At 38.3% G+C, this 72,089-nt stretch overlaps 1 protein-coding gene across 3 annotated transcripts; it reads right to left on the bottom strand.

The window, feature by feature from the left end:
• Nucleotides 1-48,544: 48,544 nt before the first annotated feature.
• Nucleotides 48,545-63,025, bottom strand: LOC117403077 (vascular endothelial growth factor A-like). 3 transcript variants are annotated; one of them, XM_034004976.3, is made up of 8 exons: nt 62,375-63,025; nt 60,499-60,541; nt 57,718-57,914; nt 57,277-57,353; nt 57,120-57,152; nt 55,489-55,560; nt 52,174-52,305; nt 48,545-50,090 (listed from the first exon to the last, which is right to left on the bottom strand). In XM_034004976.3, the coding sequence occupies exons 1-8, from the start codon at nt 62,438-62,440 to the stop codon at nt 50,072-50,074; spliced, it is 639 nt and encodes a 212-aa protein (XP_033860867.1). In that variant the 5' UTR covers nt 62,441-63,025; the 3' UTR covers nt 48,545-50,071. The 3 variants fall into 3 exon arrangements, with proteins under 3 accessions (XP_033860867.1, XP_033860868.1, XP_033860869.1); XM_034004977.3 differs by lacking the exon at nt 55,489-55,560; XM_034004978.3 differs by lacking the exons at nt 52,174-52,305; nt 55,489-55,560.
• Nucleotides 63,026-72,089: the final 9,064 nt, after the last annotated feature.

Raw genomic sequence — 72,089 nt, 5'->3', positions numbered from 1 at the left:
ACAGGTATTGACTTTTTTTTTTAAAAGTGAAATGGTGCTGTTGGCTGATTTACGTTTGCTGCACCATGTGACCAAGCTGTTGTTGCAGTGACGTGTGGGTAGTGATGTCACGGACCAGGAACTAAACAAAGGCAATGAATGGCAGTGGAGAAACTGAGCGCTATGGCGCTCAGCGTATTTATTAAATAATAAATTTATTAAATAATAAATATTTAAACAAAACGAAACACTACAAACAAAAGGGCACGTTGGCCAAACAAATAAACAATAATGAAAAAAGGTAAAATTATATGTATAGCAATTATTTATATTTTAATACCGCTCTCCTTGCTCGCTCTCCCGTACTCTCCTCTGTACATTCTCCTTCTTGCGCAGACAGCTGGAGGCTTTTATATTCTGGCCGAGGGGTTAACTAGCTGTTAATTATCTTATTACCCCTCGTCTGCACGAGTTTAGTAAGGATGCTTGACTGTCAGCTAGTTAAATAATCGGTAGCTGGTCAGTCACGCATCCTCACGAGGTTTTGAAAATGCAAAAACAATAACAAATAAGCGACGCTTCGCCGTAAAATGAACATAAATCATAATATAAATAAATAATAAACAAAGGGGCGGGACACTCCGCCACACATGCCCCCCGTTGTGCACAGCACACATGGCCTTTTCGGCCACCTCCTCCTTTAGTCCCCAAAGTCCCGGTTTACAGTCCCTGCCCAGGAACAGGGGCAGCAATGGGCCAAAGGTGGCAGCCATGGTGGGAGGTCCTCCTCCCACCCAAACAGCTGTAGTGTCCCGGTGGACCGCGCACAGGCCGGCTCCTATGGCCAAGGAAATTTTGGGGGTGGTCTCCAGACCTCCCCCCACTTCTTCATTTCCGGCAGCTCCCCTCCGTGGGGCTCCGGCCACCCGTTCTCCTGCAGCGAAATTGCTGCGGGGGGAGCTGGTCTCCTGACCTCCCCCCCTTCTTCGTGACCGGCAGCTCCCCTTCATGGGGCTCCAGCCACAGTATTTCCTGCTGCATGGCAGGACTGGTAGCGACCCCAGGTGAAGCAGAGCTCCCAGCGACCCCAGACGAAGCAGGACCCTTGGGAGGCGACGGCAGCAGCAGCGGACCCTCGGGAGGTGACGGCAGCAGCAGCAGCAGACCCTCGGGAGGCGACAGCAGCAGCAGCGGACCCTCGGGAGGCGATGGCAGGAGCAGCGGACCCTCCGGAGGCGAACTCGGGAGGGGAGCCCCTGGCCATGGAGGCAACAGGTAATGCAGAGCAACAGGCAGCCCCAAGCGATGCGGAGCAGCAGGCAACCCCAGGCGATGTGGAGCAGCAGGCAACCCCAGGCGATGTGGAGCAGCAGGCAACCCCAGGCGATCCGGAACAGTAGGCAACCCCAGGCGATGTGAGGCAGGCATCCCCGGGCGATGCGAGGCAGGCATCCTTGGGTGGTGCAAGGCAGGCATCCTTGTGCGGTGTGAGGCAGGCATCCTTGGGCGGTGCGAGGCAGGCATCCTTGGGCGGTGCGAGGCAGGCATCCTTGGTTGGTGCGAGGCAGGCATCCTTGGGCGGAGCGAGGCAGGCATCCTTGGGCAGAGTGAAGCAGGCATCCTTGGGCGGAGCGAGGCAGGGCAGGAGCAGTCCTTCCCATGGCGAAGGAGGCGGAACTAGCAGGTATTCACTGTCTGCTGGTGGAGGTGGGAGTGGTAAGCTGTCTTCCCACGTTGAAGGAGGCGGAACCAGCTGGTATTCACCCTCTGCTGGTGGAGGTGGCTGAGGCAGAGGCAGCTCCTGCTGCTCTGCTTCTAGCGGTGGTGGAGACAGAGCCAGCTCCTGCCGCTCTGCTCCTGGTGGTGGTGGAGACAGAGGCAGTTCCTGCTGCTCTGCTCCTGGTGCTGGAGACAGTGGTGAGAGCTCCTCTCCCTCTGGTGTTGGAGATGTCAGTGGTGGGACCTCTCCCTCTGGCGCCGGAGACGGCAGCAATGGCTCCTCTCCCTCTGGCGCCGGAGACGGCAGCAATGACTCCTCTCCCTCTGGCGCCGGAGACGGCAGCAATGACTCCTCTTCCTCTGGCACTGGAAACAATAGCGCGGGCTCCTCTCCCTCTGGCGTTGGAGATAGAAGCGATGGCTCCTCTCCTTCTGGCGCTGGAGATGGCAGCGATGGCTCCTCTCCTTCTGGCGCTGGAAACAGTGGCAAGGGCTCCTCTCCCTCTGGCGCTGGACACAGCAGCGGGGCCCCTCCCATATCTGCAGCCAGGTAGTTGAGCACCATGGCTGCGATGTTGGGGAGGGATGCTGGGTGGTGTTTCTGTTCCCAGGCCTCCCAGCGCTCTCCATCTCTCGCCCACAGGAGGGAGGGAGGGCCTCCACGATATCCCTCTCAGGCTCCGCCAGCCAGTCCCAGATCCCCTCTGAGGAGAGTGGACCAGTCTGCCTTGGAGGATGCGGAGGCAGATCCTGCTCCTTTCCCTCAGATGGTGGTGGTGGAGGTGAAACCAGGAGGTATTTTTCCCCTGCTAGTGGAGCCTTGGGCTGTGGATGCTCAGCCTCCTCATCCTCCCGCCCTGGGCAATCCTCTTCCCCTTGCCATGGTGGGTTTTGGACACGGGGAAGGTACCTGACCTCACCACAAAGGAAGCACCAACCTTCCCCGTCTAGACAGGCGAGGCAGACGTCCAGCGTAACAGAGAAGCAGTGGGACTTGCAACTGGCCCTGCGCGGTTGCTGCTGGACTTGCTGCTGCTTCCTTTGGCCGTTTCTTCCCGTTTTTTTCCCCCCAAACACAAAAAACACTATTTGAAAAAAATGAACAAAAAAAAACACACTTTTCTTTCCTGGTCTGGCTCCTGGAGGCAGGACACCATATGTGACCGAGCTGTTGTTGCAGCTCGGTTGCCTTTGTTTACTTCCTGGTAGTGATGTCACGGACCAGGAAGTAAACAAAGGCAATGAATGGCAGTGGTGAAACTGAGCACTACGGCGCTCAAACAAAAGGTTTAAACAAAAAGAAACACTACAAACAAAAGGGCACATTGGCCAAGCAAATAAACAATAATGAAACAAGTATACTAATATGTATAGCAATTGTTTATATTTTTAATACCGCTCTCCTTGCTTGCTCTCCCGTACTCTCCTATGTACACTCTCCTTTTTGCGCAGACAGCTGGAGGCTTTTATATTCTGGCCGAGGGGTTAACTAGCTGTTAATTATCTTATTACCCCTTGGCCACAGTCTGCACGAGTTTAGTAAGGATGCGTGACTGTCAGCTAGCTAAATAATCAGTAGCTGATCAGTCACGCATCCTCACAAGGTTTTAAAAATGCAAAAACAATAACAAATAAGTGGCACTTCGCCATAATATAAACATAAATCATAATATAAATAAATAATAAACAAAGGGGCGGGACACTCCGCCACACACCAATACCCTGAAAACACATAAACTATCCTTGCTGTATAGAGAGTCTGGCAGTTCTCGCGCTTCGCTGATAACTTGGCGCGGGAAACTACAGTTCCTCTCAATCTGTATTTTTGTTCAAATTTTCTGTGATTTTATTTAATAGCTATGTTTAAAATATATACAGTGGCTCTCAGAAGTATTCACCCCCCTTGGACTTTTCCACATTTTATTGTGTTACAACATGGAATCAAAATGGATTTAATTAGGAATTTTTGCCACTGATCAACACAAAAAAGTCCATAATGTCAAAGTTAAAAATAAAATCTACAAATTGTTCTACAATTTGTTCTAACAAATTAATTACAAATATAAAACATAAAATAATTGATTGCATAAGTATTCACCCCCTTTGCTATGACACACCTAAATAAGCTCTGGTGCAACCAATTGTCTTTAGAAGTCACATAATTAGTTGAATGGAGTCCACCTGTGTGTAATTAAGGTGTTTCACATGATTTCAGGTTAAATACACCTGTCTCTGGGAGGTCCCACAGTTGGTTAGTACATTTCCTAATAAAAACTACATCATGAAGACGAAGGAAGATTCAAAGCAAATCCGGAATAAGGTTCTTCAAAAGCACCAATCAGGGGTAGGATATAAGAACATTTCCAAGGCATTGAATATCCCCCGGAGCACAGTAAAGTCCATTATTAAAAAGAAATGGAGAGAGTATGGCACAACTATGAATCTGTCTAGAACAGGCCGTCCTCAAAAACTGAGTATCCGGGCAAGAAGGGCACTAGTCAGGGAGGCCACCAAGAGGCCTATGACAACTCTAAAGGAGTTACAGTCTTCCACAGCTGAGCTGGGAGACACTGTGCATACGGCAACAATAGCCTGGGTGCTTCACAAAACTGGCCTTTATGGGAGAGTGGCAAAAAGAAAGCCATTGTTGAAAAAAACTCACATCAAATCTCGGCTAGAGTTTGCCAGAAGGCAAGTGGGAGACTCTGAGACCAAGTGGGAGAAGATTCTACGGTCTGATGAGACCAAAATAGAGCTTTTTGGCCTCAACGCTAAGCGTTATGTTTGGATGCAGAATGGATGCAGCAAAGTACAGAGAAATCCTGGAGGAAAACCCGCTGAAGTCTGCAAGAGACCTGGGACTTGGGAGAAGATTCATCTTCCAGCAGGACAATGACCCCAAACATACAGCCAAAGCCACACTGGAGTGGCTTAAAAACAAAAAGGTCAATGTCCTGGAGTGGCCTAGTCAAAGCCCGGACCTCAATCCAACTGAGAATATGTGGAAAGAGTTGAAAATTGCTTCTCACCAAAGGTCCCCATCCAACTTGACGGAGCTTGAGCAATTTTGCAAAGAAGAATGGGCACAAATTGCAGTGTCCAGATGTGAAAAGCTGGTAGAGACTTATCCAAATAGACTCATGGCTGTAATTGTTGCCAAAGGTGCCTCTACTGCTTACGATTGTAAGTCGCCCTGGATAAGGGCGTCTGCTAAGAATTAAATAATAATAATAATAATACCAAATATTGACTCAAGATGGTGAATACTTATGCAATCAATTATTTTCTGTTTTGTATTTGTAATTAATTTAGAACAATTTGTAGACTTTATTTTTCAGTTTGACATTATGGACTTTTTTGTGTTGATCAGTGGCAAAAACTCCATTTTGATTCCATATTGTAACACAATAAAATGTGGAAAAGTCCAAGGGGTGTGAATACTTTTGAGAGCCATTGTATACTGATGCAGAAAAGAAATGCAACATGCAGGTCTAATGGATTTAATCTAATATTTTAAACATAGATATCAAACAAAATCACAGCAAATGTGAACAAAAATACAAATCAAAGAATCATGATAAGTTTTCAGTATGAAACGTGACACACTGTCAAAATGAAAACATTACAAAGTTAGTATTGGGTATGACCTCCCTGAGCATTAACACAATCCTGGCAGTGTTGACACATAGACCTGATCAGCCCCTGCATAGACTGCTGTGGGATGTTCTGCCACTCTTCCTTTATCACTGAGCAGTAAGGTTGTCCTCAATCTGCACCAAAGGTGTTCTTGTGTTAAAGGAGATTCTTCCCCACATCATCACACTTCCACCGCCCCACCGGTTGGTTTGAACAATGAAACAGTCAGCATAACGCTCACCATGACGTCTCCACAGTCAGGTCTGTCAAGGGCAAAATGGCATTCATCAGTGAATAAAACACTCCACCACTCTCTCTGCTGCCACCTCAGATGTTCTCTGGCCCACAGAAGACGGCGATTTCGTCTCTCAGCAGTCATCATGTTCTCCCTGAATGGCCTCCAAGCATGCAAATCATTTTCATGCAGACGGAGAGCTACAGTCATTCTGCTGATGCACAGGTTTTTTCCTCTTGGAATTTTTCGTGCTGTAGCCACTGCAGTCTGAAAACGATTACGCAGATTAATCAGTTGGATGTGACGGTCCGGTGTGGTGACCTTCTGCCTTCCAGAACATGGCCTGTCCCTCACAGAGCCGGTTTTCTGGTTTCTCTGGACTAGTCTGCTGATTGTTGAAGCATAACATCTCATTCTCCGGGCAACTTCTCCCACAAACAGGCCGCCTTCAATCATGCCGATAGCAACGAGACGATCTTCATTACTCAAGCGGGGCATGGTCGTATCTTTTGCTGTTTTTGTGTTAATTAAAATCATGCCTTTTTGAATGGCTATTTATACATATTCTTAATCAACTAATTTTGGCAATTTTAACTCAACTCAAATACCAAACACTGAGCACCTAGCGTTTTGACTTGAGCCTAGTATTTTATTATCCCAAGGAACAATACTACTCAAACAATCAATAAACCTATCTGCTCACTATTTAAAATGTAATTAACATTATGTATGTGACCAATTAGCCATTGATGTACAACTTAGACTGTTGTGCTTTCATTGTGCATCAGTAAATATATATATATATATATATATATATATATATATATATATATATATATATATATATATTGTGAGCGAGCTTGCCACTCACTCAGGTTCGTGCCCCTTTAAGAACTGAGACCCAGCATACAGAAATGGATTTTCAAAGCGCGGTTGCGCTATTTTTATTAAACAGAAACAAAATAAACACAAAACAAAAACCTAACTCCGTTTTTGGAGCGCTTACTATACACACTGGAACCTGACTCACTCGCAGGACGGCTAAGCCGTTTACCTGCCCCAAACCTTCACAGGTTTAAACTGTACCTCTTTCCCCTGACTGCTCAGAAGCAGAGCACCTCTCCTGCTTCCTTCTACTCAGCAGCCCGGAGCATTCTGGCTTCACTCCTTAAATACCCTGCACCTGGTCCTAATTTAATAACAACCACCAGGTGCAGGGGATAATTAAACAATAAAACAATTACCCAATTTAAATTAACAATAAACAAATACAATTAAACTAAAACCAGTGTGCATTTTCACCTGTTTTCTGCGCAGGGAGGTTTTAACCCCCTCCCTGCTGTCTCACAATATATATATATATATATATATATTTTATATATATATATATATATATATATATATATATATATATATATATATATATATATATATATACAGTGCCTTGCATAAGTATTCACCCCCCTTGGACTTTTCCACATTTTGTAGTGTTGCAACCTGGAATTAAAATGGATTTAATTGGGATTTTTACCATTTGATGTACACAACATACTTAACACTCTGAAGGTCAAAATATTTTTTATTGTGACACAAAAGTTAATTAAACAAAAAAAAGACATTTGTTGGTTGCATAAGTATTCACCCCCCTGAATCAATACTTGGTAGAAGCACCTTTGGCAGCAATTACAGCTGTGAGGCTTTTTGGGTAAGTCTTTACCAGCTTTGCACATCTGGATCCTGCAATTTTTGTCCATTCTTCTTGGCAAAATTGCTCAAGCTTTGTCAAGTTGGATTGGGACTGTTGGTGAACAGCAATTTTCAAGTCTTGCCATAGATTCTCAATTGGATTGAGGTCTGGGCTTTGACTGGGCCATTCTAAGACATTCAGGTTCTTGTTTTTAAACCACTCCAGTGTAGCTTTGGCTGTGTGTTTAGGGTCATTGTCCTGCTGGAAGGTGAACCTCCGCCCCAGTCCCAGGTCTCTTGCAGACTGAAACAGGTTTTCCTCTAGAATTTCCCTGTATTTGGCTCCATCCATCCCTGCCGATGAAAAGCATCCCCATAACATGATGCTGCCACCACCATGTTTCACCGTGGGGATGGTGTTCTCAGGGTGATGAGCAGTGTTGGCTTTGCGCTACACATAGCGTTTTGCGCTAAGGCCAAAAAGTTCAATTTTGGTCTCATCAGACCAGAGAACCTTTTTCCACATGTTTGCTGTGTCTCTGTGGCAATGCGCCCCGCCCCTGTGTGCATTTGTGTGTTATGTGTTGTCTGTTGCGTGTGTTAATGTTGGTGTATAGTCATTGATACACGGGATATAAACGGGTCTGTGTTTCACGTGTGATTTTAAAAAGTGTAGATTTATATTTAGGCACGAGGAGGGCACAAATCACTTCACGTGCTGGTTAAATGTAATATGTGAGCACGGGGTTGCACAGAATTAATTCACGTGCTGGGATTCAAGTGAATAATTAATTAGTAATTGAATCCCAGCACAATAGTATATATAGACGCACATTTCTGTCAGTCGAGGTTGGGTGTTCGAGAGTGGAGAACGGGTGAGAGAGAAGGAGAACGTAAAGTAGTAAAGTAAAAATAATATCTAGAAGTGTTTGTACTCACCGTGTTTGTTTGTCTCTCCGTGCACCGTTTGTTAAGTGTTTAGTACGTTTTGTTTGTCTTTTTATTTTGGCGTGTAGTGCCGTGTCCGGTGTTTTTGTCTGTTCAAACCTTTTATTTTCTGTTCTGTTTATTAAATGGTGAGCGCGATCACGCGCTCAGCTTAACCAAAACCCCAAATCTCTGTGTGTTACTTCCTGATTCTGGTCTGACGCCACCGACTCCGGCCGTCTTTGTGACAGTCTCCCACATGCCTTTTGGCAAAATCCAAACGGGATTTGATATGGGTTTTTTTCAGCAATGGCTTTCTTCTCGCCACTCTTCCATAAAGCCCAGCTTTGTGGAGCATCCGGTTTATAGTTGTCCCATGGACGGTTTCTCCCATCTCAGCTGTGGATCTCTCCAGCTCCTTCAGAGTTACCATTGGCCTCTTGGTTGCTTCTCTGACTAATGCCCTCCTTACCTGGTCACTGAGTTTTGGTGGACGGCCTTCTCTAGGCAGAGTCGCGGTTGTGCCATATTCTTTCCATTTTTTAATAATGGATTTAATGGTACTCCGGGGGATGTTCAAAGTTTGGGATATTTTTTTATAACCCAACCCTGATTGGTGCTTCTCCAGAACTTTATCCCGGACTTGTTTTGATAGCTCCTTGGTCTTCATGATGCTGTTTGTTTAGATATGCTCTCTAACAAACTCTGGGGCCTTCCAGAAACAGGTGTATTTAATCTGAGATCATGTGACACTTTAATTGCACACAGGTGGACTCCATTCAACTAATTATGTGACTTCTGAAGCAATTGGTTGCACCAGAGCGTATTTAGGGGTGTCACAGCAAAGGGGGTGAATACTTATGCAATTAAGACTTTTCAGTTTTTTATTTGTAAATAATTTTGAAAAATATGTAAAAAAATTTCCCCACTTCGACATTATGGACTATTTTGTGTAGATCAGTGACAAAAAATCCTAATTATATCCATTTTAATTCCAGGTTGTAACACTACAAAATGTGGAACAGTCCAAGGGGGGTGAATACTTATGCAAGGCACTGTATATATATATATTTACACTTGGAACCAATTCTTTGGAAATCAAAACCAGAGCTACATGGCAGCATGCAATGAGGCAAGGAAAATAAGCAGCTTGCAGAAAACAGTGGCGCCATCCAACAGGAATCTTTGGAAGAGATTGTCTGTGGCTTATGCAGTACTATCTTTAAATTGCTTTTGGAGAATTCAATTAATATATAACAGAGGAAAAAACGCAAGTCCTCTTTTATTCCTGGGGCTAGCTGCCTAAGTCTTTTTGCAGTGAAGCATTAAGTAAATATATTTCACAGTAATTTGCATCTTGGTTACTTGCATGTAAAAATAACAATATACATTTTACTTGTAGGTGGGGGAGGGTGACCAATTGGTTAAGAGTCATATGTCAAATCAATTTTGGCGAATCCTTATGGGGTAGAAAACATTACAGTTATAAGCTGCAGGTTCTGCTCTTAACACTTGTTAATGATTGCTTATGACAAGCTCCAGCTACTCTTTGTGATGTGTTGAGTGTTTTGTATTAGACCAGCTGACAGAGCCCACTCTTGCAGCTGAACTGATGCCTGTGCTGGAGATTGCAATGTATATGGTTTGAATCCGACCGTCCAAAAAGTTACATTATGTACTAACATATAATCAATCACAGTGGCACCTAATGTATGTGATACCACTATCTGATGAATTGAATAGGTTTTCAAGCATTTACAGTACTCCTGGCTAATGTTTTACCAGTCTAATGTCTAATGTTGAACGACTAATGTTCACCTGAAACTGATGGTGTGGCATGGTAAAAAGATACAGGTAAACAGGATGTTTTTGATGTTTATTTCTGTGAAACCTTTGGGAGATTTATAATGTTTGAATGCCTTATTGGATTGATCTGAAAGTGTGTATATGGCTTTGTGGCAGGGCACATAACCGTGCTATGGTAAAGCTCCTTACCCCTGACAATAGGAGATATGTTCAACAACTGTGAGTTCGCCCCTTACAGGAACGGTTGAGAAGAGGAACTCTGTTTTACTGGCAGCCATCTTTGTGAGAGTCAATTCAGATTCAGTTCCTCATTTCCAGTCCCTGAGGTCAACCCCCTTGGTAAGGGCACTGCAGGTTGATAGTTAGGTGGCTTGGCAGTGCCTCATTGAAGGGTTAATCAGAGGAGGTAGGACCTTGAGGGATAAAAGGGATGTACCTGAACTTCAACTCCAGTTGTGTTGGGGGGATCCCTAGGAGGAAGCACTGTGCTGGAGCAGCAGGTTTGATAATTATACCTTTATTCTATTTCGTCTTGCCACAGGATATGAGTTCAGTTGCTAAATGTGTCCTAAATGTACCTGAGAAGAAGTTACTGTTTGACATTGTTGTTTTTTTTTATTTTAAGCAAGCCGCTCAGTGCTTCCGGTTGCGCTTACATTTGTTAACATAACATATTAATAAAGCACTTTGTTTTGTTTCGGAACATGCCTGGACATTCATTTGTTTGTATTTACCTGCACTTGTGACGGTAATACCACTCGTTATCCTCTGACAGACTTAACAATACAGTTAATTGTGTTTAAATAACAAAATGTACCCCAAACACCTACCCACTAAATAGATCTATGAGCATAATCACATATAAGCAAACATTGGCAAGATTTTCCATGTTAGGTAAGATTTTTCCATGTTAGGTAAACATCATAGTAGTTGATAATCTGTTTTACCAAGTTAGGGATACTTAATTTAAGAAATATGGGTTGCAGACACAATAAATAATTGGATTATTTATTGTTTTTATTTTTTTATATTTAGACAAATTACAAAAACAAAATCATAGGTCATATGATTTTACTTTAGAGACAAACTAGGGTTGTATGAATTGGCAAAAGTTTTTAAATCAACATGTACATGAATGGTTTGAATCTGAACCTGTTTAAAGCAACAGTAAATCATTGAAACAGTTGCTTACACACTTAAGATGTTCCAATTAAACTTGTGTTGATAACTCAAGTGCAGTTGCTACAGTATGGAATCTCTGTCAGCCTTCTACTTCTTTATATATACAGACGTGCTCAAATTTGTTGGTACCCCTCCACAAAAAACGAAGAAGTCACAATTTTCTCTGAAATAACTTGAAACTGACAAAAGTAATTGGCATCCACCATTGTTTATTCCATATTTAATAGAAATCAGACTTTGCTTTTGATTTTTTATTCAACATAATATTGCAAATAAGAAAACAAATGAAAATGGCATGGACAAAAATGATGGGACCGCTAACCTAATATTTTGTTGCACAACCTTTAGAGGCAATCACTGCAACCAAACATTTTCTGTAGCTCTCAATGAGACTTCTGCACCTGTTAACAGGTAGTTTGGCCCACTCTTCCTGAGCAAACTGCTCCAACTGTCTCAGGTTTGATGGCTGCTCTTTCCATAGATGTTCGATAGGATTCAGATCAGGACTCATAGAAGGCCACTTTAGAATAGTCCAATGTTTTGTTCTTATCCATTCTTAGGTGCTTTTAGCTGTGTGTTTTGGGTCATTATCCTGTTGGAGGACCCATGACCTGCGACTGAGACAGAGCTTTCTGACACTGGGCAGTACGTTTCGCTCCAGAATGCCTTGATAGTCTTGAGATTTCATTGTGCCCTGCACAGATTCAAGGCACCCTGTGCCCGGCGCAGCAAAGCAGCCCCAAAACATAACCGAGCCTCCTCCATGTTTCACTGTAGGTATGGTGTTCTTTTCTTTGAAAGCTTCATTTTTTCGTCTGTGAACATAGAGCTGATGTGACTTGCCAAAAAGCTCCAGTTTTGACTCATCTGTCCAAAGGACATTCTCCCAGAAGGATTGTGGCTTGTCAATATGCATTTTAGCAAATTCCAGTCTGGCTTTTTTATGTTTTTCTGTGAAGTGGAGTCCGCCTGGGTCTTCTTCCATGGAGCCCACTTTCGCTCAAAAAGCGACGGATGGTGCGATCAGAAACTGATGTACCTTCACCTTGGAGTTCAGCTTGTATCTCTTTGGCAGTTATCCTTGGTTCTTTTTCTACCATTCGCACTATCCTTCTGTTCAATCTGGGGTTGATTTTCCTCTTGCGGCCGCGCCCAGGGAGGTTGGCTACAGTTCCATGGACCTTAAACTTCTTAATAATATTTGCAACTGTTGTCACAGGAACATCAAGCTGCTTGGAGATGGTCTTGTAGCCTTTACCTTTACCATACTTGTCTATTATTTTCTTTCTGATCTCCTCAGACAACTCTCTCCTTTGCTTTCTCTGGTCCATGTTCAGTGTGGTGCACACAATGATACCAAACAGCACAGTGACTACTTTTCTCCATTTAAATAGGCTGAATGACTGATTACAAGATTGGAGACATGTGTGATACTAATTAAAGAAACTAATTAGTTTGAAATATCACTATAATCCAATTATTTATTACCTTTTTAAGGGGTACCAACAAATGTGTCCAGGCCATTTTAGAATATCTTTGTAGAATAAGCAAGAATTCATCTCTTTTCACAGCTTCTTTGCTTTATTCTATGACATACCAAAGGCATGCAAGTATACATGATAAAATAGCTTTTAATTTAATCACTTTTCAGGAGGAATGAAGCATTATTTCAATGAGATGTAAGGGTACCAACAAATTTGAGCATGTCTGTATATATATATATATATATGAAAAATGATAATAATAATAATAATAATAATAATAATAATAATAATAATAATAATAATAAAATGCCTGTGTCTAATATATAATCCAGCTACAAATAAACAGATCAAAACAAATACGTTTTCAAACAGGATTTAAAAGATTCAATTATGCTAGCATTCCTGATGTGAATCGGGAATGCTAGCATATCCAAAGACGAGGGTCGTCAAAATAATTCACACAAACAGAACATTTGTGTTAAGTGAATTTTTATTATAAGAAGTCATTTACAATAAGCAACTAGGTAATACGTTAGATTTGTTATCTCAATAATAAGATCGAGAAGAGACTTACTTGTACGGTGTGCATATTAGGACATCTTCGTACATCAGGCAAAAAGGAGTCATTATGTACTCCCTCCTCTGAAACTCCCTCCTCTCTCCTCTGAATCTCCCTCCTCCCTCCTCTGAATCTCCCTCCTCCCTCCTCAGAATGTCCCTCCTCTCTCCTCTGAATCTCCCTCCTCTCTCCTCTGAATCTCCCTCCTCCCTCCTCTGAATCTCCCTCCTCCCTCCTCAGAATGTCCCTCCTCTCTCCTCTGAATCTCCCTCCTCCCTCCTCTGAATCTCCCTCCTCCCTCCTCTGAATCTCCTTCCTCTCACCTCCAGATAGGTGCAGCCATTTCCAGAAATAATAATACAACTATAATAATAATAAAATAACAAATTAAAGAAGTTTGTTTTATTTCTGCTCACAAATCTACATCGATAAGTGCCACAGGTTACAGTAACCCGAAACATCTTATTTGTATACATGACCTGTTCTAAAAAAATAAACAAACTTATTTTTTTTTATTCCATTTTCTGTGTATAAATTCATGACCCCAGCCTAGGAAAAGTCATAAAATAGTATATAGAAAATGAAAAGAAAAATAGCATTTAAGCTAATTGGAAGCTAGTGTCGGGTCAAATAGACCTGAAACCTAATAGGAGGGTTAAATCCATTCAAGTACCACTTGTCAGTGGTTTACATACATAAAAATGTGATTTGGTATAGTTTAATTATAATGCTATTAATAATAGACAAGTCATGCAGCATGATCCTAATAGCAGTTAAGTATTCTGTAAACATGTAATCTAATAGTTAAAAAGTGCAATATGGGGCTTGTTTTCAAAACATATTTCCACAGACATGAATGTATACAAATCAAAGGGGTACCTAATGTGATCATTGACATGGATTTTGCTTAACGTATTTGTAATACTGTCAGACTCCCCCCACACTGTATGCACAGTGTACACTCTCACCTTCACACGTCTGTATGCACATATTATAACATCTTATAATACTGTAAGTGTTCGGTGGCTACTTCTATTCATGTTGATTATTTATTTATCACAGAGGCGAGCAACCAGTACCAGAGAAAATGCATGATTAGAGGAATTCACCGAACAATTAACTATAAACAATTTGTGTATTGGGTTGGGGAGTTCTATTTTAATAAATGTATAATGAAGTGTTACATACATGGTATACATGTATAATAACTAACAACTACAAACACAAATGACACTTCAAAAGTATTTATTTATAGCCTACAATCGTACATACTAAAATACATACAAAAGTAGATGTCAAGATAAGAAAATAAATTCCAACCAATATACATAGATGGCTCACCCCCCACCCCATCCAAAAAACAAATGAGAAAAGTGTTTGAAATCTGTGTCTGATTTTTACCCACACACAAGACAATCATAAATCAGCATTGTATATGTGAAGTGTTCTAAATAAGCCGTCTCGCTGTATGCTAGTAGTTTCCATAACAGCGAATTATGCTTCCATTCATTTTTCTTCATCTCGTTAACATGCATTTTGCTTAATGAGTTCCCCTTATTTAGTCATTGAGAAAGGAAGTGATGTACGTGACCTGCAACAATTAAGCTTTCTAACAAGAAATGCATTCATTAACAACCTCAATGACTCCATTTCAAAGCATTAACGGAGTGATTTAATTAACACATTTAGTTTGAAAATCACTTGCTATTAAACCTCTTGTTACTATACCACGAGTTTGATACAATAACACTGGGTTTTGAAAATCCTGCCATAAGTCTTAATTTGAAAATTGCCTACCGTCAAACAGGCACATATATCAGACAAATATGACAGAAGGACTGATTGATAGCAAAAAAAAGACTAACTTAATACCACTTCATTTACCAAAATGAAAATTTATTATGGATGAGGAAAAAACACAATATGCTGTGCAGCATCAACCTAGAAATCTCTGTCTGTGTGAACTTCATTTTTTTTATTCCATTATGAACCTTCCCACCGCTCGCCATACTCCCACTGTGTCTGGAGAAAATCAGGCAGGACCGGGCCAAGGTGCTCTTAATAGCCTCTTATTGGCCCAGGAGACTGGTTGCTGCACTGATGCAGCTCCTGAGCGGCCAGTTGTGGAGACTGCCCAAATGCAGCAACCTGCTCAGTCAGGCGTGGGGGACCTTATGGCACCCCGAACCATTGAGCCTACAGCTCTGGGTTTGGCCCCTGAACAGCTGCATTTAAGCCATCTGGGTCTGTCCAACAGGGTCATTGACACCCTGCAAAATGCCAGAGCACCACCCATGCATTCCCAGTTGTGGTGCATGACTCTGGGTTATGAAGGATATTGTTCCTCACTGGAGGCTTAACGTGGTGCTTGATACACTCATGAAGCCTCCATTTGGGCCCTTGCTTTCAGCTGAGCTGAAATTTATCGCTCAAAGTGTCTTTATTACTTGCAATCATCTCCACAAAGTGGGTGAGTGAGATGCAAGCATTTTCAATTGCAAAAGCCTGCTTAATTTCTGCAGAAGCCAAGACAAAGGTTACACTTCGTACCAATCCTGCTTTTTTGCCAAAAACTATCTCGTCATTTCATGTCAACAAGTCTGGAATTGGAGGCTTTCCATCCACCTTTCCAGTCTGACAGGGAGCGGCAACTCCATACGCTATGCACTGTGCAGGCACTAGCGGATTATGTTGACAGGACGAAAATCTGGAGGCAGTCTGAACATTTTTCTGTCTGTTATGGGGCAGTCAAGCCCTGTCTAAACGGAGGCTGTCCAAATGGATAACAGACACAGTCAGGACTGCCTACTTGCCCCCTCCAGAAAAGCTCACTGGCCAGTCCACCAGGAGCATGGCAACATCCATCACAGACATTTGCAATGCAGCAGTGTGGGCTACTCCCCATTCCCTTATAGACTGAATGTCATGGAGCCTCAAAACCCTGGCTTTGGAACTACAGTATTAAGAGCGACCTCCTGGTCTGCCCTTACAACATAAACATTAGGGCTGCAATGAAGGGTACATTTGGAACACATTACCGAAGGAAGGTTCAACCTTCGGTGGTACTAATTTGTATAATTTACTGATGACGTCACCGTAGCTACTATTTATATTTAATTGAAAATCCTATTATTTTACAGGTAATCCAAATAAATGAAATACAACATTCACATGTAGTTTAAAAATATGCTATATAGAATATTAATCATGTTTTTATATTTTATATTAAAAAAATACACGTTGTTTATGGACACATATGTGATGCTACTTGCGATACTCATATGCATAAATAAGCTTGCATTGCAAGAGCACCTTATTGCGGCCAATTAAAAGAACTGCAGCTGACTGAGGCAAAACAAATCTTTATTTAACAGTCACTGTTGCAAGCAGGTTATGGCCACATTTTTTTACAACATTAGTGCGGCTATGAAAAGCATCCATTAACTAAAATAACTAGTTTGCTTAAAGAACGTACCTTAAACATTAACTTCAACATCAGTGTATAGTCTTCTTTTTATTTACTACCTCATTTTTCAAGTTCTGACAAAGAAAAACAAGTTTGTCCACGTTTTCGGGCAGCAATGAACACCTTGTCTTGTTTACAATACACCCAGCCTTGAAAAAATTCTTTCAGCAGGTGTTGATGTTGCTGGAATGCACAATATTTGCTTGGCAAGTCTGGCCAGTTTTTGTACGCTGCTTCCTGTATTGCTTGGTCGATACGTTTTAGGTGCTTGAAGCGGGGGTCAAGAGCAGATGCCAACACATACATGTTGTTTCCTGTTCAGGATGTGTGACAAGATCCAAGTGGTATGGTGTACAAAAGGACTGTCCAGACAATGTTCCCAGTGCAAAACGCCTGTATTTATTTAAACTGCTAACAAATAATACACAGTCACCCCTCTACCAACAATGGTATAGGGGAAGAAAATATGGCAGGTTGCAGTCCCAAATGAAAAACACTCCAAAACCACAATCCTCCGTGCACGAAAATCTGCTCTGTAGGTCTGGGGAAAGTGGTGTTTGTGTCCGTGCTGTGCTTGTGCCATGAAGGATAGTGCTCAGGGTTTAGTGCTGGCTCTGTCGCTGCAGTGCCTGGGTCTCTCACTCCTCCTCTAAAACACAAACAAACAAAACAAGAAAACACAGTGCTCCAGCGCGTTAGTAACATCAATGTAAGGGGCTGTACTCGTGCAACTGCATCCCCTTTGTACTACCAAACTCCTCCCTGCAATTAGCCCATTGCCATGGTTTATCCAATTGCTGCCTTACCCATATCTGATCACAATGGAATTGTTTTGAGTTCTTGCAGCTATGCGTTTTACCCAATATGTCCGACTTCCGGTTTTCACCTACCGTTGGGTCCGCCAGACGAGGTGAACACATACAAACAGCCTTACACAGTGCCTTTTCTGGTCGGAGATTTACAGTTCAAATACCTTCACTCTCTGTCACAGGATGTCAATTGCAACCTATTGTCTATTTGTTCAATTCATTTTCTTTTAAGTACTTTCGTAGCAGGGCTGTCTTCATCCTGAAGAAACAGGTGATGTCTTTTCATATTAGATAACATAAGTAGTGTTGCCAATAAGGAAACCTTTTCTTCTTGTGACAGAAGTTCAGTCAGCATTAACAAGGGTTTTAGAATTTTAGCTGTGTCTCTAGCAATGAGCCACTATTCAGAAGTAAGATCAAGATTCCTCTGATCAGCCTTTTTGGTCATATTTGGATCCGATAAAACTGCTGTCACTGGCTGTAACGAGGTGTGGAAGGGTGGTGGGCAATTCACTGACACAGAGACAAAGCTTTATTTGTAACGACACTCAGGCGCACTGATTTATTTATATTCGCAGAGGGCGCTGTTGTCTGTGACCTGAATACTGGCAACAGTAAACAGGACCACAGGGTTACCAATACCGGTATACAGACCAGTGCACATACAAGTGCTCAAAAATAATAATAAAAACAAAAGGCGAAAGAAAAAGGGAAAATAAAACAGTAATAAAACTACAAAATAAAGGTGCAGCATTCGGCAGGGTTACCCTGACCATTGCTATCTGCATGGCCCGGGTCTCCGTCTTACGCTCACCCATTCCCTCAACATGTGGATACTGTTCGAGGTTCTGCCAAGTTTTCCCCGCCACTAAAAATTCCTTTTCTTTTCTTTTTAATTAATTTATTTTTGTGCTCGTTCTTCTCCGGCCGTGCTCGGTCTGGCAGCAGAGCTTCCACTAGCTGGCACGTTTCGTCTTAGAGGAGCAGGCTGAGGAACAACAGAGTGTTATCTTATAGGGTCAACAATCCCCCAAGGCCCGCCTCTCAGCCACTCAGAGAGAGGGAAAGCCAACACACCCTCTTCCCCACTTCTCCGTGTCACTGCCATGACTGACAGGCGGATCTACGAGGCTGCTGCCCCCTTCCTGCAGTACCCTGCATGCGCCAGACAGTCAGCACAGATCTTCCCTGTTAAACAGGGTGATATGCAGAGCTTACCCCTACCCTCAATCACATTGTTCTCTGACGAACACAGGTTTTTAGAATGCAGATAAAAGCAACATGCTAGTGTACAAAGGCATAAATGTATATTTTCACACTGGATACTTCACACAAATTACAAATGACTAACACAGGTTGTACATACAATGGCTGACATTTAAGAGACAATCTCACGACTGACCATCTAATACCCCTTACATTGGAAGATTACCGAACATATGGCTATAACAAAGGTAATATACGACTTTTCAATATATATGATGCACAAGTTTTCAGAAATAGTGCAATTAGCTCAGTGATGGAGAGCGACCAACTGCTCCCTCCAAATGGACACATTCTGGGAGACTCAGCTTACCCTTTAGAGACCTTTCTCCTCACCCCTTACAGGGACAATGGGCATCTTGCCAGACAGCAAATAAAAAATACAATGATTTGCATAGCTGTGCCCGTTCAATGATTGAGAGGTGCTTTGCACAATTAAAAGGAACATTTCGTCGGTTTAAATATTTAGACATGTCAAGGGCGGACATAATTCCTCAAGTTATTATTGCAGCTTGTGTCTTGCACAACATTATTATAGATAGGGAAGGTAATAGTATTGTTGACCAAGAACATGCTGGGGATGACAGTAGAAATGAACATGGCAATGCTAACACTACTACAACAAATACTGCTATATTTAAGCGGGATAACATCGCAGAATGCCTTTGAATACGCCCTGAAGTGTGTTGTAATTTGTAAATTGATTAATGTACATAAATTAAGTAATTAGTCATTGTTATTGCGCGATGTTCCGTCCAAGGCCATGGGAACCTCCTTTTAAAGGAATGGTGCATGCAGTTTTCATGGCACATTTGATTTGTTTGGAAATGTATGTGTGTGTGCGTGTTTTCTTAAAAGGTGTATAAATCTTACCTTTGTTGGAATTGTACGTGAGTGGTGTTAGTGTCTCCTTTAAATAAATACTGCGTGCCAGTACAGCTTTAAAAAAAAACAAAAATGACACATATTTACTTTGAAGAATTTTCTTTGTATCGCAAATAAGGCTATTCACTCATCTGAAATTGATGTTGCACCAGTGCACTTTCCACAGGGAAAAAAATATTGCAAGAGAAACACACAGTGCAAGCAATGCGCACCAGTACCGGTAAACGTCAAACTCACTTATTAAGCCCAGAACCGTTAGATTATTTGCAACAGCCTTATTGGAGAGTGTGAGAGGATAAATAAGGTTACCAAGACTACTGCACTGTAACAAGCCTAGTTATGTTTAGGTTTAATACTACAATGATATAATTATTTGAGTTTCTAAATTCATAAATGATTTGGATTTTAAACTGAATGAACAGTTGCACTTTACTAATATAGGTCTGTCTGTGCAGCTAAAATAGCATGGCTTAACTTCCCCTGAACGCTATTCATAGATAAAATCAACATTCCTATTCAAGACTGTAAAGATCTTCAGTGCATGCAAATAGTTTTAAATTCAATCATTTACTGTTTGTCACTCTTTTTATGGCTATATGAAAATCTTGTAAGGATTTCTTTGATGTGCAAAATAAAGAGCTATATTTAGACCTACTAGACTATAAGGGCAGGATTTTAAAAAAACAGTGTTATTGTATCGAATTTGTGATATAGTAGAGAGCTTTAGTAGCAAGTTATTTTCAAACGAAATGTGTTAATTAAATTAATCCATTAATGCTTTGAAATGGAGTCAATGAGGTTGTTAATTAACACATTTGTCAATAAAAAGCCTAATTGTCGCAGGTCACATACATCACTTCCTGTCTCAATGACTTGATAAGGGGAACATGTTATTCAAAATGCATGTTAACGAGATCAAGAAAAATGAATGGAAGCAGAACTCACTTTTATGAAAACTACTAGTGTACAGGGAGATGGCTCTTGCACCAGCCAAATGGAAATAAAATACAATGGGAATATCTATTTTGTGGATAATTTCTAAACTTATTATAAAATTGTGCATTTTGTCATGCAGAATGTACATTTATTTAGAACACTTCACATATAAAATGCTGATTTACAATTATCTGGCAGGTGGGTAAAAATCAGACCACATGGATAAAAAAACAAAAACATTTAAACCCCATTAGTCATTTACTGTCATTCTGGGGGATATTTTGCCACAGCTTACTCCATACAACTCTTTAAATGTGCATTTGGTTAAAAAAAAAAAAAAAACTGTAAGCCATCTATGTATATTGGTTGGAATTTATTTTCTGATGATGACGTATTTTTTTGTATGTACGATTGTAGGCTATATATAAATACATATGTTTCAAGTGCCATTGATGTTTGTAGTTGTTAGTTATTATACATGTATACCATGTATGTAACACTTCATTATATATTTATTAAGCTTTTAAAATTTTGATTAACACTGGAGTTTTTACAACCTTTTGAAAATACCGCACTAAATGTCATAATGGTATAATTTACCTTTTCATGTCCTGGCAGATCTTATGCATACAGAACTGGAAATCCGCTTGAATGAAGTGAACAAAATTATTTCATAACCTTTTGTGTGGTATTTCCACCTTTTTGTTCGTCGCAATAGTTGACATGCAATGTTTGGGCAGCAGTGTGGAGTAGTGGTTAGGGCTCTGGACTCTTGACCGGAGGGTTGTGGGTTCAATCCCCAGTGGGGGACACTGCTGTTGTACCCTTGAGCCAGGTACTTTACCTAGATTGCTCCAGTAAAAACCCAACTGTATAACTGGGTAATTGTATGTAAAATAATGTGATATCTGTATAACGTGAAATAATGTATAATGTGATATCTTGTAACAATTGTGAGTCGCCCTGGATAATGGCGTCTGCTAATAAATAAATAATAATAATAATAATAATGAAGAACCACTCAGAACTTCATCTACACACAATAGGTGAGATTCTCAAAAACAGACCCAATAAAGCCAGAAATAAGCAACTCAGACATTTAAGGTTTCTAATAGTCTTAATTAATTACTTAGTTTTGTTAAAAAAACCAAAAACATTTTGCCTAATCAATACAATTTAATGTATTTGCATGAAAAGTTGAAAAGGATTGCCAGAGTTAGTACTAAATACACAGTAATCTTAACAATAAGAACAGAGACTGGCTTTAATAATTATCTATAAACATTGATGATCTAGCCTTTGTTACATATGTTATAAAGAGCTACCCTTCTAAAAGTTTCCGATTCTAAAAGCATAGCAAAGTGGAATAAAGCATAGTGGAAGCATGGTAAAGCACAGATTGTTCAAAGACAATTCAATGAAATACAAGGTATGAAACAGTTAATTTTATTGCCTTTGAACAGACTTGCCAACTTCAAAAATGCCCTAGGCTGAAGCATTTGTCATTGCATGTTTTCGGAAGTAGGACTAGCATGAGTTTATTTTATAATGAAACATTTATTTATGTATGCCTAAAACCAGGAAGTGTCTTATAGTAATTTGTCAAACAGCCTGGTGCTGTTTGCAGTGTTTGGAATAAAAGCTGATCCCATGATCTTTTTAGTGTAAAATGTCTTAGCGAAGAAGTGTATTATGCTATTATTTGTCAGGAAAAAATGCTTTATTATATTTATGTCAATGTTACAGCATTTATTTCACAGGAGTCTGCAGAACACTTAAAGGAGTGCTAACCAAGGGTTAATAAATCATTTTTTTACTTCTTGTTTGCCCTTGAAATATCTTCTGTTGGTTATTTGTTTGTTTTTTAGGCCAAATGAAAGTGGTGGGATATAAAAAAAAGCAAAGAACTATAAGATATTCAACACAGGAATAGTGGACCAGTGATAATGAAGGTAGAGGTAAAAGAGGTAAGAAAATAATTATAAACCTTATGTTTTTTGGGCTAAGGGGAAACGGGGCAGGGTTTCAGCTGGAATGCCATAGGAATGCTCATACATTAACAAAGCAAAATCCAGTTTGAAAAGTCTGTATTTATTATTGAAAAATAAATACTGTAATTTCAGTGCCATAGAGTATCACTTCCTATACAGTTGCCACACGCTAAAGGCTGTAACACAAGGAGAAAAGTCTGCAAAGCAAAGTTGAAGGCATTGTATTGTCTTACAGAAATACGTCTTCTACCATCAAGCTCAAAGAAGTTTGGATTCCTACTTTCATGCAATGTTAGAACTTGGCTCATTGCCAAGACACAAAGTCTTTATAGTTGATATGGATGCATGTTATTGTTTCCTGATGCGAAAAGTGACAGACATTTGCTGCTTTTTCCATATAGTAATGGTTCCCAAGTTTTACCAAGGGTTTTCCCACAGACCACTACCACCATTGAACCAAAACATATGTACTTATTCTATAAACTGAAACTATAGAGGTAAGGGGGTGATTACTCTCTTAAAAATGACACACACTGGCATCAAACTGGCAACACACTATTATTTTGAAGGCATTAAGCAATGTATTAATTTATTGTTCTAAGATGGGGGATTGAACCCTGCTTTTCTTCATATAACGCTATGCTTGAACATTTCAGTTGCAGCTACTAAAAGACTTCGACCCTGCTGAGGCATGTAATATTTACAATGTATTAAAACAATTAAAAAAAGAGAAAATAAGCTTGTTTTTTACCTATTTGCCATCCGGTCATATGTTAAACAAGGGCTAAATCCTACCCAGTGAAAACATGAATGAAAAGTGAAAATCCTTGTTCTAATGTGCCAGTAATTAGTGTAATCGGGTTTCACATGTCCCATGTGAGCCTGCTGTGGCTTAGCATCTAAATGTTTCCATTCAGTAGACAGCATCAAGCTAATGCTGTTCCAAGTGTCAGACCCAGATGTTTACTTTATCTGCTTAGGGCCAGGCAGGTTTAACATTTCGATTCTCAATCCCGCAACATACTGTTTTTTTCTATGTCAGCAATGCATCATGTATAGTAATCATGGACGACAGAGCACACCAAACCGGTGGTTTAAACAAATAAACCTTGTCTCACCTTGCTAGTTTTTGTTGAGTTAGAATTCTCTGCATTTGGGTTGTTTATACCTACAACTGTACTAAGAAACAATATTTTGAAGTTAATTCTAAAGTTAAAGAACATTCAACAACAACAAAAACAGTCATACAGAAATCCAGGATCCTATACCTATGTCTTTAAACATCATACAGAATGGTTATGTGTAGAGGTCTACCTAAATCGTGATTTCACAGAAATTGTGAAATTGAGGGGTCACCGCGAAATTCACCTCTTTTAGGGGCCAATGCATATTGAAAAAGTACGGAGAGGAAGAAAAAAAGAAACCTTGTTTAAATGAACTACTGCATGACGCAAGTGATGCAAACTACATATCTTCTTTCTGTAGATAGCACTTTTTGATTCCTTCGCCGTCCCGTGTGCATTGCATTTAAGCAAAAAACAAAAAATGTCCACAAATAACATTTACAAAAAAAATTCTCCAAAGCAGTTAACGTTCTTGATTACTATTCAAATGACAACAAAGTTTTAATCAGCCTGTCAGTGCGTCTGTACTGCTTTTCTGTGACCTGTACTGTGCAGGAGGGGTTGGGACAAAGTGCTGCATTGTTTGATTTAGGGTTGCTAAAATCTAGTTTTCAGCATTGGAGGTAAAATAGTAGAAAATACGATTGATCGCTATTTAGCTTCAGAATCACACATTAAACAAAAAGCTACTACAGAGGCTGCTGAACAGAACGTAAAATAAACAGCTTTCAGAAACCAAACTGGAAGGTGAGCGCAGAGAAAAGTATTCCTGTTGGCAAGTTAAATCAGTACTACAATGATCTAGCACAGTCACTTTGCTTCAGTTCAACCTGCTGCTCTTTTTTGCAGTTTGAATTTTTGACCCGAATAGCCATGTTTTCTTTGTTTTGACTTGGTACTAATAAAATAAATTATTGGATGGGACAAATAACATGACAACGAACATGCTGCATATATTGCCTTTATTAAAGTATGCCAGATGCCCTTGGGTAACCGAGTTTTGGGGCTGTTTCTAATCGATTTCCACATCTGTATAAATTGCCTTAACTTCTAACCAATTCAGTGGCTGCAGAACATGCAGTCTCAATGTATGGGCAAGTCAACTGCAGGGGGATGTTACATGCTTGCCTTTAACAAATAACAGCACTCTGTTTTAGTAAAGAAGTAAGTACCACTATTTTTAGGCTTCATATTGTTCTAAAATACTGTTAGGTTTATTTAATGTTTAAACAGGTCCACGAAATATCAATGAAATCCTAATTTTATTCCACAACCTACCTGTGAAAAATACCTAAATTTACCGTGATTCAAGTAGACCTCTAGTTATGCATGGCTGGATTAATCTATATGCAGAATTGATGGCCCCCACAAGGTCGCTGTTTGTTTGGGACGTTTTACAAAAACTGCATGCGGGTGGACGGGACCACACACACAGGAAGAGAGACGCACAGAAGCTTGCTTTTGGTTAATTTTGTTATTTTATAACGGTTAGGCATTTCTTTCTTGATTACAGCATACCTGGTCTCTGAGTCTGTCACGCAAGCAGCTTCCTGCTAATGTTTAATACCAAATGCCCCACGCCCTCGACCTCCTGGGAAAGATCCGTCCCTAGTCCTACTATGTCAGAGGCATGCAGGATAAAATGTGTGAATCAGGCTCAATTTACATATTCATTTATTTCAGTTTTAGATCCAATTTAAAAACCTGTCCTGTCTCAAATGTGCACAGTATGCCTCTTTAAATTTTAGAAATTTCCCTTTTTCATTTGGGGGTTTGAATTTTAGAAAAAAGGCGGGTAAAGGTAAATGTGTACAATGCGGGAGGCTGAAGGAAATTCAAATGTGGATGTGTGCAGCCGATAAGAATGGTTTAAGTCCATAGTGTTTGTTTCTCTCGCTACAAAAGAAAATCCAAAATCCCTTTTTTTGTTAAACTACATTGTTTTGTTCTATTGAATGCAATGCTACTACTGGTCCGCAGAAGGAATTTGCGAACAGGTTTCAATCAATCAATCAATCAATCAATTTTTATTTTATATAGAGCCTTTCATAGTGGACCACCATCACAAAGCACTTTACAAGATGCAGTAACAACAAGAAAATCCATAATACTTTAAATACAGAGGAAAGTTCATAATACATGATAGTAGCATAATACATAAAATAGTAGCGGCAACACAGCAGCTAATAGCAGATATCAGGGTTAAAGAGCATGGAAAACAGGAGGAAACAGGTGGGTCTTGAGAGTTGATTTAAAGCGAGCAACGGTGGGAGCATCACGAACCAAAGCTGGGAGACAGTTCCAAAGAGTCGGAACCATGAAGTTAAACAAGCGTTCTCCAAGTGTGGTGCACTTTTGTTTGGGGATAACAAACAGTTCAGAGTCAGAGGACCTCAGCTTGCGGGCAGGGACATAGCGGCTCAGCAGGTTGAGGAGGTACTCGGGACCTGTGTGATGAAGGGCATTGTAGGTGAGCCAGAGAGTTTTGAAAGTAATCCTGAACTTTACAAGTAGCCAGTGCAGCTGTGCAAGGGGGCTGATGTGATCACGTTTTTTACATCTAGTAAGGATCCTGGCAGCGGCATTCTGAACTAGCTGCAGTCAGTTTATGGTGCGTGCCGGGATCTCCGCATCTGGGAGGGAAAGGTATGGGATGGACTTTGGAGATGTTTTGAAGATGGTAGAAGGAAGATTTGACCACGGAGGAGATGTAGCCATCAAAGGAGAGGTTGCTGTCAAGAAGTACCACCAAGGCTTCGTACTGTGGGGGAAGGCAGCAGCAGACAGTTTCCGAGGTTCAGGGCAGCTATATTTAGATTCTTAAGTTGGGTTTTAGATCCTACTAGAAGGAGTTCAGATTTGCTAGTGTTCAACTGAAGAAAATTGGCAGACATCCAGGCCTCGATGTCTTGAATGCAAGCTGAGAGCTGGACCATGGCAGAGGGGCTTCCAGGGTCGAGTTTTAAGTAGAGCTGGGTGTCGTCAGCATAGGAATGAAACATGAGGCTGTTTTGGCGGATGAGGTGACCCAAGGGAAGCATGTAAAATATTGAATAGAAGGGGCCCAAGAACAGATCCTTGGGGGACACTACAAGTCACTAGGTTTGCAACACCACTGCGTCCAGCATAGAAAACAGACTGCATGCGTCCGGATAGGTAAGAGGACATCCATGAGAGACAGGTTCCAGAGATTCCAGCATACTCCTGAAGGCGGTCAAGAAGAATGCCATGATCTATGGTGTCAAAAGCGGCTGTTAGGTCAAGGAGGACAAGCACAGATGGAGCTCCAGCATCAGCATTAAGTAGAAGATTCACAATCCGGAGCAGAGCAGTTTCAGTTTTAGATTCATCAGCTGACTGGCTACAGCCCTTTCAAGAGAGGTTTTTAAAAAACAAACAAAAAAAAACAAACATTGTTTTTGTTTTGCTATATACAGTGCCTTGAAAAAGTCTCACACCCTTGAACATTTTTCTTGGCAGAATAGCTCTTTCAAGTTGGTTGGGGATCGTCTGTGGACTGCAGTCTTCACATCTTGCCAAAGATTTTCTATAGGATTCAGGTCTGGGCTTTGACTAGGCCACTCAAGGACATTCACTTTCTTCTTGCTGAGCCACTCCATTGTTGCTTTTGCTTTGTGCTTAGGATCATTGTCCTGCTGAAAGGTGAATCTTCTCCCCAGTCCCAGGTCTCTGGCAGACGGGAACAGGCTTTCCTCCAGGATCTACCTGTACTTTGCACCATCCATCTTTCCCTCGATCTTCACAAGCCTCCCTGTCCCCGCTGCTACAAAGCATCCCCAAAACATAATGCTGCCACCACCATGCTTTACTGTGGGGATGGTGTTTGGTTTACGCCACACATATAGCTTAGCATTGAGACCAAAAATTTCCACTTTGGTCTCATCAGACCACAAAACCTTCTCTCACATGCGTGCAGTGTCCCCTAAGTGTTTCTGTGCACAAGCTATGCGACACATCATATGGCTTTTTTTCAGCAGTGGCTTCCTTCTTGCCACCCTCCCATACAGACCATGTTTGTGGGGGACTCTTGAAATTGTTGAACAGTCAACATTTTCCCCAATCTCAGCCAGAGACCTCTGTAGTTCTTTTAAAGTAATCTTAGGCCTCACAGTGACCTCCCTCAGCAGTTTCTTTAAGCCACAGCTACTGACTTTGGTGGGACGGCCTGATCGAGGCAGTGTCTTGGTGGTGTGTGACAGGATGCGAGTGACGTGGTGCAATAATTACAATGTCCAAACCAGATTCTCCCAAAATATCCATGATTTATTAATAAAGTCCAAAACAGAATAACCAAAAATAACAAAAGAAAAACACTCCTAATCCACGATCCTCTGTGCACGAAAACTGTGCTCTGTTATTCCAGGGATTGTGGTGAGTGAGAGGTGCCGTGCTGTGAGGGAAGTGCTCCGGGGATTGTGCTGGCTCAGTGGCTGCAGCCCCTCGCTCCTTCTCCTCTGCTGTAAAGACAAAAACACAGACAGCACGTAACACAAAACAAAACGAGAACAGCTCCGGCTGGTGGCTCATTCTCTCAGCGCAAAGGTAGGTACTGACGCAGCTGCTTCCCCTTTGTACGCAGCAAACTCCTCCCTGCAATCAACGTGTCGCCATGGTTTCTCCAATAGAGGGCTGCCCCGCAGCTGACTGCAATGGAGTTGTCCTGAGTACTTGCAGCTACATGCCCCTCCTAATATGGTTACCTTCCGGTTTCCACCTACCATCAAGGTGGCACATCTAAGAGGCAGCATACCCTCACCTTTACACAGCGCCCTTTCTGGTTGGGAGGGAGATTTACAGCATTGATCCTTTCTCTCTTTATCACATGGTGCCAAACTGTTTCCACTTTACAATGATGGACCTGACAGTGCCCCAAGGGATATTCAAAGACATTGAAAGTTTCTTATAGCCTTCCCCCAATCTGTACCTTTCAATAACTTTTGGCAGCTCCTTGTTTGGCATGTTTTGCCATTTGCTTCAAATTCACTTCATGCAACAGAAACAGCTTGATTCTTCATCCAGGAGTATTCAAATCAGTTGAACTACTGTGATTGGACACAGGTGGGCTCTATTTAACTTATTATGTGCCTTGTTAAGGCAGTTTGTTGTACCTGAGCTAATTTGGGTTTGCTATGACAAAGGATATGAAGACTTATGCAATAAAGACTTTTTGGTTTTTCATTTTTAATTACTTTTTGAGTATTTCTATAATTGTCCTTTCACATTGAAAGTGTAGATGATGTTGTGTAGATCAGTGAAACAAATTGTATTTTGAATTGTATTTTTTAGGCAGTAGAATGTGAAAAATGTTCAAGGGTGTGAAGACTTTTTCAAGGCACTGTATATATAATTCTGCTGCTATTAGCTGCTGGACTTTCTTATGCACTTGCTAATGCTTTTGTACTTTACTGCCTGGGACAGAAGCTTTTTTCTGTGATCCATAGTGCATCATTTTGTGTTCTATGTTCCCACAGATATTTGGATGTTAATTAACAGGATCATTAATAGTGAGATTTAATTATTATGTCATATGGTACAAAGCAATAAAGGCATGCACAGTCTAACAAGCCTCATGCCCAGCTATGATCAGCAAAGAAAAAAGCCTACATAAAGTGTTCAGATAAGTTATCTAATTCAATTCAAAGAATCTTGTTATTGATTGGTACAGAAAAAATGCATACATTGAAAATAAAGTAAAAGTTAGGAAATATTATCTTGCAATTAACAGGTTCCTACGATGTTGTGTACGGTGCACTCACATATTTCAAACTTTGCATATGATTCGTATCAAATTAGCTTTATAGTGGGCTTGTTTGTGCCAAATATCTCACAGGGAGCTCAAACCAACCCAGGAACACATATGAGTGAGTCTCAACGGGGCTGACAGACCACCCTGTAGTGTATGAACTATCCTTAAGAGTGCAGAAAATATAAACCGTGTTCACAGCGCTGTATTGGAGCATAACCATAGAACTGTATAAGGACAATATAAGCCCCCCCCCCCCCGCTCCATATACGATTGGCTCGCTCCCCTCTGCTCACACTCCCCAATGCAGGGCCAGATTAACCAATATGCCAATAACACCATTCGCCATAATATGCATAGGGCCCCCAAAATATGGGTTAGCGTAGGGCCCCCACGTCCTTTAATCCGGCCCTGGTTATGTGACTGTAGATATTAATAATCTATACAATGGCATGAACCATGGTGATTACTAGGAATCCATTGCAGTACCACGGTTTGATATAAGCACCAGTGTGATACCACATCAGGAATACTGTGCAATATTTGTTCATAATCCATTGTATGGTATTTTGAGTTATTGTAGGTGGGTGAAATAATGAAACCCAGAAATGTATTATGCAGAATTATCAATAAAAAATGGAAAATGTGATTTTCATCTTAAAGTTTGGGTGGGTCGATCACTCAATCAATGGCTTCTACACAGCAGAAAACATCTTCTTTGTGCTTTTAGTTTCGATATTAGTATGTTTGTAAATGTCTTGCTTATAAATTTTTGAGGCATACAGTACTGTATACTTCCAAGAAGGTCATTTAGAATGTGTACTCATGGCATCTTTAATGATGACATAACTAGGTGAAGAGAATTAATTTAGTGTGCCCAGTTGTTTTACACCTGATTTTCTTTTAAACCCAGGAACTAGAATATATATATATATATATATATATATATATATATATATATATATATATATATATATATATAAATTAGGCTTAACTGTAATAGACACATTATCATAGTCTGAGTTGCCCTACCATCTCCTTTAGGTCTGGGTTATTCTGATAATTGTCTTAGTTATAACTTTTTGGATCTGTGATTAGTTGAAGGGATCAGTAGAACATTTGTATTTTACAATTTACATTTGTTGTAAGCAGAGTCACTTCTTTTTAGCTTAACAGATAATAAGACTTGACTACAGTGTGTTTTCAAAAACACAGAGGGCTGCCATGCTGCTAAGCTAAAGGGTTAAAATCATATTGAGTTATTTTTTCTTTTTTTACTGGAAAGCAACACTCAGTGCTGTCACTTTCAAACATGAGGACATAGGCTGCTATTTCGTCACATATCATTTACTGTATACAGTTGTTATCTGAGGAGGTGTAATTTCCAGCTCACAATCAGACATGGACTCTTTACCTGAGGCACTGCACGTCTGCTTGCAGTAAGTATAGTACGTGTTACCTCACCACCTCTTGAAGCTACACCCACATTTCTAGATTTTACCAGCCAAGACTGACTGTGAGTTTGTCTTTATATAATCCCTCTAACCTAGTTTGAACCTTTTAAAGTTGACCTTTAAAACATTTCAGGTATTGTGATCAGTATAGTAAAAGATTATATTCTTTAGGTAAACAATGCTTTAAAATCTATTTCCTTGCCTGTTATTGGCTTTATTAACATAGTTACTGATACCTCTTATTAAGTTCATGGTAAAAACATATTTTAAATACAAATTAATAGATTTAACTGCTTCATCTTGGCACCTTTCGTGTAGGTCACGGTCTGATTCAAACATATGATATCTTATAAAATAAAGACTGTTGGTCTTTATGGAGTTTGAACTACAACACATGAAGGGGTTAGGTTTTTTTTTTCTATTAGCATATTCCAAATTGAAGTATGAAACAGAAGCAAAGAACCAAAAGATTTTCAACAGAATAAAACGGCAGCAGTCATACGGCTAGCACCTATAAGAGGTGATTGATTGGTTGGCACTCCATAATGATTGCATACATTCTGACATTTTGGCTTATACTAAAAGGTTAAAACTCTTTTCCAATCACTGCAACACAATTCAAACAATTTCAGAAAGGATATCTTATAAAATAATCAATGTTTCATTTGTGAAGTACTGTCTTCAAAGAGAGAACTAATATCTTTGTAAAAACTAAAGTGGTTTTCGACATGTTGGTTGGTTGCTAATTCGATATATCAAGTTGTTGTCAAGAAGAAAGCCTTATCAGTATGGGTTATTATGGAAAAAAGAAGAAAAAAGAGAAACAGACATAAAGAGAAGATACCTAAAGCCAGGCGGACTACTGGTTTTAAACAAACCTTCAGTGTGGTATTAGTTTGTTTTAATCCATGCCTGGTTGGTTTTAAGAATAGTTTATAATCAGGTGTTTCTGTCGGGCTATGTTTATTTCATAATTTGTTTTTAATATCGCTATCAGGAGGTCTGTTCTTGAGATAATGAGTACCATTACAACCCTTCCTTAATTCAATAAATCTTATGCTAGCCCTTTTTTACTCCAATATATTACATTAAAGTAGCTTTTTTAAATGCTATTGAACTATAACACATGTGCACATGCATTGTCTGTATCTGCTACCACTCATGAATAGGATTTGAAGCTTCAGGATTCTCTGGAAAATGTCACCAGACATGACCTGCTGAGCCACTGTACCACTACATTAATATTAATCACAGGCTTCCTTTCCTGTCTGCACCAATTATTAAAAAAGGCAGACACACATGTGGAGCTATTTAAAAAAAAAAAAAAAAGACACAGCGGCTAAACCAAATAGTAGAACCACCTGACTGCCCCAACCCCCCACCCTCACCAGCCGGGACGTCACCCTGGCATGCAGGAGTCAGAGGGTCATTAATCCATAGCCCAGCTCACATGGACTGTCACCAGGTTTTTATTGATTTTCAATAACAAGCAATTACTACTCTTATTGTGATCACCACACCAGGATCTCCCACTGACAATGTTTAGGCTATTATAGACTACCCCTGTGCTTGGGCAGCGACATAAAATAAATACAGATATTCTGTATTATCATCAACAGCTTTTGTGAGTAATACAGATTTACATACAGATCAAGTTATTTGTTGAAAGGCTGTTTCTTCCATCACACACTATACTTCTTTTATTATTCAAAGACATGCCATAGGTTTATGTGAATGAGGCTTAAAGACCTGTTTCAAACAAATTGACAAAACATTACTGAACAAACATCCAGGCACTGGAGTAGTAACAGCTGTAAAAACAATACAATAATCTGCTTTGATCCTGCACGTTGGTGTACGTGGGTTAAGGTGAAATTGTTTGACATAATTTGACAGCTAGTTCATATGAAGAAAAACACCTCTTCTTCTGTTTCAATCAAAAAACCAGAGGCTCTGTTTTAATAATGTTAAAATGTGTATTGATTCATTTTACTATACATTTTTTGAGGAAAAACATAACCTATTTCATCTTCTGTCACTCACTGATTTGTCATTAATGTTAATATTTGTTAAGATATAGTAACCTATTTTTATAAACAAATTAAAAAAAAGTTTACACCATTGAAATTGGTCAAATTCGTCTAAAGGCACTTTCTACGTAGTTACTGTAAAAAATATTTTGTAAATGAGACCAGGTTTTGTATTATTATGAGCAACATGTGTTAATGTATTCGTAAACTAGTTGGTAACACATAAACAAAGTTAAAAAACCAAAAGGTACCCCTTAATATTTATTTTAAAACACAATTGTTTTTATAATTTTATTCACATGTCTTGTCAGCTGCTTGACAAACTGCAACTGCCTTAAACTATTAAAACTACCTTCCTGGAAAGAACACCTCTAAATGCCATATTGCCATTTATATTCAATGATTTGTCTGGGGAATTGTAATCAACAGTTATCCCCCAACAAATATCCGGGTACAGGAGTCAGTAATAATACGTTGTGTTAGTTGAATTAGTAATGGGCAAATCCATTCAGAAGTATGGAGGAGATTCCTGTGGTTGGAACTATACACCCGCTGCTCTGGAAACGCATACGAGGGAGGACAAGGGAAAGGGACATTGAGTCAGATGTCATGCGCTCAAACCAGTGAAACCTCAGCTAAGCTACACCTAGTGCAAATCGAAGAATGATAATCAACAAATCACAATAAACCCTTAATATGAGATTGTGGTATGTTATTTAGATAACAGTAGAAGAGCAATAGAGTAAGGCAGTCATGTTGGTAACTTTTTGCCTTGTTCCCAGCTATTTTCAAAGATGCCAGAGTGCATTTTTTAGGTGAAATGTGTTCCTGCACAGTATCAACAGTTTCATACAGTTTGTACATTATTTACTAAAAAATCTGCCTTACATAATTTTTTGTAATATTCACTTTAAGATAAACCTTGCAAGTTTACAAAGATTGAATTTAATTGTGTTGTGATGGGTCTCTAATCTTTACCTTTTTATTAACTTTTGTATATAAACATCTAAGAGCTAAGAGTCGCCACACTTAAATTAAAACTGTTTTCATTCAAGTCAGCGAGAGAACTGGACTTTGTCTCCTCCACTACAGATCTGAATCACACTTCAGACATCTGTTACGATTTAATATACAAAAATAACAGCAATAGATGCTTGAAGTTTGCCCACTAGGGTGTAATAAACCCCCTATTGTGGTGTGTGAAGTAGATTATACTATATTTCCTGCTTGGGACAGTGTTTTAATTGCTAATTATAATGTTATATTGACAATCTAAGTCATATGGGAGCCTAGGGATTAGTGAAATCTCTTCTCGACAGTCACAATGATATACAGGGCTAGATGGCAAGTTGTGCATGCTTGAACAGCACTGCGGATTTCCCACTGGGCTGCTCATTGAGCTAGTTGCTTGGCAAGCTGATAACGCTGTATCCTGAATTCAGAGTAATTAGTGAAACATAGCATCTTGAAGTGTAACCACAGGTTTTATATTGATTCTAAAGAGTTACACAAATGATAAAAACGTGTATAGTATCTCAGCTCTAAACTCAATTCAGGATGTGTCTGAGTTTGTGAATGATCAAAAAGGTTGTAGGTAGACCTCTCTAGAGTTTGTAAATGATAAAAAAGGTTCAATTAAGACCACTCTAGGATGTGTCCTTTTATCTTTTCAGCACCCTATAAAAACACATAGTTCAATAAAAACAATTACAGTGTAGCAAATCTTAATGACACATCATTTCTATCTGATACAAATTATCTGATTCAAACAAAATATACTATATAGTATGTTATAATATGTATTACCAATTATTTCTTGCTTATACATTACTGTAGTTTAGCATACTTCACTGTGCATGAATACACTTTTATTATACCATGGCATATACCACAGCACACCTTTATGACAGACATTCAATGTCATGAACCAGAAAAGAATTTGCACCTTTGTAGCTTTGCATATTTTTTAAAAGAAAACAATAGGTATGTAGTAATATTTCATTCCTATCATCGTCCATAAAAAAACAGCTTACTAGTAAAAAAGACATTTACATTAAGTATCTACTGATACAAATGAAGCCTGTCTTTTCACAAGTTTTCATACCTTCAAATGTGGTGGCAGATTGCAGTGCTGCAAAATCTGCAGATGAAAGTCCACAGCAGGCTATTCTGTAAATGTACACAGGGCAAAAATTGTTTGTCCTTGAATTCCTTTTTAATCTCAGATTAAATCATTTACAGCATTCCTGATGTATTTATGACTGAAGCTGGCAGGACTGGAAATGGGAGTTTTGTGAACCAACATAAAGCATGTAAGGGGTATGATCAAATTGTTTGCAAACATGAAGAAAAATATTTTAAACTGTTTTATTGTTATGACCAAAGGTTGCTCTTAATTTTCACAGGACAACACCGGTAATTTAACTGAGAGAATAACAGAATACAGCAATGTATCAGATATTAAAGCAAGAAACTGACACACTTAAGAAGTAAATTATAATTATGAATAGTGTAACAAATGCAGTAATTAGCACAAACGATAAAATGAAAAATATGTTATATATTACTATTTATTTTCTGTTTTATTTTATTACAAGCTCTACATTCCTTATAGAAAAATCTGCTTATTGACAGAGGTAAAATAAAAATATTTTTGCGAAAGTGTCCTGAATGGAAGATCTTCTGTGAACTGATCAAAATGCAAAGATTTGTGTTGCTTTCAGTGTGAGTACAGGTTTCCTCTTAGGTCTTCGGAAACCCAAAAAACACAAGATCCCAACACAGCAGCCATGTTAGATCACAAGTCACAGTGAAGGATATGGTCAATTTTGCCTTCTGAGTTTCCATAAAATAAAAAATCTTGGCATCTGCAAAGGTTTATTAGATGTTAGCAATGTAATTGGCAACAACAGATTTACAAAAATGAGTAAGTATTAGGCTGGATATCACAGAATTTACATTCTGAAACACAATTATCTTTCTGAAATGCTATTCTAGCCTTCACTTCCATTTTGACACACTTGAATGGAAATTATTATTATTATTATTTATTTTATTTTTTTACCCCATTTTTCTCCCAATTTCAAATAGCCAATTGTATTATTTTAGGCTCAGCTCACTGCTACCACCCCCAGCGGTGAAGACAAACACACGCTGTCCTCTAAAACTTGTGCCATCAGCTGACTGCTTCTTTTCCCACCATGCAGCCACCTCAGAGCTACAGCGTCGGAGGACAACGCAGCTCTGGGCAGCTTACAGGCAAGCCCGCAGGCCGGCCTGACCACAGGGGTTGCTGGTGCATGGTGAGCCAAGGACACCCTGGCCGACCTATGCCCTCCCCACCGGGGCGGTGCTAGGCCAATTGTTTGCTGCCCTTTGGGAACTCTCGTCTATGGTCGGCAGTGGAATAGCCTGGACTCGAACCGACGACCTCCAGGTTATAGGGCGCATCCTGTACTCCATGCGGAGCGCCTTTGCTGGATGCACCACTCGGGAGCCCACAAAATTATTATTTTAATTTTACCTCCCACTCTGTCTATGTCTTATACTTCTGTTTTAACCGATAAAAACTGATAAAACAAAATAATGAAATTGGTGTATAGTCAATAAACACTCGAAAACACCGAAAAACTGTGGAAATGGTTAATCAATTCCTGTTGACCATCCATCTCCTATTGGAGACTCCACTTGAGAGATTTATAGTAAGATTACAATTAGGAATTGAGGCTTGTAAAAAAATTCATACACACAAAAACCCCAGAAGAATGTGCCCGTGACCATAAGGATTTAGTTGTGGAAGACAGCAAAGGAAAGAAGGTACAACTTAAGTGTGCAAGTACTGTCGAGTTACTACTATACATATTTTGACAGAAAAAAGTGGCCAAGCATTTTGAAAAGTAACCGAAAGCACTAATTTCATACAATATATAAAGAGTGAAAGCCCCGGGAAAACTGATACATAAAGCTTAAAAATAGCTAAAAATAAGCACAGAAAAAATAAATTAATAAAAACTGAAAAACAGAGAAAACTCTATTATTATTATTATTATTATTATTATTATTATTATTATTATTATTATTATTATTAGGCTTCCAAGCCAAAGGCTGGGAAGCCTATTATTATTATTATTATTATTATTATTAATGGATCACCTGGTAGAGTTAACAGTGCCATGGGAGGATACTGTAGATGAGGCGTATGAGAGGAAGAAACTGTGGTATGCTCAACTAGCCACTGAAGCGGAACAGCGAGGATGGAGAGTCCGGGTTTACCCAGTGGAGGTGGTTTGTCGAGGATTTGTGGCACACTCTACAACCCCGTTTCTCAGAGACCTCTTGAGGTGTTGTAGGCTAGTCGACGAAACACCGAGGATGGAAGGTGCCCACTTGAAGACCCCAGAGATGTACCCTACTTAGCTCAATCCAGACGGTTGTCATGCTGATGCGCTGGGGAGACCGCACTGTGGTTGATCCCCGGATCCAGCATCGCAGCCGTTGTGTGTGCTGATGCGCTAGGGAGGCAATAAGCTGATCCCTGGAGCCAGCATTACACTTCAGCCATCAACACCAGACAGAAGGATATCTACTTCATCATATGGAAGGAAGCGCAAATGGATGGAGATGCAGATGGATCACATTAGTTTACTGTAAAGCTACGTCTTAGTTGGTGCTTATCTTGGCGAGAGCCGAGTTCAAATTAGCATGAAGTTTTAACATCTACTCTTGTGTAATGGAAATCATTTATTATTATTTATTTCTTAGCAGACACCCTTATCCAGGGCAACTTACAATGGTTACAAGATATCAATTACCCATTTATACAGTTGGGTTTTTACTGGAGCAATCTAGGTAAAGTACCTTGCTCAAGGGTACAGCAGCAGTGTCCCCCACCTGGAATTGAACCCACAACCCTCCAGTCAAGAGTCCAGACCTAACCACTACTCCACACTGCTGCCCACACAAACACACAAAGGTTTCACACAGTACCTTGTTTTTTTCTGGATACCACTGCAGGGTGTCTAGGAGCGCACCAACTGGCACTAGACTGGTGCACAAGGGTGGTGGTCAGGGCTGAGGTGGTGGAGGGCTCCTCACCTCATGGCTTTCTGCAGCAGCAGTTCTAACTCTGACACGGGTAACTCCGGTTCCTGTGTGGTCAACCCCAGCTCTTGCCTCCATCACTTGCTGCTCTCTCGATGTACCCGGTTGGCCTCTTTTTATGCAGCAGTCGACTGCACCAATGCTTCGATCAGGTTTCTTATTTCCATTTTATTTCAGTTTTGTGCTGGGTCCCTAGGGTGCTTTTATACCGTTAACACCAAATGTGAAAAATGTCACTTGTTAAGGCTGGTTTGCACCCTTTAAAAGCAGACCCAGACACAGAACAGTACTTTTCAAAGCACTTTTGTGCAGTTTTATTATGTAAATAATAATGTAACAGATAATAAAAGAAAAATTTAAACAAAACCTAACTCCCACATGGAGTACTAAACAATACTTTTTTCAAGTTCTAACTAGATTTGACGGCTAAGCCGTTTACCGATTACAAAAACTCTATTACACACACACAGGATTCACACAGTACCTTGTTTCTCAGGCTTCACACACAGCCTTTTCTTTTACACCAATTTCCATACCCTGATAGCCTCTTGCCATACGGACTGCCTGGTACAAACATTCTGTACCATGTCAGGCAGGTGACATTGATTATTTAGAGCCAGGTGAACCTCTTCCTGGCTCACTCTCGTGGTCCTCCCCCTAATCTGCCACACTTCAAATTTTAAACTTTTTTATGAAATATTATTTGATGTTTTAATAAACACTATGTGAAGGAAATCCAGCAGTTACAGTATGACCACAAAGACAAACAGCAACAATGCAGGTTACTGCCTTGATAACTGGTCCATTTCAGGTGTGAAGTAGCCAAGATTCTGTTACAGTTACATTTAGATATTTGATCCATAGCCAAAGGTGAAAACCCCATTGATTGAGTTTGGCAGCATAATTGCATAAGAAGACTTTATTTTTGCAAGAAATTGTGGCAGATACCATTTACATCCAGAGCCAACCCCATTACAGCATTCACTATAGTTTTTGAGTTTAATGTACGACTGTTTGTTTGTATGGAGCTCCAGTAAGGTTTTAGTATCCATTAGACCAGATATTACAACAACATACTGAGTACTCTGTAGCCTGGAAAGAGCACTCAGGGCTAAACTGTATTACCTGTAGTGTTCTGGTTATTATAAAAGGCTGACTTGACTGACAATGCTGAGAAAGCCATTGAACATGTCTCTTCAAATTAATCATATCAGAAACTAGCTACATAGAATCAGTGATCATATTTTTAAGAATGATCTGTACCATCATTGTGATGCATTGTATACCATGTGTAAGCACAATACCGTAGCACTAACACTAGGGGGTAGTAAAACAAATGCTTACCTCTTCTTTTGGTTAAAATAACGACAATAAACACGAGAAGTTCTCCTGTTGCAAAGCTGTCTGCAGTGTGTTTATTCACAAACCCAGATTAAAGTAACATTTAGTAATAAACAAAAACCTCACCTCAAATGGCAACGAGGATGGGATCCTCATTATTAGGTGCTTTCAACTAGAGCCTTTCGATCCGGCTACAGTGGACTTTGTGGCTTATATTGAACAAATGGAACAATTTTTATAGTGAACATGATCAAAGAGGATAAATGTATTCCTGACCATCATCAGAATGAAATACTTTACTCTACTGAGAAATCTCAGTGCCCCGGAAGAGCTTGTGGAAGGCATTTCTACTGGAGACCAGCAGTCATTGCAGAAAGATTTAAGTTTCACAGAAGAAACCAGCTGGAGGGTGAGTCAATTTCCCAGTTTTTGGCTGTTGAGGAAATTAGCAGAGCCTTGTGATTTTAAAGATTACCTGGATGAAGTGCTCCAGGATCGCTTAGTGTGTGGTTTAAGAAACTAAAGAATTCAGCGTAGATTGTTAGACGAGCAGGCTCACACTGACAAGGACATTTGATATATCTTAAGGAGAAACAAACTGGGGACAGGAAAGCACATTCTAGCACTGCAGAAGTTAAAATAGCTAAGCCTGTGAAGTCACAGTCTCAACCTGTTACCATTGGAATTGTACCGGACATCGTTCAGAAAGCTGGAAGTGGAAACTAGTTGATTGCTGCAATCACTCTCTGGGTCAAAAACTACAGTGGAAATCCAAAGTTACACCTTGGAGGAGTCATCAACCGTTGAGCACCTTTGACTTATGATGTCGAGACCTCTTGTGGAGTTTGGAAACGACACACTGATCAGAATAGAGGTGCCAAAAGCAGAGAGCCAAACACCTAGGAAATTATAAACACTGAGGAAGATTTTTGGGAGATGTCATCTGCTCAAGCTGGAAGAGAATCCCAGTCAAATTCCACTAAACAACCTGAACCTCCAGAAACTGAGCCAGAAAAGAAGGAACTTGAATGTCAGGGTGTAACAGGGGACTTGCTCCTATTATGATGAATGACGTGGATACGTGTTCACTGCTTGATTGACAGGTGACTGAGACTGGAAGGTTGGGATTGACATGCCCCGCAGGCACACAGGTTTATTTTCATACAGACATACTGTACATACAGGAACCACATGTGACACTACCAGCAATGGTAGCTCATGTGGGACATAGGGCCCATGTACAAAAGGCAAAATAAACACTACAAAAACTATAAAACAAAAGGTCCCGCGAAGACGACTCGCGCTACTCCGCTAAGTTAAGGAGATACTCTCTCTGGTATACTGGGTGAGATCTACTATCCTGAAACGAACTCCCTGTCTCTTGGTCAGTTCACCCAACTCCAACCTTGGAATATACACTGCAGCTTCCTTCTCCCGAAACAAACCCCCCAACCACCTCAGAATATACACACGATCGCCATCAGAGGTGCTCACTTTGTTTCCTGACCATAGTCGTTCAGCAGCACAGACGGACCAATGCTTCGGCAGCAGCAGCGCTCTAAGCCCTTTGGCTTTACAGCAGCCGGGATCTGTATAATCTTGACCCTTTTATTCCCGCCGTTCTACTGCACCACGCCCACCTGCAGATTAGGAGCTCACAACTGGTTAACACACACACTGCTCATTCATGCAACTAAACACAGCAGGCAAGCTGCTGCACACAGAGCGTCAGGATCCCCATTAAAACCAATCGCACTATTATTTATACAATCACAATTCCCGTATTTACAATAAATAATCACAGAAACCCCCACCGTATGTACATATATCCAGCCCTGATACACAGGGCCTTCCTGTTGAAGGCGTACCAGCTAAAATTAGCCCTACTCCCAAGGCCAAAGAGAAGCCGCAAACCTCCTGACTGATTTGTATTTGAATAAAGGGGGAGGAGATGTTTTGTATTTTGTACCATAGTACTAAAGTTCATTTATAAAGGATAGTTTAGTTCTATACAAAGTAAGGATGATATTGTAACACTACTCTAGGGGGTAGTTAAACTAATGTTTACCCATTCTTTTGGTTAAAACAACGACAATAAAGACAGGAAGTTCTGTTAGAATTGCAAAGCTGTTTGCAGTGTGTGTTTTTTCACGATCCAAAATAAAATAACATTTAGAGGTAAAAAACCCCACCTCAATCCTGCATGTTTTGGTTGATACAGCCTGTTCACGTCCTGATTAATGTGGTGATTATTGATTAACATCTTTCAGCTGTCATAATTCTCTGCAGACTTCTGCTATCTTCCCCTATCATTCACCAACAGCAACGTGTGACCACATAGAGGCTTTGGTGACATTGTCAGTCCTTGAAGGCTAACCATGGTTTTAAAATATATATTTTTAGCCTCTAGTTATCACTAAAATTATTATCACTTTATCATCATTTCTTCTGATGAAGATGTTTGCTTGGATTTTATACTTCAATCAAAAAGATAATGTAAAAGCTGCTGCTGCTTCCTGGTACCTAATCACTTCATGTGTTGCACTTCAAACGTCATTATATTCTGTTGATCCTGTTTTTCACACTGGCATGTGAGGTGCAAAATCCATTATAAACTAGTACAGTAAAAAAATATTGATTGGAAATAACTGACCTCTGTGACCTCATTGAACCCTCTTCTGCTAATGTCCCACCCAGTAGTACACCTTGCTAAACTCTTAATTACATTACATGGAAATATATTAAAGCATGGCTTTACCGATCCCTTACTGTTGAAACTAAGTTTTAACTCTTGTTATCAATAATGCCCGTTGGTCCTCTGATTACAGAGAAAACTGCATTGTTAAAGTAGACAAAGGCCTGAAAATGACAACCTACAACATTGTATTTAGCATAATCCAAAATTCTTTAAACATCCACCGTGTTACTGAGAGCAATGAATGGATAAGTAGAACAATTTATTTAGCTACTGTACAGCATTTCTGGTGCTCCAAACCAGCAACACCACTGTAATTTTATATGTAATTTAAGTAAGATGTGTGCCATGCTTGGATGTCCCTTTATAACTTCCTCATTAAAAAGGCTCCATTTGTTACCCAGTTTTGTAACTCAAAACCACATGTACCTTAGCTCTCTGTTGTGTGAGCAAATGAGACCGTACATCTATGCCAACATGAAATGCCTTCCATTTTCACAAATATACTTCTTAAACATGACACTATTCATTCCTTAGTTAGGTATACTGCACTTTAGAATTTAAATACAGAAGAGAATAAGAAAATTAATCAAAACTCTCAATACACATGAAATATACCAGATCAGACCTAATCTGATTAGGACTTAATTTTTACTGACAATGTTTTTTTTGTGTTGTTTTTGTGCACACTTTTACTTGCACTATGTACATAGCTAAGGAGGTTAAGAAGAAACTGAGCCTTTCCGGAAAGAAAGTGTAGGGTTCTCAGGTTTATGTGATGGTGAAGAGTGACTAAGAGTCACTGCTGGAGTTCACTTAAGTAAGGACAGAGGATGGCATGAAGAGTGTATGCTGTAATTAGCGTTCGTAGAAGCACACTCAGATATGCAGTGCAAACAGAAAATCAATATGCCCCTATATTGTCAAAAAAATGAATTAGTCCAAACTTGTTGCAATTGAATTGTAATTATATATATATATATATATATATATATATATATATATATATATATATATATATATATATATATATATACAGTACTGTGCAAAAGTTTTAGGCAGGTGTGAAAAAATGCTGTAAAGTAAGAATGCTTTCAAAAATAGACATGTTAATAGATCATATTTATCAATTAACTAAATGCAAAGTGAGTGAACAGAAGAAAAATCTAAATCAAATCCATATTTGGTGTGACCACCCTTTGCCTTCAAAACAGCATCAATTCTTCTAGGTACACTTGCACAAAGTCAGGGATTTTGTAGGCATATAGTCAGGTGTATGATTAAACAATTATACCAAACAGGTGCTAATGATCATCAATTCAATATGTAGGTTGAAACACAATCATTAACTGAAACAGAAACAGCTGTGTAGGAGGAATAAAAGTGGGTGAGGAACAGCCAAACTCAGCTAACAAGGTGAGGTTGCTGGTCACACCAATATATATTAACATTAGTTGTACCGTATTTCATGTTAGATTTCGAAATGTCACATTTTTCAGTTTTTGTCAGTTTTTTCGTTAAGTATATGGAAAAAGACCATGTAGTGTTTAAGACATGGAGTTAGCAACATATAAAGCATGTAGAGAGAGGGGCTCCGCCTCTTCAAGGCCCAACATATAGAAGGGGGGTTCCATCACTGAGGAGACCTGACACACAGGGGGGAGGGGTTACCATCTCTGAGGTAACTTGACATACGAAGAGGGGTCACCGTCTCTGCGATGACCCGACATACAAAGAGGCTCGTGAACCAGAAATAAAAACATGAAGTTAGTAGATATTAGAACATATAGAGCAGGGTGTTTCGCCTCTTCAAAAAGCCCAACATAATAGAAGGGGGGTTCCGTTGTTGAGGAGACCTGACAAACTGGAGAGGGGTCGTCTTTTAGGAGACCTGACATAAAAGAGGGGTCCCATCACTTGGGGACCCTCACATAAATAGAGGCATCAGAACCTGAACGAGAAGACAAAGAATCATACCCTCTGACTCATGGAGAACCCTCCTCTACGAGGTAAATGAAGCGAAGCTTAAAAAAAGGCTGGAGAAAGTGGAATCACTAAACCCCACAAAGAATGGACACCAGGGTCCCTGCTGAAGACACCTATGGAAAGAAAAAGGGGAACCGCCAATGCATAAAGAAAAGGAGAAAAGAAAAAACAATTAACACAAAAAGGAAAGACACTTAACATGACAAAGGGGTTAGTAAGGTGTACCCTACTGACTATGTGAAGACACTCGGCACAGTGGAAAGAAAAAAAAAACTTTATTTTTAGGAGGAAATCTTTGGTGGCCCAGGCAAAAAGGCCATTCCCACTCTGGACATACTAACAGTGGACTGATGGGCTGTGGATATTTCCGAATGAAGAACAAATATCAGCTTTGACTGCTGATGAGGTCCAGCGCCCCATATATTTGATTAGATGCTGGTTGATATTTGCTTTTGCAGTTGATGTGGCTGCCCCTATTATGAATGAATGAGGTGTGTAGAATTGTGGAAGAAGACCTGCTCTGAACACCACAGTGAAGAGATGTGAAGAAAACCAATGCCTAGCAGTTCCTGTGCAAGGTCGGGACACTCGCACAAATAAGCCTGAGTGTGTGCTGGAGTACAATAGACACATGCTGTTAGATTCACAGGTCCAAATATAAGGAAACAAGTGACTTTTACGATATGCAGTGACATTACCTCAAATTGCAGAAGGATTATGGGTAACACCCCATTGACGCACAAGGTCATGTTACCCATTTATAAAATCCTTTTTTGTGCAGTTTCAGAAAATATGTACTTATATATTCTTATCTTATTATTTGGTGGAGTAGTGGCCATTTGAAATCAAGGTGGGTACAATAGACCATGGGATGTGTTTTTCAAAGTGGCAAATTAAAAGTGGCCTGGTATCTGTCTAGAGCATGTAACCCCCCCCCCCCCCCCCCCAAAAAAAAAAACTATGAAAAGGTACAGGCAAATCCAGCATCTTAATAGTTTCTACATTCTTACACAAAACATTAGCATTTTAGAGGCTGAATCGGATGCAGGTATAATACATTTTATGAAAAAGTTGCATTTTCTTTACAGTAATAGCTGTATTTTTTTGGTCACGTTCAAATAAACCACGAAAACTTGGCACCAATAGAAACTTCAGAGTCTGACAAAAAAATTGTTTGCCAGCGGTACCTGAAAAGGAACATAAAGTAATTTTGATGAAAGCCAGGAGAGTCCCAAATTCAAAAAATGCCTGTAGCACAGGGCGTTACAAGGGCCTCAGCAGAGAAGGGATTAAATAAATCTGAATAAGGTTGTGCCCAGTTAATTATGTGGTTATCAGATGCCAGAATAGCTGCTGCTTTAGCTAAAAAAAGTTCTGTGATAATCAAATAACATATTCCCTCCGTATCTGACAGACAGTTCCACTATGTAATATTCATAGGAGTCTAGTTCAGCTCTTCGGTTAGGATATACAGAACACAGCACATCTCTGAATACAGAGAAAGCAAGAACAAATTCCCCCAATGTTAAATTGTTTAGTAATCTGGGGTCTCTGGATTTTAAAGTAATTTATATATCTCCACAATCCACAACTCTGTGATTTAAAAACTCTGATGTCTCCATCAATAATAAGACAAGACTGACATCCTTACCTTCGATTATGTTGTGACTGATTTGCGGAGATATGGAATGACGGCGAGCTGAAGAGGAGGAGCCGTATGCAGATGCAGTAGCAACGTTATAAATTGGAGGGTCTGATGAAATGACCGAGTGGAACCGGAAGAAACTGTAGCAGCCGCTGCAGTGTTTGCTGCAGGAATTAGTGAGAGAGCTGAACTTTGTTTCTCCTGTTCCATATTAGACACCCTTTTGTCCAAATCTGACAGTTTGGTACTGACTGGAATCGCTCTGCCATTTTTACTAGTTTGTTCATGGTCCAGTCCTTCCAAAACAGTCGCTCGGGAGGAGCATCCTGAGGCCGGAGACGCTTGGAGCATCGAAGATTTGGACCTTGGGTGGGTGGTAGACATGGAGAAACTTGAACGGGAGTCTGATCAGAAGCTGGAGGAGAATGGTCTGGTATAGACAGGAAATCCTAAGAATCCCCTGAATCAGAAGACAGATGATGTAAGTACTCCATTATGCTTGATTAACAGAAGTTAAGAGTCTTGAAATCTGCTTGTGTTTTTTCATTTTTTGGTATAAACCTAAGACAGCAAGATAGGGGTGAGTGATGGCTAAATATGATAGATTTAATTGATGAAAGATGATGATAGGATGCAGGCTCCACCCCTCGAACCACACTTATAGGTTAACATAGCATAACATTATTCAGCAGGATTCATTAAACTTTATGAAACAAATTTAGTTAATTCTATAAGTTGATGCAAAACTTTTAGCCATAGCTGTATATACAGTACATGTTCTTTTCAGGTATACTGTACTGTACTTGTGTAATCCAAATTATATACACACAGATCTGCATAAAAACACATTAATTTATTGTTATTTTGAATATCTTTATCTGAGAAACGTTTTCACTCTTGAAGGCCCAGTGCAAAGACAAATGATTTAAAACTATATGGGCCAGGTCCTCAGATCTATTTACTCCAAATCATTATTTCTGTAACAATCTTTTGCCTTGTACTGGTTTCAGAGAGTAGGGCCCAGTAGTTTGAAACACCGAGAGACAACAGACCTTTCCAGCTGTATCCAGGGCCTTTTGTTCTTTGGGCCAAAAAAGTATTTGGAAACCTTTCAGACAAAGTTGAACAATGTGGTTGCAAAGCCCTAAAGCATTCCCAGTGCATCATTTATTTTATTATAAATATTTTGTCAAACTATTACAAAAATACTTTATTAACAGTTTAAATTCCCTTTGCTATGTTTATTTGCCATATTATTTAGTTCCATGTAGAGGTGCATCAAGGCTTATTCTCAAATAAATAGGAACAACTGGTATTCCCCTCTTGTATGGACAAGGAGGGATGGGTTTCTTTGATGAAGCTGAGATTACCCTGAGTGGAAGTTATGTTATTCCTGCTGCAGTGAAAAGATAAGAATGTAAGCAACCGGTATTTTTTGGCACACTTACCTATCTCACTGGTTTTTATGAAGGAAAGGACATAGAAGGAAATAAGACAAGAAATCTGAAACTGACTATCCAAGAAAAATAAATAAATCGGATGGAATTAGTTTTCAGGTTCAATATTTTCAGAGCTTTGGCAATTACTGACTCATGTATGTAAATCTATACTGCAGATGCCTGGCCTTCAATATATCCCCATCGTAGAGGATATTCAGCACTAGCACGGGATAGCCTAATACAGAAACTGTACACTGAAATCTGTAATTGCATCTTGTGCTCTTGCTGACATTGAAAAACCCCCTTCCATGATATTGTACTTTTGGAGTTATGAAGGCTCATAAGAGCTCACAAGAAAACATCATAATACTTTACTCAGTTTAAATTGTGTCAGCATGCAACTTAGTGTGCTGAGTGTTGCAGACTTTCTCACTTTACATAGAAGGCCCAGAAAGCAGCAGCTGAATTTTGGTAAAGGACAATATGCACACATTGTGGTAGAGAATAACATGCACACCACCTGGAAGATCTGGAGTTTTATGCCATACAAGGGCATAAAATGAAACTGCATCCTATTCACATGTACATTTTCTTCCAGCACAGTCTTGTACCAAGTGCATGTGCTAAAATATATCCTTATTCTACCAACAAGCCCTTTTTTATGTACTGTGTGCTGATGTATTTATGTATTAACAGTATAAAGATTACTATTCCTTACAAATGCATTACTTATATTGCAGAACTTTGAGTGCTATATTACTGCAAACATAACCACAAGGACTACAGCTTTAAAAAATTCATCCATAACTATAAACACTAAAGTCTGTTTTCACCGACCCGGATAAACACTAACCCATGTTGACTGAGATAAAGTAGTTCATTATGGTTATTAGGTATTTTACAAGCATCAGGTCTTAAAACAATTTCCCTAAAATGCATTAACCTTCTCTTTTATGTACCCAATTCTAATGTCCTGCTTTAGTGTCTTCAACATCTAGTGATGGGGAATCACCAGCAGGGACAATATTGCTTTATAGGATCGCAATATTTGATCCACCCGTTTTGATCATTAAGATAGACCCCTCAGTCATAAGTTCTGCATTAAAAGTAAGTTAAGTAGACAAACTTTCTGACTGAATAAAACAATATTCAAACCTTCCTTATACTTTTACCTCATTAAAATACAGTTCATTGGTATATTTTCGTAAGGCCCATTTTTTGAGATTTACTCATAAAAGTATCCCAGATTGGTAGCAATGTCCAATCATTACTATGTAATGTATACATTACATTTTACAGCATTGTAATAGTTGGTCAGAAATACGCTTTATAAGCAAATTAATAATACCTGTAAATAACAATATTTCAGACACATTTTTAAAAGATAGGCCTACAAACAGATATTCACTTATTTTTTTAATACAAAAATGATACTTTAAAAATAAATAAGTTTACTAGGTACAGAATAACATTTACTAAAAATGTGTTAATATTTCAAACATTTACCATGTAGAGCACCAATAAATATATTAATGTGACAAAATATACTAAAAATATGGATGTACAGAATAGTTGTTTCGGTTTACTACCAAAAGAATGTAGTGTTTATTATGAGTTACCATTTGAGGAACAATTCAGAGCAAGTAAAAATGCATAGACTACTGATAAATGCCAACTTGCATGCCCTATACAATGAAATAGTAGACACGCATATTGTGTATGCAATTTCACTATACAGTGTTAGCAGTTGTAGTAGGTAGCTTATGCTATTTCAATGTACATCATATACAGTTTGATCAGGTAGTGCACCAGTATTCAATGTGACTTTGTAACACAGCCATTAAGGGTCTGAATTATTTCCTCCAGGCAGATAATAATGCTTTTGGGGTAACATTATGCATTGGCTTTGGGAATAAAAACATCACTATTAGTGTTAAAAAGAAACTGAAATCGTATTCAGGAATGTTTAAGCTCATATATAACTAGAGGAGTGGGTGACCCTACCTAAAAAAATTATTTAAAAAAAATGTAGTTAACACTGCATATAAATAAGATGAAATTAAATATGTACACAAAGAATACTGAACATTATCTAAATTATAAATGATCTGTGTAAATTGTCTACTACAAAAGGGATATTAAATATGTAAATACAGATGTTGCTTTTTTAAAATACTTCAATAGTGTGTGTCAGGCTTTCTTTGGAAAATAATAATTTCAAAGCTAATGGTTACAGAAGGGCTTAGTTTGCCACTAAAAGGTAAAAGGCCCTTCTCTGACTACAGAATCAAGAAATGACAAAATGTATCCATATATACCCATAATTAATATCCCTTTAAATATTTGCTTTCTGTCCTATATTTAGTTAGTTGTTACAGCCTTCTTTTGTGAAAGTAGTTCTTAGCCCAGATTCCACCATCCTGGTTAGGGCCACAATAAAGCGGGAAGTGACATCATAAATGGAGTTCCATGTTCCAGCACTTCCTTTGGACCTTTGAGGGCTTTAACATTGCCCTCACAAAGCATCTTGGTGTATTATATTTCCCACACAAAAGCAGCTTTTCATCAAAAAGTTCATAAGAAATGTTGAACATTTCTCTGTTCGCCGTTGACTTTCTGTTTTTCTTTTACTCGTAGAGTTCTCATTCGTTGTCTATATCCGCAGCAGACCGATTGCATCCAGTGAAAAACATTTAAATTCGTCATATTAAAAAAAAAAAAAAAGTCAGCCACCCAGTATGACTGATACTTTTTTAGCAGCAAAACAATTCATTATTTTCATTATATATTAATATTTAGAAAATATATAACAGGATGATTTTTTTTCAACAATCTTTCCAGGGAATGCTTTTCCGGAGAAAAAAAAAAGATCAGAATTCAAAGTGCTGTGCTATGTGTATCCTTCATGTCATGTCCATTTTAACTTCCTCTCATCTTGGCTTTTCACACCTAGAATGTAAAATTAGAAGTGGTTAGACAAGCCACTGAATGTCATTCCGACTTGTCACAACTACAACCTTCAAGTGACATTTTATATGCAGATAAACAAGTGCTCCACTTCCCTTAACCATTTGGTTAATGCTCATAGCACAAGCACATACACAGTCTAGGCTTAGAAGCAAGCAGAATGACCTGTACTAATAGGGATAACAGAAATAGGGGGGCATGTATCAAGATCGACCGACGCAGCTCTAAATTGGCAGAGTGTAAAGTAGCGTCCTGCCGCGGCTCAAATTTTACCCCATTCCCGAATGTATTGTGCACACAGATTAACAGACGAATCTGAAAAACAGTGCCTCCCCTCCAAATGGACTACCTCAATTGAACAATAGGAAGGTCATTTCAAAATGGGTTAACCTGTGTTTTAAATAAAATGTGCAAGTTTTAACCCACTAAAGCCCAGGTTGCTCATCTGGAGAGGCAGAAATTACCTGTGTTGACGAAATGTCTTGACTTTATATTATATTATTATTATACGACTGATAAAGTATACATAATGAAAAGGATAACTTAATGAACCAAGTTTATTATATGACGAATACAAACAATTGTACATAATGAAATAGCAGGTGCGGAGCAATAATTTAATCCTCAGGGAGATCAAAAAGGGTAATGCAGACCATAAATACTCTCCCATCTTCTCAGTACTCCCTCTGATCCTGGGTTGTTCAGGAAGGTTAGGAGCCTGGACTCTCTGTCATAAGAAATATGTTATGACTGCTGCCATAATGCTCTTTGCACCCAAATAAGACCAATTTGAAATCGTTCTTATTTGTGGACCCTTTTAGGGCCGGCGCAGCTGACCTGCCGCTTCATAAATCTAATTTTAATATCACAGACTTACTTCATTTACAAATGAGCCCCACCTACAATTTGCCCATGCACATAATTAAGGCTTGACATGCCTTAAAATGCATGGCTAATAAGAGGCGGAACGTATTGCATGGTGGAGCGCATTTTGGCGGTGTTAACACGGCCTTAACTTGCCAAAAGTGTCATGACACATACAGGGCAATTTTAAGGCCAGCCTAAACTTGGCACTTGATACATGTCCCCCATAGGGTATTAGACAAACAGAAAGATTGCATTATATAATCAATATTTGGTGTGTGTGACAACTAACCATTACATTTTCTAATTTTCTATAAGCTTTTGTGCCTATAGTTTAAATACCACAGCTTTCAAACTCACTTTGTCACCAGGGGTACTGAACATTTTAAGAAAGAAAAGTAAACAGCAAAGTAGAAGACAAACAAAAGAAAAAAGTCCAACTTCTACCAGATTTAAAGGTATTCCAGCAACTTGTTGTGACAAGCATGTGTGTTATAAACTGTTTATATAACATTAGAGCTCATATCTTTGGACAAATGCAGTGAGCCTTTGACAAGTCCAAAACATGCGATTCACAAAATAGGTTGATACATGTTGAATTACAGTATCAGATACCTTAGGTAGCCATCACATTTATATTAAAAGCAAGTATCGGTCTCTTGATCACCTGCAGTAGATAGCTTATTGTGAGGCTACTGAAACACGATCACATGACCTATATTAGTCATAATATCTGCAAAGCCATCAGAGTCGCTTCAGGTATATGATACTATGTGTCGGGGGTCAGATGTTTCCAAGTGAATGTATTATAGAGTTATAGTTACATTTGTTGGGAGGCTGTAAACAAAAGACACATATTAGTAGTTATCTGCTGGCTCCAAATAATGGGAGTTCCAATTTATTTTTTAATATTCCCATTACACCCTCATTTAAACCTGGTAGTACTGGTAATTTTAAAGCAAGAAACTGACAGCAGGTGTTAGGGTCAAGCAAGCTTTTGGATATTGTTGTGAGGATTCCACAGATTGTGAATGCTCACTACAAGCAGACAGGCAACAATATAGTGATGCTTGTTAATACCAAACAAACAAACAAACAGCATCAATGCCCAAAATATATGACAGACACATAATATCTACTTGTTGGCAAAAAGCAAGCTTTTTGAATTTTTGTCATGGAGTTTTTGTTTTTAATAACAAACCTGCAAGTTCTTTCGTTTAACTCAAGCTGCCTGGACTTGCAACGCAAATGTGTGAATTTGCAGGAACATTTACAGGTGTGTGGATCCTGTACAAACAAGTGTTTTCTTCTCTCTGAGCAAGGCTCACAGTGGCTGCAAAAAGGCAAAAAGGAAAAAGAGGTCTAAGCTACAGCGCTTTAGCAGAGAGAGAGAGAAACACATGCAATACACCCCTTAAACATCAAGCACACCACCTCCACGAGGCAGACAGCACAAAGAATACATTTCTTTCCAAGTGTTAAATAAAGAGGTTAACAAAGCCATTCTTATAAACCAAAATGTGACTGATAGTGCCTCACACCATTTTGTTTTTAGCTTTTTAAAATAAATTAAATATAAATGACCGTTGTATCTGGAGGATGTTCTATCAGTGAACTGTCACTGCAAAGGAAAAGGGTCTGTCATAGTTTTATGATTTCAGAATTCAGTGCAGCTATGCTAAATTCCAATCTGTGAGTAGGAGCAATTTTGTTTTTTAAGACATTATTTGTGAATTTCAAGAACCGAATAAAATGTATAGAACCCAATAAAAGGTGATTACAACACTTCAGCATGCTTGGACAGTTTATATTTGTGCATATTTATTTTTAAAAAGCTAAAGTGCATGTTTTTCAAGCATGGAACCTCTGGAGCAATAAACTTCCTTGCAAATAAAAAAGCATACATTTCCTGATAAATTAGTAGCACACATATTCAACACAGGCCATATCTATTAAGCAGCAAAACAACAACACCTCCACCCATGAGATTATGAACCAAAATAATGTTAATATTCAATGTTGTATTTATAGCATGTATTTCAGGGGTGGTAATTATGTAGCCACCTTATAATATACTGGGAAAGGGATCATTATAAATATATAGGGGGAATTAGGGGGAGTCCTGCATCGGGTCAGGTACCCACGAGTGACCCGCAAAAACCAAAAGCGTTTTCTGTCCTTTCAGCGTGCTTGTCTGTAACCCTTTCCCAAATAAAGTATTAGAAGGTAAATGTACCAGTATTTCCTGAACTAAAGCAGGAGGCGATTAGAGAGGAGTCAGCTGGCTGAACAGTGTTCTCAGTTTGTATTGCAGCTTGTTTGATGCATCGCAAGACCCTTTTATCACATCTGCTTGGTGATATTAAAAATGCTTGTGGACGAGGTAAAACAAAAGATAGCTCAGGGTTTATATCATGTGGTGGATAATAATTTGAGAGGTAAATCACAAGTGTGGAATTCTTGTGGAATCACAGCGAATGAAAATAATGAACATGTGACTGGATTCGTTGCTTGTAAAACCTGTCATTATGTTTCTGTGTACGACAGACACAAAAACTGGTACATCTCTGCGAAAGCACAGGTGTAGCTCCCTTTCAACTGGTGGCACGAAAGGAATAGACAGGTATTTTATAGTAAAGTAAGTAGAGATAGTTAATATGTTACAATCCAGACCACTAGAGAAAGCTATCATGCTGTATAGCCTATTGAATAAACTCAATTTGTTTGAATGGTAGATATATCTGTGTGTGAATGTGAAAGCGTGAGAGAGTCGACGCAGGCAGTAGGTAAGGGACAAACACTTGTGGGTTTGGGTCGAGTTGCAAGTCTTATTAAAGCAGGTCGGGTCACGGGTAAGAAGGTGCTGCAGGGTCGTGCCCTGTAGTAGCGGGTCCGGGTCGGAAGTGGGTCATAAAAATCGGACCTGCGCAGGACTCTGGGGGGAATCACAGATATAAAGTACTATCAAAGTTCATACAATGAGTTCCTTAGAGAAACCATTGCATTATCTATATACTTAGAACTATATGATCATGTGTATCTGTAGAAATATAACAAACACAGACATCATTTGTTATGTGCTTGTAGGCTTTTGTACATTCAAATTCATTTTTAAATAGACCTTTAGTGGCTTCCAATACATGTTTGACCTGCCATTGTAGCTTTACAGATTCTGTGCTTTTAAATTAGTTCCTCCCATTAGGGGAAAATGGTGTGTTAACAAGGGATGAGCCTTGATAGGCTGAATGGCCTTTTCTCGTTCTCAAACTATTCTTATGTTCTTATGTACATATACCAAATCAATTGTCTGCTCTCATGGCAAATGGACATTTTGTTAAAAAAAAAAGATATCTCCATCAGTGAGAACACTCCTTAATATACACAACTAAATAAAACTCAACATATTCTGTCCTTAAAGATGCAGTATCTTTTAATGCATTATTGTATTTCACAATCCAAGTTAAAATACAAATTCATTACTATTATACAATGTATTATATGGAAAACAACTTTACAGTCAGTTTAATTGCTGTATCTGAAAGCCTTCCTTTCAAATGAGTAGTTTTCCTCTTCGGACCTTGCCAATGGCATGCATTTTGTATTTTTCCGTACACTTTATGGGGGTGGGGGGGTCTGAAGATGCTATTCTAATACATTAATTCAAAAAACAATATGCTGAATTGGAAAAAAGTGTTAGAATCGAATATGTCTGATTGTCTGGTGTATGTCTGGTGTATTTCTACTTACAAAAAATGGTCAACCACAAGAAAATCCTGGTCTAATGTCTGTAGACATGAAGATACCAAAGATTTCAACATCGATAAATGGCATCTTGCTTTAGTCAAACGATGTTGGGGGAAGGTTTTCCATGAGAAAACAAAATTATATTATTGTGCAACATAAAATATTTGACCTGTAGGTTACATTTGTGGCACCATGTTCTTTGAAAGATGTATTTTGTAAGAGGGTTTGCGGTTTGTAAACCAAGGATGGCATATTTAACTCAAGCCCTACTATTTAGTTCTATAAAAAGAACTGCATCCTCAACATCTAATGTGTGCCTATATCTTTAAAAACAGTAAAACATAACAAATAAAAAGGTCACAAAAACGATTAGTTCCAGTTTAAGTTATACATCTGTAACAAAAGATCTGGGTGGAACAGAAGAAATATGGTTTGCACAAATCACCAGACACAGACAAGTAAATCTATAGAGAATAATACATCAACAAATGTGATTCTAACAACTGTGTGTGATTAGTATTGTTCACCATATTAATTTAAAATAAGAAGCCATGCTCAGTGATGTCAGTATCTTCCATGTTCACTCTACGAACCAAAGTGCCACAAACATAGCCTAGTGGATTAAAGCCACACTGTAACCCAGTGTATTAAAGCATCAAGCCAGTGAAGGGTGAATTATAGGAAATAAATAACCTCCTCCCAAATTAACTTAATAATCAAGAGTGAAACGCTCAAGTGCAATTGTGGCTTGGAAAATGCACAGCTGACATACGAGTTGGGCTTTTTGTCTCTGTTTTTCTTTATTTTTCTCTTAAGACCTTTGCCCTTGCCTTTCCTGGGTTTTCTGGAAAATAAAAAGAACGCAAACATCTACAATGTATAGGACAGTTTTTTTTTCAAGCTCCTCGTTCACATACATACATCTATACAGTACAATGTGTCAGTGGCTTAGTTAGAATACACAAAGGGTGAACATATATAACCATAGTTACTATCAATACTTAGGCCTGTTTATTTTAAATTTAATTTAATGTTTATGAACGTTGAGATACGTTTAAAACTAGCTACAGTCAGGCACAGTGTGGACAGGTGCAGTAGCTTTGTGAGCGCATCTCAACCCTGCCATTCAGAGACTGACAATTCTACCAAATTGTGAACTCATTTTTGACCTGAGCTGGATTTGAACCTTTTAACAGTGTTACATTGATATGGTTCCCCCAGTGTTTTAAATTAAATCCCCATTTACACTTACTAACATCCCACTGAAAGCTTTCACAACATAGCAAGCAAAATCTGCTGTGTTTTCCATGCCATGCCCATATAACACTGCAATGTTTAATGTATTCTATGTAATGCCCTTTTGCTTATGCAAATAAATTAAGATAGACTAAAGATGCATTCAACAAGTCATGTTAAGGTACAGTACCATAAACATGACATTTACAGATCTACCTCTTATAACTATGGTGCACATTGTTTTCAGTGGGCAATCTTATTCAAGTTCAAAATAGGACAGGGGCCATCAGCCCCATTATTCCAGCCAAACAAGTTCAGCAAGGAGGAATTTCATATAATATCGCAGTCTTCCAAACTAAACTAGAACTCTTGTCTCAAACCAGTGTAATCAAGTATGTTGCATTACACTTAAACAAAGTGCATGTTTGCTTTCCTTCTAACTATTTAGAACCGTTGGGAACAGACACTGTTCAATATCATAACCTATAGCATGCTAAAAATGCCTCAGTTAGTCTTTGGTTATGTTTTTAATACTTATATTTTAGAAATCAGAAGTAACCCTTTCAATAAAAATTAGAGAGACAGCGGTACATTTTTTACGTGAAGAATTATAATGATAAAGTTTGGTTTCAACAGCTGGTATCAGCATGCATTTTATTGTGATTCGGACAGACTGTAAGTCAATTTGGACTAGCAGGGTTTGGAATAACAAGAGTCTATCCTACCAAAAACACACTTTAACAAAAAGAAAGTGTTGGCCTTTTCTTTTTGTTAATGAACTGACTATAGTAACCCCACATAATGTCATCTATTTTTTCCAAATGCCACTGGGATATTCATAGATGAGTCCTTGTTTAAAAAGGAATACAAATATATAGTATTCACAGGTTAAGAACATTTACAGTGGGTTATATTATTATATAGCATATCTTATTTTTTCAAAACAAAAGATACTGCACCTCTGACAACATTTTTTGGAAAATTAATTTTAAATATACACTCAAATCTTTGGAGTAATTTTTCATAATTGCTTGCGTATATTGCCTCTTCTGTAGTATGAAGTTTAACAGACGACAGTCAACGCAAGTCTTAATAGATACATGTATGTTATATGCTGTGAATCCTCTCCTTAACAAAAAATGAATGACATAATAACCTTTTACTTACTTTTCTTTTTTTTCTTTGACATCTTTCTTTGGTCTGTGGATAAAAATATATATACATATATGTAAAAGGCAATGATGAGGCTATAAGGCATATTCCAAATCATAATTCTAAATGTTTATTATGCTAAAACTACCCTGGTATTGTGAACGTGTCTTACCTGCATTCACATGTACTATGTTCTGTGAAACTCATTATTCCTATATGTTGACTAAGATGCGGTTTGATTTTCATTATCTAAGAAAGGAAAAAAAGAAAAGATTTTGAGTCATATGTAGACAGCGGCAAAGTATTATCTAAGCTCTTGCTCTTCTTTTCATAGCCCTCACCTCTAAATATGGCCCCCAAGCATTCACATGAACACATTTGGTATAATATTTCCAGCAGTAAAGCATTTTGATTTATCTGTGGCTTGCTTTTTAAGTTTCAATAACCAATGTTAGTTGGACTTGCAATACTAGGTGAGCTGGCATTTTCCTTCAACAGTGGCTAAAATAAATATACAGAAAGGGAAGGGGTGGGGGTACAAGCTAATTTGCTTTGGTGGTCTCAAGTAAACCAAAAAAATGAAGTATTCATTTAGCAAACTTCATGTCCTTACCTCCATAGTTACATTGTGCGTTTCCTTCGGCACACACTCTAAACTTTCATCACTACAGCAGCCCGCGCATCTCATGAGTGGTACGCATGAAGGCTTGAAAATGTACTCTACTTCATCAGGATACTCCTGGAAGATGTCTACTAATGTCTCTAATGTCCGACAATAGCTTCTCTCATAGACTTCCAAAAACGTAATAACTGCAAATAAAGGAGAAAAAAAACTTTTGAGATTATTTGTTCATAGCTTTCACTTTTACCTTTTTTTAAAAAGAATATCCAGCATAAACAACACAGGTTTGACACAGGAACATAATAACAGGTATACAAATCGACAAAGGCGAGTTATGGCAGACAAATGCATAATATCTAGTTTACTGCTAATGTAAGGCAGAGACAATATCCCTTTTTCAACACAATGAATATATATATATATATATATACACACAGATCAGTGCTGGGACGAACACAGGATTTTCATGTTCAGATATTCGCTCATAATTTAAATATTCGTTCGGATATTCTTTTGTGTTCAAAAAGTAATAAAAACCATTATATTGCTCAGAACACAGGCAGAGACAGCATAGCAGCAGGGCAGGGAGGGGGCACGCTCCCTGTGTGTGCCTTTATTTTACAGCAAGACGTTACAATATGTAACACACTAAAGCAGAAAAATATCCCAGAAGTAAAGAATACGTTGTGTGGGCATTAGTTTACCCCAATCAATTAACTACAAAACAAAGGATGTCAAATATCAGTTCAAGTTAAACGTTTTGTTTATTCCCGAAATAAATAGCACATAAAGTTTACTTTAATATTTAATATTAAATATATGTAATATTTGTGTGAATATTTGGATATTTGTCCCAGCACTAATACAAATATGAATAATTTCTGTAACACCTGTTTACAGTTTAATAGCCAAGAATAATTGCTTACATATTACAAGAAAAAAATTACAACGATATTCTTAACAAAAAATACAATAACATAATAGTTACCTGAATTTATTTTGGGGAACGCCTTAAAATGTCTATACTGTTTTCAATAATAGGCCTATAAAAAGTAGAGAAAAAGTGGATAATTTGTGAAGGTCTACTGTCAATTCCACTGCATAAAACTGAAACTAATGCCTAAGGTTCTTGGATAGACTGCTGGTTTTTCAAACTATTTATACTTTCAGCTTTGTTATCAATATCTGATAAAAGTAAACTAAAGGTGTATCTTAAAATAATATTTACCATTGACAGTAGACAAGTATTGTATTTTCAGTGCCTGTTTCTGATTCCAGAGCATGTTTTTGTCTTTTGACTTTATTTGATTTGATTCACATCAGGTCAGACCCCAGTGAATATTTAACTAAATGTCATTTTAGGTAGGTCTACTTTTTAAATCTTTTTTGTGATGTTTCAATATCTTTCTACAGCAAGTGGACATCGCTCATAGCATTATATAACAATTTAATTGTAGATTTAGCATTCTGCCTTGTTAATGTGCAAAAGAAGCATTTTTGTAAAAGAAAAAAAAAAAAAAGGGATATTCTCTCCTCAGTCTGAGCAATTATTACCCACGGATGTAATAAAATAGTTAGTTTGGCCCGGTGTACATACAAGAATGTTGGTCTAATCTAAATAATGTGTATAGTGTCATCATTTCCTAAAAATTCATTCTTCCAGAACAATGAATACAATCATGTGAACTTGGGTTTATTTTGACAGTTCGTAAACTAAAGCTACAATGTTCCACAAAATCGATTCTAATACAACTCAAGGTGTCTGTACATCATCCCTTCATTATTAAACCTTGCTGACAGTAATTTTGTTTCTTAATTCTAAACTAATCTTTCAACTACGCCACTTCTGACATTGTAAACTTCTGACATTGCGCTTTCAGCAGTATGTTATACATCTTGGACCTCAAAAAAAGACCTCTAACTATTTTAAAGAACATACAATCAGCAAAGTCTGCTGCACCCTGCAATGCTCCTCACACAATGTATTTGCCACCTTGCAAACTGACCACAGTGTTAAAACATCAAATCACATGACATGTTTTCCTAACCTTTTACATCAATGCCAGGGCTAAGAGTGTGTTTTTTTCTGATAACAAGGCATTTTAGTATTGTTTTAATAAGTAGATGGGTGATATGGACAATTAGGCATAATAACCATTCATTGTTTTAATTTCATATCACTGTGAACATCTGTGATACCATGTTGAAGGTTATACACTTTTAACTACACAGATCTCAGTTATTTGAATTGTCTAAACTGTGCCAGGTGACAGTCTCTTTTCAACCTGATAACACATCCCTCTGTTTGTTCTGCTTTTGCTTCTGTAAATGTTTAAGCCTGGCTTTACATCACAGAAAAAAACTGAGAGTGCATTCTGAGAGTTGCTTTTCACCAAAGGATTTGCCGATTCTAACGTGGCAGCACACCTGAAGCATTATTGACAAACTTTTATAATGTTCAACTCAAGTGTGTTACTTTAGCAAAACAAATCTAATCAAGTCTTCACTGTTAGTAATACTGGACTATCAACTCATTTTTAGAGCACGGCTGCCATGTACACAAAAATGCAACAAATGTTTCGACTCCTCCCTCCCATCGTATCGACTTTCCAAAATCTATTCGGTATGTGTCCAGAAGATGGCAGTAAAAGCCGGACATTCCTAAATCTGTGGCCCCTGCCTCTCCCTCCCATTCCATTCCCTTAAGTCATTTCAGAGGTCTAGTCGAAGACAGTCATGATAATACCTACTAATACAAGAAGACAGTTTTACCTCCATTAGGTTTCCTCTCTCCATCTCCAGATATGTGAGCAGTCTGTGAAAAATATGAACAGTCAAACACGTATATTGGCAGATTTGTATTAACAGATATTATCCTACGATAGTTCTCTTAAATTAGCTCTTAGAATCCCTAGTACTGCACAGTATTTTAAACTCAGTAACTCAGCAGTAGTGCTGCTGCTACTGGACCCACAATAATGTAAACAGAGTGTAAAAATACTTTTTTTTCCCGCAGTTCATTTTTTAGGGGTTTGTTTTCAGCGTTTTAAGTATATAAGTGCATGCATTTTTTTTTATCTGCTACTTTTTTTCAAACGTGGAACTCTTATTATATAATGCAATTATAATGCAAAACTTTAAGATAAACTTGATGTTTAATTAAAATATTATATATATATATATATATATATATATATATATATATATATATATTACACCTATAAAAGTAACACAGCTTTCTCTCAGCACTACATGACGTGTGATTTATATATATATATATATATATATATATATATATATATATATATATATATATATATATATATATCGTATAATAGTAATAATAATAATAATAATAATAATAATAATAATAATAATAATAATAAATGTCTCACTTTGGTCGAATGAAAAGGTGACACTGCATTTTTTTCATTACTTTGGAATGGCTTCACTCATTTTTGTCTAAAGACGTGTCAATGCATTTAGTCAGCTGCTTTTTTTTAGCATATATTTAGGGTTTTTTTTTTTTGGCTTACAGGCGCGAACAGTTCCTTAGCGCCAACCTTTTAATGAGTGACAGTACACTAACTGGGTGGAAACGTATGGCACAGTGAATCATTAAAAAAAAGGGATGTTATCAAAGCTGTAGATTTTTCTGTGTCTGTTGATTTTCTGAAATTATTTTATTAAAGTTCCCATTTTTTGGACTGCTCGTTAAATTAATATATTGTTAGAGATCTGATATACTCTTTTATAAAGAAACGTCATGATAGAATGTCTATATATTTTAAACATATATGGTCCAATTAATAAATTAACGCGAGTGAAGATTATTACGTTACATATCCTAAAAGTTGGTTAGTTTATTTTCTTTTGTCTTTTCTTTTTAGGAACGATAGTAAACTATGGCCTGTGGCAAAGGTGTATGAATGAATGAATGAATGAGACGAGAGGAGACCCCCATGACTATATCATTAGTCACATCACATATTTGTTGCAGTATTCCACCCCCAAGTCTGGTCTGTCTGTATGGAAATGTCTAATTTCCTGCAAAACCATTTCCATTCATGTACAATCTATATTATTATAATTATATTATTATTATTATGCTCGAAATACTTTAAAAGTACTACAAACATAACCTGGCGGTTTGCTTAAGATTGCATATATATATATATATATATATATATATATATATATATATATATATATATATATATATATATAGACACACACACACACACACACACACTTTTATTCAGTAAAGTCTGGATTTTGATTAATAGTCAAGTAGTCTAGTCACGTCACGTGCAGACCTGGCTGACATAAAAATTGACATTACAAATTGTTACTGTGCCTTTAAGAAACAACAGTTTATGTGGCTGGGAAGGTCGTTGCTACTATTACTAGAATTAAGACTGCAACGTTTTTCCTCAAAAAGTAAATAATTCACACAAATTCACTGAAGTTACAGACAAAATCCCTCAACGTCAGCATTTCATTTCATGGTAAAGTTTATGTAAAATGCTAAGTCTGTTTTAAATTAAGTATGACCTACTAGGAAATTCCCAAGGACAATCTGTTTCATAATTGGAAGGTTAACAATATTACTGTTTTCTTGTCTAATGAAAATTTAAAGAGGCCTTACCTTTACAGTTGAAATATATAGAAGGGCAGCCAAAACAAAATGTAGTAAATTCAGAATAAAGTTCATGATTGTATTCCAAAGGTGAATGTCGAAGTTTAAAATCTTGTACAATAAAGCGTGTTTCTGAAGAAAAAAAATCTGACGAATCTGTAGAATAAAACTAAGGCTATGGAAACAGTAACTCCATATCCTGCCCCACTATCCTCGAAGCAACACCTGAAAATATTATAAAGGTTGTAGTCGATATCTGTCGTATGACATGAACCAGATCAAAATGACTAAATGTCACCTTATAGTGTAACAGTCTTCTTTATAAAATGCTTATAATATGGGTTCAATCCATAATTCACAGAAAGACCATACTTGAAGTTTCACCTTCTCATAATAGAAGTTTCAATCGAAACTTTTACAGACGTCCAGCAACGTTTTGCATTTTTTAATCTGTTTAAAAAAATATTTCCAAGGATATGAACCAACACAACCTTCCGTTAAAAAATCAATAGGCGTGCAAATCCAAGAGTTAGAAACCAGATGTATGTTATCCACTTGTTAGATGGTACAGCAGACAATTATTTGTACTTCAGATTCAAACCGCTTTTTTATGTAGCCTTAACCCGTGTGAACAACTCTGACAGTACTGTGCTTGTGAAGATTCTGGCTCAGTCTACTTCTTATGCAAGCTGCGATCATTGGATTTTCAACAGAAGGGGGTGGGGAAAGAGAGGGGGTGTGGAGTGAAAACAGTTTATGGTTCAGAGTGACAATTCAGGTAACCAAGCTTTATTGCCAAAGTGAGAGCTGCTGTTATGCAGCGTTGGTTATCAGAGAGCAGAAAGTTGACAAGGGGTGTAGTTGAAAATAAATATATTGAGCTATACTCGGCGCTGTGCAATCCAAGAAATAGGGGTGGAAAAGATGGAAAAGTGCTGCTTTTTCTGGATGTGAAATATAATCGTAACCGTTGAGAAAAATGAGACACAAAATGAAAAAACATAATACTGCATCTGTTATTAGCTACTTTAGATGTAGTTTGTATCAGACACACCATGCAATAACAGCATGCGATGACACTCTTTTGCAAGACAAAAAACAAACAAAAACGTTTTAGGCCCGTTTTGCAAGTGTAAGCAACACGTTGTATTTGGAGAAATCTACGTGCTGCCTGGGTCATCGAAGTGACGTCTTGCAATACTATTCTCAACTTTCAAGTATTCCATCCATTACAACAAACAGGCAGACGTTAACTTAGTTGTTTACAATTTAGCGTTCCCACTCAAAAGAAAAGCGCATGGATACACGTTATACCAAAAGTCGTGCAAGTGTTTCAGTCACAGTAGTATATTTTAAATATACCGAAACTTCATATAACAATGTGTTAGTTTTGTGTATAGTTAACTAATGAGTAAAACATTTGTGAACAGGGCCATATTGCTCAGTTCATAATAGTTTTAATACTTCAGGTATTGCTGTTTATAACTGACCTTGACTCTATAACATAATGATATGCATTATAGGGTAAATCAAGGTTGACTTGGACTAAACACAGAGGTGTAACAACTATTTTTAGTAAAGCATCATTTGATACTGAACTGTGAATGCCAAAACAACACCGGTTCAGTCAGTTCAAAAATCCCAGTCAATATTAAAAAATAAAACACTGTAAATACTGTAAACTATTACATTATTCATTTATAATTTTATTTGATAGAGGGAATTAAATCTTTTATAAATGTACTTGGACCACTTCACATATTTTGTTGGATGTGGATTTGCTGCATGTAAAAAAGTGAAGTCCAATAATTACTTCAGCTCTTACAGCAGGCTTTAGTTTTACAGATACCATTTTGATATCATAGTGTTTCGGGTTCTTGAGATAGTAGTAAGACAGAGGTTAAATTCAGTTTAAGGCTCAAGCCGTTTATTTTTACAATAACTCAATAATCACAAAATAAAATCGTAAAGTGAGGGAAAGGGAACTGGGAGTCGAAAATGAAAATTATTATAGTAGTTTTTCCTTTACCTTACCTTTTCTTACTCCATCTCTCTATCTCCCCCAAACACAACCTTCTCTAACAGTCCTCCCCCAATCGTCCCAGTCTTTTTCACGCACCCACACTCTCTACACTATCCTGATTCTTTCCCCTCCCGACCAGCATTGCTACATTGCCCCCTCCTAGCAGTGAGACGTCCCGCCTACTGCCTTAACCCAGGACACTGTCCTGTAGCCTGTGTGGATCCCTTTCCGTAGGCTCCAGTGATGGGCCTGTATTTTTTGCGTTCATGTCCACCTTTGACACGAGGGCTTCACTTTCTTCTGTGACCAGCACAGCAGAGGTTTCTGGTTCTTCCTCACCTTGAAGACTGTCACTGTAATATGTCATTTTACTATGTTTCATGAAATACGAATCCAATGTAGAAGTGCGCTTAGCCATGCTTAAATGATCAGTACTTGTATACAACAGAAAAACCGCCGTTACTCAAAAGTTCTCATTCCCCTATTCCTATTGGACAGGATCTGGGTTACTGCAAAAAGAGGCAATACTACTGTTTATACAGGTGCGCTGTAGTCTATTTTGCTATTCCGCCATCTAGTGGAAAATCAAAATAACTACACACAAATTTGATAATTATTCTACAGTACAGCATCTTCCTATTCCTCAGCTATAAAAGTGGAGGGGCAACTGCCCCCACTTGCCCCCTGTAATCCCGTCAGTGAATATATATATATATATATATATATATATATATATATATATATATATATATATATATAGATAGATAGATAGATAGATAGATAGATAGATACAAATTTCAAACTTCTTCGTCCACAACATATTCTCACATAATCTTAAGCAACGTTGGGAAAAGACGGTGGGATGTGGAAGCAAGAATTATGATGCTTGCGGTAAGCACGAGAGATCACAAAAGCACCAAAAAGACAGTGATGCTCAGAAAACCAGCGATTCAATAACATCTTATGTTGCCAAAGAAAAAACGGAGATCAAAAAAGTTACATATGCAGAGACCTCTACATGTTGTGACGAGTTCAGCACATCTGTAGTAGACATGTTGCCAGACTCAGAAATTGCAAAGTATTCTGCAGGAAAATCTAAAACTCACACAGATAGTGAAAGAGCGTTTCTATTACAATTTCAGCATCAGCATTGCTTTAGAAATTCAGATTGATTGATGTGTTCATATACAGCAATAGTGTGTTCATTTAAAATAGAAGATAGTTGACAATGAAATGTTACTGACAGTTACTGTTTCCCATCACAGTATGTTAACTCGACTTGAAGACAATCCATTAAGTATGAACTGAAGTGTAAAGCTTTCCCGTGTTTTGTTTGTATTTTGAAAGAAAAAAATAATACAGAACTAAAAAGAACAAAAGGTCTTAAACAATGTGATTATTTACATTTTTGCAACATTAATTGTTTTCTTTTTGTTTTAGAAAAACAATTTGTAAATCTAATATAAGCTGTATTTGTAGGCTAATGAACTTGAGTCTTATCTGAAAAAAGGTAACAAACACTCTCTATAGCAGCAGTTCTCAAACTTCACGGTACTGTGACTCCCTTCTACCAATAAAAATCACTTTGCGACCCCACTGCCCTGTGTTACTAACAAATAGATAGTATTAATAAGTAAAACATGCATTGCAAGACAATATCAACAAAACTAATATAGTAATTACTTTTTACAGCCAACAGTATAGAAAAATAATTAATTCATATTTAATACAGTAATTACTATTACAAATTACATTGCTTACCTAATGGGAGGGGTAAGCTTGCATGGATGAACACAAATGCTTCAATTTGGGAATGATAAGAAGTTTACAAAAACAATCATTGCAGGGGTAAGTAGATTTTATTTTATAAATCAACATTATGTATCTCTACCAAGAATAGTGCACAATGTATCAAATTGTGTGACGGATATCTGTGTTAAGATTCCAAGATTGGTACATCAAGGTAACAGATAAGCTTACAAATAAGGCTTTATTTGGTACTGGGTCTGCACGCCACAGGTTATCATGTTATATTATGATTTATAACAAATCTAGGAAATAATCACAGAAAATGCTCCGATCATAAACTGATTTTAAAGTTTTTATTTGCAAAAAAACCAAGAGCTTAACCCCCCCCCCCCCCCCCACTGAAATTTGAAATGGCACCATTGGTGCTGTACCATGCCTTGTGAAGCATGCTGTCTTGAGTGACAGACAAATAAGTCTGTGGGGTCTATCCAATTTATTTAAATGATGGAAGTTCTAAATATCTCTGTCATTTAAATAATTAGCATAGCATGCTGATTTCATACACAGTGGTACACAGTGTCATATGTTGACTGAACAGTATTTAGATGCCATTAAAGAGTAAGTAGCGGTTTCTGAAAAATATAGCGTTATATATCCCCACGTGTTACTACAGCTGTTAAAATAATGTACTGGTAATTTTGTTTTTCATTTTAACATCCTGATAACTTTTTACACTTATAACTTTAAAGTATGGGGTTTGCGATATGTCCTCTAAACTGCAGGAAGAGCAATTAAAAATAAAAAAAAACAACAACAAGTGCTGTGGCTTGTGTGCTCCTTAGCACATCATGGATTATCATTGCTGTGTTACCTGTTTGACAATATGGGCAATAATTGCACCAAAAAGAGAGTGCTCTTTTAGCTTCATGGCCCCGACTCTCTGGAACTCTTTCCCAGCTTTAGCGCGTGCAGCTCCCACAATCGCTCGCTTCAAATCAACACTCAAGACCCACGTGTTCTCTCTTGCTTTTAATGCTCTCTAAGCCTGGTATCTGTTTATTAGCTGCTGTGTTGCTGCTACTATTATATATTAATATTTCAGGTTTTTCACTCCATCTTATTCATATGATTCTGCTTGACACACGCATCCACAATGTTTAGAATTCACATCCTAGCCTTTTATTTAATGCATTATGCCTTTATTTAATGTATTTGCAGGTTTGTTTCTTTGTTTGTTTTCCTGTTATATTTAATGTACTATGCACTGTATGTAATGTATTATGCATTGTTCCTCACTATGTTGTAAAGTGCTTTGTGATGGTGGTCCACTATGAAAGGCGCTATATAAAATAAATATTGATTGATTGATTGATAATTCTTACACTATCAGTGCACTAGAGCAGACATTTTGAAAAGAGCTTTGAGACAGACTTTAAAGTTATAAGTGTAAAAAGTTGTCAGGATGTTAACAACGAAAAGCAGAATTACAGGTATGTAGTTTAAACAGCTGTAGCAACACGTGGGGACGTGTAACGCTATATTTTTCAAAACCCCGCTACTTACTCTTTAAGATCAACTGAATTGACCCCTGTGGTTGAATCCCTGAAATCCTGTAAAGTTGTTTTTGCTGTCATAGTGAATTGCACTTTATACAGTGTGGACCTCAGAGCTATCTGGTCATGTGATTGTTAGCGTGGTGCTGATAAATTGACACAATTCATGTATTTTTAAAGTTTGGAAAAGGATGCCAATGATAATGACTTCCGGTGAATTCAGTACTGAGTTTGATCAAATTAAGAAATCTACAAGGGCAAAAGAAAGAAATTAAGTGTTACAACATAGTTATTCTAAGTAGTTCCCAGATACTGGTCAAATTCCTGCTGTTTTCACTAGGGCTCTGGCACTAGAACAGGGGTAGGCAACTTTGCTGTGTCCAGTCCATTCCATTGCAGGACTTTTGTTCTTATAAATCCCTTAATTACTAGCCCTACTGAAGATCAATGCAATTATTAAGGTGGCAGTGAAATGGCCCAGAAAAGTTAAGACGACTTACCTGTGCACCAGGGGATATTAAAAACCATGGCAACTAAAGGGATATATTATTAGTTTTTAATGATATACTATTAATCAATTACTTCACTTGTGGTAAAAAGAAAGTTGTCTTTGATTGGTTAGCTTGGCTTTACTTCCCTATTATCTCATTCAGTCTTCCAAAAGATGACACTCATACTCTGGCAAAAACGTTAGCTGCCTTCATTACTGTAGCACCTCTTTAGTCATCTAGCTGTGAGGAAGAATACATTGTTAAGATGAACTGAGCTAAGCACGAAAGAGTTCCTTCACCGTTTTCCTCACCCCTTTTTTGTTACTGAAAACCTCAATAAGAAATAAATACAATTGGTTTATCTCAAATGTCAGTTTCATCAAGTAAAAAGAAATAAAAAGTGTTCTTCTTACTTGTCCCTGTTGATTTGAAACTTGTGTGAATCCTCTCAGGAGCAGAGTTTAATGAGATCATTTTAAGGAGACTGTTGTCCTGGAAAGGAGGACACAGATGATCTGTCTTGTTTTGGGTGCCTTCAGAGATTTAAGACATTATCCTCATCTGCATTGTGCACTGTTCGGGGAAACTTGTTCCTAATTGAATCACACGCAGTCTCTGCAATAAAGAAAAGAAAGATGGTACAATGTATGCTCTCCAAAAGTAGACTGACTCCTACAGTTGCCATGGTTTCCATCCATTTTGCTCTGCTTTCTTCGTTCTTCTTCAAGTGTAACTAATTCTTCACTGCAAAGGCTTTGGTTAAAGAAGCTGTCTGAATTAGCAGTAACAGATTGCCAGACTCCTCCTAATGAACAGAAGTATTTGTTTAATAGCTATGTGTTTATAGTACATTCTTGCTTCTGTATGCTTATCAGTTATCAATATGTACTTTTGTGACAGACATTTCTGATGCAACATATAATTTAAATTGAGCAGAGTGATCCTTTGTCAATGCCAACTGGTTGAAACCACTTGGCTGGGTGTCATGTTGTAGCGATTTTAAACAGAGAATGGACAAAAAAATACATACACAGTCAATAGGATATAGAGCCACCATGGGCAGCCAGGAAGGCACAGATTCCTCAAGGAGTACCACCTCTAATTCCTTCAGGGATGTCTAGGATGGAAATCTGTAGCAAAGTCTGTTCTCCAGAAAGGTCAATTGTTTCATGTTAAACAGAAGCACTTGCCAACAGTATGTCTACTACGATCCTTACAAATGTCTGTCAGATCTGTTGACTTGCCTAATGTCACTGTAACAACATGGGAATACAGCTTTTATATATCCCAACATTAATTTATACAAATGTATGCATTAGCTATATGACAGATGTGTTTCTAATATTATTAATTTAATTTTATAAACAATTTATTGCTTTGCTTTTTTGTTTGTTTGTTTGTTTGTTTAATGATCTCTTCACATTTTATGTTGAATGCATGGCTCAGTGTTTATATGTAATGTGAAATACTTTCTTTATAATCTATTTTATTACTTGAAAACTTTTTTTTATGGGATATTATGTATTTCATTGTTAATATATTGTTTTATATATTAATATATAAGTAGCAAAGAGAGAAAATTTAAGTAAGCGGACCATTCTCTTTGGCTCTGCCAAAATTATCTTAAAGTCCATCAGTGCTCTGAGTTAAAATATTTATCTAAACGGCTATGTGAACAATTTGGGAACAAGCTTGTCAGCGTAGTCTAACAGCTTTTGTAGGCATTAACTTAATGTGGTCAAAGTGAACAGTGGAGCATGCTCAAGTCGGCTGAACATTTTCAGTTGAACAAGAAACAGGAATGCTTTGAAGTGGAACTAAAAAAAGGGGGGGGGGGGTAGTTTGACACCTTAACTTTGACAATTTCTCTCTCGTAGAAGCTAAAACCTCTAAATGTTAGGAGAGGCATTACAAGTTGAGTTACAGGACATGCAGTGCAGCATAAAGCCTAATGGACATCCTTACAGAATAACAATAATAAAAGAGCAACACATAATTCTGTAGAATTGCTGTGCTGGGTAAAAATGTAACACCTTCTTCAGTGTAACAAGATATCGTAAGTATCTTTTTTCAATTTTATTCCTAGGAAGAAAGCATTAGCTACATGTTTGAGGTTTTAAGTTAATTAACCTTAATCTGCACTGAACAGGAGATGGTTGATTATATATATATATATACACACTGCTGTGCAAATGTCTTAGACATGTTGCATTTTTCTACGCTGATGCATTATGAGCATCAACAATTTACTCAAAGCCTGCACTAGTGTTTTCTACTATTATAATAACCTTGACTTGCATAAAGAAGGAAAAACATTGAGTGAAATAGCTCGCATCACTTGATTTTCAAGGTGTGGTATCCGAAGCATAATCAACAAGTACAGATAAACATCATCTGTAATTGACAAACCCAGGGCTGGAAGTCCCAACACTCTGTCTAACAAGGATGAGCAATACTTGAAGAAGACAAGTGTTGAATTGACAACAGAACTGGCAGGAGCCACATGTGTCATTGTCCATCCATTAATAGTCCAAAGCACCTTTGACAATTGCTCCATAGTCCAATTTCTGTGTTTTTGTGCATATTTTAGCCTATTAGTCATGTTCCCCTTTCTTAACAGAGGTATTCTTACTGGAACACATCCTTTAAGTCCTGATTTCAAGAGTTACCTTTGTGCTGTTGTTTCCTAATTTCATCTTGTCATCTTCCTGGAGGTCTTCTTCTTGGTCGCTTTATATCTCTTGGGATCCAATCTAGTATCTCCTTGGTCCAGCGATAGTCTGTTCTTCTTGCTACATGTCTGGCCCATGCCATTTCAGTTTTTTCGCTCTTATAATAACATTGCATACTTTTGTTTGCGCTCTTATCCATTCCATCCTTTTCCAATCTCTTCTTGTTATTCCCAGCATGCATTTTTCCATACTCCATTGAGTTGTTCATAATTTTTGAGTCATTTTTGCATTGAGGGTCCAGGTTTCCCATCCGTAAGATGGCACTGGCATGCATTGGTCAAAGACTTTCCTCTTGAGGCATAAGGGTGGTTTCCCTTTCAGAACCATGCTTAATCTTCCGTGTAGTTCTTGTATTCTTGTTTGTAATTCTTCTGGTCATGTTGTAAATATGAGGATGTCGTCATCAAATTGCAGGTGATTCAAGTCGGCTCCATTGATCTTCAGCCCCTTATTTTCCCAATCCAGTTTTGAAAATGTCTTCTAGGGTGGCCGTGAAGAGCTTTGGGGAAATTGATGAACTCCTTTTTTAATACTGATTTTGTCGCTGTTTTTATGGAGTCTTACTGTGGATGTTGCATTCTTGTATATGCTGCTGATCAAGTCTCTGTATGTTTTCTCAATTCCTTGTTTTTTCAGAAAACTTAGTACAGATCTTGTGTAAACAGAGTCAAAGGCTTTTTCATAGTCGATGAATCCCAAGCAAAGTGGTAGTTCGTACTCGTTGCTTGTTTGAATCACTTGCCGTACAACTTGAAGATGATCCATTGTGCTAAACCCACTCCTGAATACTGCTTGCTCATTTGCTTGTGCCGAGTCAAACTTATCTTGAAGTCTGTTGGTGAGTATATTGGTAATTGTTTTGTAGACCATAGGAAGTAAGCTAATAGCATTTGCTTTTGCTTAATACAATCTGTAAAAATACGAGACAGTATTTTTGTCGGTTTTTCACCTCCTTCTTTCACGATGTCAATCGTTATGCCGTCTTCTCCGGGTTCCTTTCCTGTCTTCATGTGTTTGATAGCATGTTTCACTTCTTCCAATAGAACATCTGGAATTTCTTCCTCGGGTTGCGTTTTTTCCATCTTATCTTCGTCATCTGCTACGTTGCTCTTTTCATATTGATATCATTTTCTGTAAAAGTCTCTTCAAAATCAATTTGCGGTTCTTGATGACAGT

Source organism: Acipenser ruthenus, chromosome 5 (genome assembly GCF_902713425.1).
Source record: "Acipenser ruthenus chromosome 5, fAciRut3.2 maternal haplotype, whole genome shotgun sequence".
Classification (NCBI taxonomy): Eukaryota; Metazoa; Chordata; class Actinopteri; order Acipenseriformes; family Acipenseridae; genus Acipenser; species Acipenser ruthenus.
The sequence above is the reverse complement of the archived record's forward strand: the minus strand, read 5'-3'. Positions and strand labels throughout refer to the sequence as shown.

What these genes read in the sequence shown, in the direction of transcription:
- LOC117403077 (XM_034004976.3), bottom strand. Translation starts at nt 62,440, where the DNA reads ATGAACTTTATTCTGAATTTACTACATTTTGTTTTGGCTGCCCTTCTA. An exon ending in GTCAAAGAAAAAAAAGAAAA is followed by an intron (nt 55,561 to 57,119) that starts GTAAGTAAAAGG and finishes TTTATTTTCCAG; the next exon opens with AAAACCCAGGAAAGGCAAGG. An exon ending in AGAGACAAAAAGCCCAACTC is followed by an intron (nt 52,306 to 55,488) that starts GTATGTCAGCTG and finishes GCCTTTTTGCAG; the next exon opens with CCACTGTGAGCCTTGCTCAG.